Genomic DNA, 72,089 nt, shown 5'->3' on the forward strand with positions numbered 1-72,089 from the left:
AATCTGTGACATAGAATCCCTCAACACCAAGGATAAAGGGGGAAAACAGAATATGATAGCAAGAGTCTTAAATTAGATCTTGATCCTGGGATACCAGTTCTTTATCTTTATTTACAGAGGAAAGAGACTTTCGGACAGAGCATATTGTTGCCCTGCTAGGTCTTTCAACTCACATCTTAGACTTGTTACTAGACCTGCTCCCTCATACAGGACTAAGACTTGATTTTGAATGTTTACCTCCGTTCCTTTTTCTCTTGTGCTTGCCTCTTTAAGATGTTCCTGATTACATACCCAAAACAGCAAAATCAGACATTGCAGTGAGTATTTCCAGCTGTTATATAACCTCCTAGAGCCATTTGAAAATCCCAGACTTGGGCTGCTGAAGCTTTTTATTTTATTTCTTGCAACGTGCCTATGAGATTTAGTTACCCAAATCCTATTCAGGTGATAGTTAGGTGCCTAATGCCCTTGGGCTCCTTTGAAAACCCCAGCCTAAGACACTTAGTGACCTTTAGTATGTGGTTAGGAATAAATTAAACAACAGTATTTTTCTCTGCTGGGATGTAAAAGTCCCAGCTGGTTACACATCTGAGGAGGCACAGGGGCATTGTTTATTCCAATTAAGTGTTTGGTGTTAATTAATCTCTCTAAATTCGCTCTTGATGCACCTGTTTCAAATAACATAACACAGAGACCTTGTGTGTCATGCTAAATCATTCTTGTTTTGGCCAAGTCAAACCCTTTTGGGGAACCCGGATCTAAGTGGGGAAGGCATATGGGAAGCCTCACTTTTTGGAGGATGGCAGAACAGTTGGTGCATCGATATTGTATTGTGAAGGAGACTGCCACCAGCCCCTCAAATGCAGAACTGCTACAGTATGGAGATCTGCAATGAAGGCCTGAAAGCAAAGTCAGGTCTCTAGTAAAGCTGGCTCAAGAGCTAGATTGGATTGTTTTCTCATCCAGCCATGGAATTGATGCATTCAAACACCTGGTTGATTCTAAAAGTGTGTGTATGGGGGGTGGTGGGGGGGGAACACACAACTCAAGTAGGGCCAGTTTGCATGTAGAGTTACTATATTAATGAACATTTGAGTTGACGGGCATTTAATATTACCCTTGGAATATGTGGTGATAAGTGACTAGTGTGCTATTCTGTTTAGAACTATTTTTCATTAAGAAAAAGTTATATGAACACTGTTGAAGAACCTCACTTTTGGACTCTAGGTGCCATGGTATCGCAGTGGCATGACCTCTATAGTGGAAACCTCTATATCTTGAAATATTTCTGTGCTGCCCTGGTGCTTTATTTTCAATACAGTAGATGCACAGACAGCAAAATGAAGAGGATAAAATTGCTTTAAAGATACTGGGCTTAGTGTCCATTCGTTGGTGCAAGGAAGATCAAATTGCAAAGGCACAGCTTCCTCTGTGTTCAGGGTAAGATTCACCACCATTGGAAAGGCATCCATGCCCAGCCATCAAGGCAGGACAGCTTGAACCTCATATTGTTGCACCCTAAAAGCCCAGACATGGTAGCAGCCCAAGGATGCACTGAAAGCCCTGTCTCCACCCTGGTCAGCATCACCCACTTTTGAGTATGGTGCTGGCCAGTGCCATACTGCCCAGCAGCCAAGACAGTCCAGTGCTCACTCACTCACAGTAGCTGTTCAATTGTTATGGCTCCAAGAAAGACTGAAGCCAAAAGCCACAAGGAACGTTCAGCAGCAGCCCGGGAAGAGATCCGTCAATAGGCTAGAAAGATGGATTTCTGAAATAAAAGCTACTTACATTTTTTGGTGTTGTAAATTTCAGCACACTAAGTTCACAGCGATTCAGGACAATTCAGAGAAGTTGTCAGGATGCATTCTGATGCACAGGTGGTGTCCCTGTGTCCTGCCATAAATATTGCTTGTTACTCCTGTTCACTGTATAAAACCTGTCCTCCATTTCTCATGTGCTCTCCGGTAATAAATCAAGAGGCCATAGGTCAGCTGATCCACCTTATTTTCTGACCACAGATAATCCAAGCAGACTCCCATTCAAGTAGGCAGCAACTGCTATGAAAAAAAAACATAAAAGCTTCAAGCTTTTGGGACCTCACAAAGTTTATTATTGCAATATAAAATCTGGAGAAGAACAGTAAGTTTACAAGAAGCTTTACAAGTCATTACCTTAAATAACCTCCCCCACATCTTAATATATGGGCTGCCAGCCAACACAATGACAACAAGTCAGTACATGTATATCTAGAGCCAAATCCTTGTCACCTCTCTCATGCAAGGCGTCCCACTGAAGTCAAGGGGACCTTTCATGCAGTTCATAGTGAGTAGGGATTTGGCACCTAAGACCAGACTCCAAATAAGCTCAGCACCCACAGTTGGGACCTGATTTTCAAGAGCTCTTCTCCCACCCATTAAGGCACCATAATAAATAGACAGATATTCAAGAGTTCAGCATTTTGGTTGTGGAGCCCTTTAGAAAAACTGGTTGTAAGCGCCACAATAGGAGCTGCTGGAATCAGGCTGCTCTTTTGGTTATATGGCCCACAGTACATAGAAGGATTTACAAATGACCTTTCTCAAAAGCCCGCAGGCTACAGATCTGCATGTCTTAGTTGGATCTGAAGAATTTGCAAGTCTGAACTCTTACAGATTAAAATCAGTGAGAGGGGGGAGAATTCAGAAAAGAGCAGGAGAGTGATTAAGGGACTGGAAAACATGCCTTCTGAGCGGTAGACTCAAGGAGCTCCATCTATTTAGCTTAACAAGGGGTTGACTGGTCACAGTTGATAAGTACCTGCCCAGGGAACAATCTAGCCAACAACAGTATAACAAGAACCAGTGGCTGGAAGATGAAGCTAGACAAATTCAGACTAGAAAAAAGGTGCGCGGTTTTAACAGTGTGAGTAATTACCCATTGGTACAACCAGGGATTGTGGTGGACTCCGCATCACTGGCAATTTTAAAATCAAGACTGGATGTTTCTCGAAAAGATCTGCTCTCACTCCAACAGGAATTAATTCAGGGAACTCCTAGGGCTGTGTTATGCAGGAGATCAGAGTAAATGGTCACCATGGTCCCTTTTGGCTTTATAATCTATGAATTTGCCTTACCTTGTCCTTTTGCCACTTTGACAGCACCACCGAGATTCATCTGCTTTTACAATCAGTTTTTGAGAAATACTATTGGTTTTTGCCCTATGTAGCCTCATAGAAAAGGGAAAAAATATCCTGGATTCATTCAATTTTGTCTTTTTGTTTTAACACAGGTCCTTTAAAATAATCACAGATAATTCCACAACAGTTTAAAATGATAATTTTGACGTGTCTGTCTAATTTCAGTCACCCTCTTCTCCAAGAATACTGTGTCAACAGAAGCAAGGAATTCTAGGGAAAAAACTTTTAACAAAATGTTGCATGGAATTCCAGACATGCTGGGGCAAATTCATTCCTGGTGCAATGGATGCAGCTCCACTCTGCTTACGTGAAGGCTGAATTTGGTCCGTAGTTTTCACTGGATTTTGTTCTGTTTTTTGCCTGTTTAATATAGCAAACAGTCCAAAGTGCAGACTTCCTGAGACACACAGCTTGGACTCTAGGCATCGACCTGGTACAGCATGAGCACTGGCAATGAAAGCTTCCCTGTGCTTCTCTGCTAACATGCCCTAATTTAAAATCTGCTGCACATTCCCTGTAGCAGCCCACTGACCTCTCAAATCCTCCTAAATTCAGAATACATCCCATTTACAATACGAGCCCTTTTCTTATCACTGTCCAGACATGCTGTTCATATAGAAAAGCTACGCACTGTGTGATGTCGTAACATGTAATATCTGAACTGATACACTTTGTTATTTTTATTTACTGATTCCATACTACAGTTTAAGTTCACCACTTAGACAGAAAATTTTGCTCATTTTAAAATTTCCTGTTTGGCATGAACAGCTGTTCACAATGATATTTATAAATATTTCAACAGACTCTCTGAAGGAAATCTGGTTGCAATTACCAAAAAATAAAAGGGAGATGGGTTTGAGCCTGAAAACCCTCACGCCCAGGAATAATCCTCGTCTGGGAGCAGTCCCATGAGAAAGGATTGCTCAAGGGAACAAAGGGGCTCATCGTTTAGTGCACTGCATTCATAACAGTTGGAAAATATGCTTTAACAGACAGTGGTTTAAGAGGCACATTTTAACTAGGAAAGTTACAGTGCTCTTGTGTAGTATCCAGAGACAGTAGTTGTGGAAGAACATTTGGCAGGCATGGAAAGGACCACCTACTCTGTGTGTTAGTCATTCCACTCCCCTTCCAGTGCATTACAGCATCTACATGTTTTGTGTTTTCGAAGCTTCCTTCTTAGTGCTGGCTACTCCTTTCCCTCCCCTTTGTTCCCTGCATCCTTTGTGCCTCTGTGTGTCCCTCTCCCTCATTATAGCCCAGATGTGCAAACAATTTAGTATTCATTCAATAGGAGATACATAGTTTTTATTCAGTGGCAGAGCTGTCCTCAGAGCTACATAGCAGACTTTGATCCTGATATACTGCTGGCCCTGCGAGTGAAATCCACTGCTCCTTGCTGAAAGCCTGAGAAACTGGGATTTATATAGGGAAACACTAAGAAATGGAAGCCCCCCTCCGTGACTGCTATTGCAGCCTAGAAGGTGGGGACAGATATGCCCATTTGACAAATATGGAAACCTAGGCACAGAGGTTAAGTGCTTTGCCCAAAGCACCCTGGGAAGTTGGTGTCAGAACTCTGGACTGCCTGGCTTCAGACTAGGCCTCATTCACTACTGAGACAGCAGTTTACCTGATCTGGTGTTCGGATGCACCTACTGCTTCAGTTTCCCCACTAGATAGACAGCGGATTTGGAGTTTGTTCGGGATTTGGCCTCCAACCAAAGGACAAAAAGGAAAACCCTTCAGGGCAAAGTAAGATCCCAAACAAAAACAACCCTTCAGCATTTCCCCATGCTCAACAGTCCCAGCCTCCAGCACCTCTCTACATGGCGTCACAGGTAGCCCTCTACTACAGGCCCCAGACCTTGAGCCCTGAACGGTAGGCAGCAGACTGCCCTGCCATACTGTTAACCAGGGTCACTTCCTACAGTCCTTAGCGTCCAGCTCCTTCCACACGCAGCCCTTCTCAGGCTCCCTCTCAGCAAGGAGCCACTGCCACAGGTCCTTCCCCATTCCCGCAGAGCCTCCTAGCACAGCTCAGCTTCCTTGCTGAGAGCGGACTACCTGCTCTCAATTATCGGCTCTCTCAGCCACGTGATCCAGGGGGTAGGAGAACCATGCATAGCTCAGTGCTGAGATATGAAACCGTTCAAGGTTGAGGTTCCTTGTTGACAACTTATTATTACATTAGTCCAGAAAAGAGAAGACTGAGGGGGGACCTCAAGAGGTCATCTAGTCCAGTCCCCTGCACTCATGGCAGGACTAAGTATTATCTAGACCATCCCTGACAGCTGTTTGTCTAACCTGCTCTTAAAAATCTCCAATGATGGAGATTCCACAACCTCCCTAGGCAATTTATTCCAGTGCTTAACCACCCAGATAGTTAGGAAGTTTTTCCTAATGTCCAACCTAAACCACCCTTGCTGCCATGTAAGCCCATTGCTGCTTCTCCTATCCTCAGAGGTTAAGAAGAACAATTTTTCTCCCTCCTCCTTGTAACAACCTTTTATGTACTTGAAAACTGTTTTCATGTCCCCTCTCAGACTTCCCTTTTCCAGACTAAACAAACCCAATATTTTCAATCTTCCTTCATAGATCATGTTTTCTAGACCTTTAATCATTTTTGTTGCTCTTCTCTGGACTTTCTCCAATTTGTCCACATTTTTCCTGAAATGTGGCACCCAGAACTGAACACAATACTCCCGTTGTGGCTGAACCAGGGCGGAATAGAGCGGAAGAATAACTTCTCGTGTCTTGCTTACAACACTCCTGCTAATACACTCCAGAATGATGTTTGCTTTTTTTGCAACGGTGTTAGTCCGTTGACTCATATTTAACTTGTGGTTCACTATGACCCCCAGCTCCCTTTCCACACTATTCCTTCCTAGGCAGTCATTTCCCATTTTGTATGTGTGCAACTGATTGTTCCTGCCTAAGTGGAGTACTTTGTATTTGTCCTTATTGAATTTCATCCTATTTACTTTACTCTAGATGACCTCCTGAGGTCCCTTCCAACCCTGATATTCTATGATACTTCAGACCATTTCTGTTGTGCTCAGATACCCTTAGGACTCTCTGCACTAACATATAAATGAGGGACAGGGGAGAAGCGAACAAATTAAAGTTCTAGGATAAGCATCTGATGAAGTGAGCTGTAGCTCACGAAAGCTCATGCTCAAATAAATTGGTTAGTCTCTAAGGTGCCACAAGTACTCCTTTTCTTTTATCAAATAATACAGTTTATGATATGGCCTCGGATTCAGCTAATGTGAGACAGAGGTTACTCTTTTTACACTAAGCGACTGAGCAAGAGACTGATTGAAGAATGGGAAAGTCAGGTAGAGAGGAAACACTTGCTGCTAAGCTAGCTTCCCCCCAACAGTCTGATTTTTAACTGCCCATTGCTGCATTCTACCCTTTGACAGGGAGATAACATGCATGCTGTAAAATGGACTGGTGTAGCCTCCTAGAAACACTTGTGTGGTTTTGTCTGGGATATTAATGGAATGAAAAATGCTTATCAGTGGGATTGGGAATTGACACAGCAGGGACAGATATTGTAACCACATGCCGTATCTTCGGGGGCCATATTTCTTAAGTGTATGTATCACTGTGGGCCAGGGTTGTATGCACCTTGAGGAGTGAAGGTTATCACAGCTCCTCCAGAAACAGTGGGGAGTGATTAAGGTAAATCACTTAGGTTGTAAACACCTCCAAAGAGGTGGGGAGGCTTGCATATACTGATTCAAACTCAGTTTTCCAGAGACCAACAGAAAAAGAAAGGGGATTTGATATAAAGAGGCTGGATTTAAACGGACTTGAAGCTATCTTTCTGAAGCAGCAAAGCAGGACCTTCATCCCGTATGGAAGTGTTGGAAAGACTTTGGCTTGCTAGGGCCTCATAAGACTGATGGGTGACTCCTGGTATGTTTTGTATGTTTAAGTCTGTTTATTGTTTTTCATGTGATCTCTGTAATGCTTTTACCTTAAGAATAAACATGTTTGCTTAGCAAGAGCTGTGGGCTTGTAACTTGTAACTGCGGGCAATACATTGTTCATAACCCTCCGAGAGAAAGCAAAGTGCTGGCTCCGGCTGTTAGGCAGACTGGCTTGTTGGGGAGATCACACCGTAAGGCAGGGAGCGGTGCAGCCTTAAAAACCTCTGGTCAGAGGCGAGTGGGATAAGGGTCCCTGCCCAGAGACAGGTGAAGGCTTGAGATCTGACTGGGCACTCACTGAGTGGACCTTGAGGGGGCTGGGGAGATGGTAGGATACAGGTTCAGTTATCCAGTGATCAGAGGGTCTTACTCAGACATGCCTGAGTAATGAGGTGTGCTCTTCGATACAGAGGAAACTAATGGGACCTCACTGAACCATTCAGAACTCTGCAGCACACAAAGAGGGAGGGGTGTTAATAGTGCTAGGGGAACGGCTGTAAAATGCAAGCTAGCGGACGTTCATTGCAGCAAGGGAAGAGCTGAGCGGAAGGTGTTAAGGGTTTTATGGACGTATGGATGTGGGGGCTATAGAAGGGCACACTGAGCTATAGTGGTTCAGGTTTTATATGGGAGAGGTGGGTGGCAAGCTGTGGAATTCACGAACAAGACAACTCCAACCCCTGCCTGTGGTGGAGCCAGTCCTGTGCTGACCTCCTCAGAGAGAGACTTCTGGTGACACCCGCCCTCCTCCTTACAGAGGGGAGTACAAAGGGATCACATGAGCCATTCTAGACCCACCTCTTCTATCCAGGACTGGGCCCCAAGGAGCTGTTTGAATCTGCTCAGGACCAGTTATGAACTTCTCCTGAAAGAAGAAAAAAAATCTGTTTCCCTTTCCTTTCCTCTCCCCACTCTTTTCTGGGCAGTATATTTCATATGCACTTGGTTGTTGAATTCTGATGCAGGAGTGGGCCAGGGAGACCCACACACTGAGGGTGATAGCTGAAAGTGGAGCTCCCCTTTTCTGTGGGCAAGAGGGGAGAGCCATCTATGGCACTGTGCCCCTCTCCATCCCCAGAGATGTCGCTACATGGGGGCTCCCTACAGAGGTTGCTTTGTGGATTCAGGAGGAGGGGAAGGAATCACTCAGGTCGAATCAGGAGAGGGTCTGATCTCCATGGCACCATCTTATGGTCTGTACCTTGGTTTTGGGGGTATCCTGTGCAGATGTTACTGAGCAGCTGCCTGCAGACCCAGGTGATGGCAAGTGCCTGGGAGATAGGGGCCGAGGATAACACTTTTAGATCCACACAGGCAGGGGCCTAACGTCGGTGACTGGGATGGGGTAGTCGTGCCTAGCAGTTAGCACCAGCATCAATAGACAGAAATTGGAGCTCTGAGTCAGAATCTGAGGCCGAATGCCAGGGTCAGAGCCAGCTTATCTTTGCTGAGGCATGGCAGGGGCACTGCTGAGAACAAGCAGACCCAGGCACTATTGCAGACCTGGGGGAATACTTTGAGCCATCAGTGAACGGCTGCCAGAGCCGGCCCTGGAGTACGGTGAATTGGGACAACTGCCCTGGGCCCCACGCTTTGTGGAACGCCGCAGGCGAGGTGGGGAGGTGAGGCGAGTTGTCAAGCAGGTGAAGGGGGAGGTGAGCGGCAAGTGGGCGGAGGGGGCAGTAAGGAGGAGCCCCGCTACCAGAACCTCCCCCTCCCCCAGTGCCTCCTCCGCCCTCTTCAGCGCCTGTCGCAGATCAGATGTTTTGTGGCATCAGGAGGCGCTGGGGGGGGGAAGGGGGGCGGAGAGAGGGGAGTGGAGCGAGGGTGCAGTGTGCTCGGGGGGGGGGCAGAATTGGGTGGGGAAGAGGGAGGAAGGGGTGCAGTGGGGGAGGGGCCTGGGCAGAGCCAAGGGGAGCACCCCCCTGGCAGATTAGAAACTCTATGCCTAGGTCCCGGTTCCTGCAGCCCCCTAGGGATGGCCCTGACTACTGCTGCTGCTGGACTTAAGAGCCCATCTGTTGACTCGTTCAACCAATCAGGCAGGGTAGCCAATAAGGCAACCTCCTCCAGGCTAGCGGTGGGCAGTCGATTGCCCAGGGATGGGCTGTGCTGTAGTTTCTGCTTCCTGACGCTTCCTGCCCTTGAGGGCTGCAGGGAGGAGAGGCAGTTTTGGCTCAGAAATCCACACCCCTTGCTAAGGGCAGCAGCAAGGTTTGGGGTGTGCCAGCTAGGGAAACCTCCCCATTTGATGCTCTCCTACTGTTTTTCCCACCCCCCTGAATAAGTGGGCTACCTAGGCCATTGTGTTACTAATATTAGAAACACCTCAAAAATAATTTTAAAAATCACTAATATAAATAAAATCCAGTACAATGCTAAGGATCACTCAGAGATCAAGCCCAGTCATGCCACCATTGCCAAGGGACGATAGAACCCCATATATGCCCACCCACATGGGCTTCTGTAGTCAGACAGATACACCCCATGCAGCAACTTTGTGTATCCTCATTTTTTAGGTGCAAGCCCAGCTCACAGTGTTACTGTTATACTATCTCACACAATTCAAAAAACTTAATAACACTGAGCCAAGTTTTCATTATGGATTCAGAAAAGGCAGGGGAAAGGTTATTCTCCTGCTGTCCTATATGCTTTAGCGAAGCAGGACAGAGGAAAGAAACATCTAACCAATTTTGCATTGGAAAAAAAACTCAGTTTTAAAATGACTATCTTACAAGTTCCTGATTTGAAGTTTTCATGTGGTAGAAAAAGAAATTGCTGAGTGAATAACTAGCAACCCCTAATAATTGGGCAGGCATCTGTTTCCTGCTGTACTCACTTAGCTCATGAGAAACTCCGATTGGATTTCCTGTACTTAAAATGTTAACAGCTGGTCTTACCCTGATCACCTTCTGTTTTTTTAGATGGTTTCAAAGGAAGCTTTTGAATCAATACTAGTGAATGTTGCCCAACAGTGAGGTGCCCTTTGCCCTGCATGAGTAACGCACTGCTTCGATGTATTTATTTTGCTGTTTCTGATCATCAGTAACACTATAAGGGCACAATCCTGCAATTCATATGCCCATAAGTAACAGTCACTCTTCTGAGTAACCCCATGACATCCATTGGAATCAATAGACAAATAGCAGGAGTAGCAATTATTCATGTGAGTTAAGCATGCAGGATCAAATGTGTAATTTGCCTTATTGGAGGATTTTAAGGGGTGAGTTTGGAAAGGTTTCTCTCTTAGCACTCTGCAGTTTATATCATAAATAAGACAATAAATCCTGGCCCTTATCAGTCTCTCTCGTTCTCAGTTGCAAAGCAGGCGGAGAGCCTGTATATTTACTGGGGAGAATTCATCCAGGAAAAATCTACGGGCTCTTGGTTAAAAAAAAAGAAATCATTTGGCTGTATTACGGGTCAATTTCTTTTTTCCCCTCCCTCCCCTAACTCAACTGATTTCCACCAGGGACTGAATACAAACAGGAACATTCTTATACAGCCTTATGACAAAGTTGTACAGATACAAAACACCATTCAGCTCAAGCTAAGATTGAGAGTCCAGGGCCCTGCTTCTTGGCTGCTGCCTGGGAGCACAAAGAGCAAATGTCAAAGGAAGAAGAAGGTATTAGACATTTAGAAAATCATGAAGCAAGGAGTAAAGCAGGCTGTCTATCCTCTTAAGTTATAGTACCTTGCTTGAGGGTCAGTCACGTACTCCTGGAAAGAATTGGGGGAGGGCGGGAGGGAGGCATGGATGTCAGTCCCCAGCTGCTTTATCAGCCCTGGAGATCCATGAGCAGCTGGATGCATGTTGCAGCAGACTTCAGGCTTAAAGCCACCTTTTGTGATCCACTTCATGGGGTCTTCTTCCTTTGACAAATCACGTCTTTATGTTTCTAACTTGGGTTCAAAAAAGAACTAGATAAGTTCCTGGAGGAAAAGTCCATCAATGGCTATTAGCCAGGATGGGCAGGGATGGTGGCTGCTGGGACTGGGTGACAGGGGATGGATCATTTGATGATTACCTTTCTGTTCATTCCCTCTGGGGCACCTGACATTGGCCCCTGTTGGAAGACAGGATACTGGGCTAGATGGACCTTTGGTCTGACCCAGTATGGCCGTTCTTATGTAAAAAAAAACAAAACAAAACAAAACTCTGAGTCTTTGAAAAATACTTGCTTATATGAAATTCCACAAAATTAATACATCTTTGACCCGAGTTGAAAGAAACTTCCGCTTAAGTACCTTTCCCTGGGAATTTATAACGTTCTGCAAACCTTTCCATTTTGTCACTAAAAAAACTAAAACACACCAAGGTGTTGCCTGCACTACAGCTAACCAGCACAAGAGGAGCTTATTGCTCTGTTTCAGTAACTAACTCTGACCTTTTTCTTACTCCCTTCGAGAAAAATTTAACAGGTGGAACCATTTTATATAGGCCAGTTGTAGCAATTAAAAATACATATCTAGTTAAACTGTGGAATATAATTCTTCCCAGTGATGGCACATGGGTGGTTTCATTTCTGCCTTTGTCTATGGCTATCAAAAGGCCTCACACGTCACCCTTCTGTCGTGTATCTGTGAAAGTCCTTCAAGAGATGCATGTACAGGTCACGAGCACTTCCGCATTTGTCCGATGCGTGGTTTTGTTAGACTCATGACCCAAATATCAGCAGATGAGTCAAATCAACTGCAAGTTTTCCTTGTAAACTAGTGAAACACTGCTCCAAGGTTTCTGTGCTGTTGAGCGAGCACACATTTTCCAGCACATACACAGTTTTTCTCGGAGTAAAGCAGTGTTGTTTTTTCCCTTGTATAAAATATATTTGCAGAAGACTGGGCTTAAAGGAAAAAGATTTTGAGAGGGAAATAGCAGCTTCAGAGACACTATGTTTATGACCTTGTTTCAAAATCCAAATGGGAAAAAACACCCCGTTTGCCTTCCCTGTATGAATCATTTCACATAAAAATGTTTGTTGTTTTGTATAATTTCCAACCCTTTGCATATTTTCCTTTATTTTCCATGGTCCTGATGCAGGAAATCATCCATATTCTGGACAGCACATAGACGCACACTTAAATCTCATGGCAGTTCAGGGGAGTTAGTATGCTTAGAGTTAAGCCAAAGAGCTGTCCTTGAATACAGATAAGCACATGCCCTCACCTAGGTGTTTTTCTGAACTGGAAGGCTGTTATTACAGAACAGACGTGGAAAGTGAAACTGCAATTTTTGCATGTTTTCAGTGTGAAAATACTTTCCTAAAATAAAAAAAAAAAGTGGGCTCCCTAGAATGTCCATCTTTGCTCATCAGTTGGCCTATCTTCACCGAGGTATTTTAACTGATTGAGATTTTTTTTCCAGCTGAAACTAGCCCATTTTAGAGCACATAATGAACGGGTGAGAGGGAAACCTTGAATTCGGAGTGATCTTTTATTTATTAAAAATATTTCACACCAGAGAAATGAAAAACCTCAGACTGCTTATTGGTGCAACATATCAGGTTCTGGAGGAGAATGCAAATTCTAGCTGATGATTTTCACTTTTCACTCTGTGGATGCATCCATGATCATTGATAAATGACATCATCCAAGGACATTTTAAACATGTGCAATCGCTATTATTGCATCAGAGATAATAAAGATATCTAAATACAGTTGCTGAAAATCAACGCACTGTATCAATACACCTTGCTTAAATGTGCAACAAATCACAAGCCTAACACCACTGAGTTATGCTACCTTCTACCTCCTCTCATGCAGAGCCTCACCAATTAAGCCCCGAAGAGTTAAGCTGGGTATTTGCTATCTAGCTCACATGCCAAAGCTCACCATGTTAAGGTTAAGATCCAAACAATCATCTTAAAAGAACACATGCAAGGCAATATGCAATATATTGCCACAACTGAGGCCAACATGATGACTGTGGAAGTTAATTGCTTTTCTGGAGATTAAAACAGATTCCAGCACAGTGTTCTGATGGACAGCAGTCACAGGTAACCGTGCCAGGAGAGAAATATTTCACAAGCATGGAGCCTGGAGTAGTGCTGAACTTGGCACGGAGAGATCCCTGTGTAATAGCTGAACTCCTTTCATGGAGAAGAGAATAGCAGAGGCTGTCTGAGCAAATTGCATTTTTTCCCAGTTGGTTAAGCCTTGATGCGTATGTAACTCCCACTCATGCCAATGGAAATTTAGACAAGGACTATGACACAGGGATAATGGTAGAGAGTTCACCCCATACACTAAGGTGAAAGTGGATTTATATAGCTTCTCTCAGTGGTGAAACTTGGAGCCTCTGTAGAGATCACAATCATTGCTGCCGGGGTATGCGTTAAAGTGCCATTCAAAGATTCCTGGTCTACAAAGTATCATCCTGAAACCAACAGGGCTCAAATTTGAAGTTTTAGCCTGTTTTCCGATTATCCTGAAATACCCTTTTGGCTAGAGTGACTAATAACTCTTGAGATCATATTGGCTTAGTTTGTTGTTGGCGTGAAGAGCAAAGTCTTAAGTTTATCCACACAATGGGCAGAACATACGCAGCAGCCAAACCAATTTCTCCACATTGCCCTGCCAATGTGTCTCAACCTTAGGAAATATCACACTGCATGAAACCTATAGTCCACCTAATTCAGTGTCCTGTCTTCAACAGGGGCCAGCATCAGCTGCTTCAGAGGCGGTGCACAAAAACCTGCCGTAGACAATTAACCTTGACTGGAGTGACCAACTCTAGATTTAAGGGTTTGGGTGAATTTCCCTTTGGCTTTCGCCTAACACTGCCCATCACAGGAGCAAATATTGGTGTTAGAGCAGGGATTTTTTTTGATGGAACTTTTCTCTGGAAACTGGACTGAAGCCATCATTCCATTCCACATAGGCTACTCAACAGCCATTAGTGGATAGTTTTTAACTCACTCCAGCGCTGGCCTGGATCTGAACCAGCATTGTAAAAGACAAAAGACTTGTAACCCACATCCAGTTGCATAAACTACCTCATCCCTTGAAGGAATCCACTGTTTGAGACTCATTTAGCTGAGACTAGTTTAGAGCCAAATGAGAGCAAAATACATATTTCAAAACTAGGGGTGAAATCCTAATCTCATTGACATCAATCACAAAATTCCAGTCCCGTTGATGTAGCAGGAGCCAGATGCTCACCCTTCTTTCTTTACTGTTGTTCACTTTTGTTTGGTTGACTCACGCAGCAAGTTTTTTTGCTTTTGAAGTGTATGAAATGTTACACAATTGTGCTGGTTCCTCTTTTTTTAGCTGTTCCCCTCCCCCACCCTGTTATTTGGCTCTGTCACAGCATCTGGTGTCAAGCCCAGGTGTCAACAGCCACACTGCACAGATACACCTGAGGTACCGTGTCCTCACTGGTGCTGCACTCACCTGTGTGTGGTGCTAGGCCTTCGGATGGCTCAGCCCATGGCTCTTTGGGCTGCAGTAAGTTGATCTGCTCTATGATTCTTCCCCAGTGAATTGTGGGAGAACTTGTCTGTCCTTCCGGGCACACAGGGGGGAAGGCATTGGATGACCAGCAGCACTTGAGTGATTTAGCCTGCATCCTCACTGCAAAGTGAGTGAGTTATCAGCCAGAGTGAATGTGGATCTGGGCTCTAACTCACACCCCCAGCCAGGTGGAACTAGCCTAGGCTGAAAGCACCACCAAACTCAGGTGAGAGGTTTGGGTGTGTGGATGAGAGGGTGTGTAGGGCAACACTTGGGTAAGAGAGTCTGTGGTTAACTTTGCAGATTCATTGTCCCATCACCTAGTACTGCAGTGAACGTACTTTGTTTTGTTGTAGTTGTATAAATTAGCTGTATTTCTATAAAACAGCTAGTATCTGAAAACCCCTATAGCTAATACGTAGGCTACCAACTTGGTTTCCTATAGCTTAGCTGATGGCAATATGGAATGTTTACATTGGACAGGCCTCATTTTTATTTTCCACTGTATTTCTCAGTTGGTAATTTGTTTTTCCAGCGTAACTTATTAGAGTCAGTCACTTGACTTTGTCTCTGTGGGAGTCCTCCGCTCTTAAAATTATACTTCCCTAGGAGAGTTATGTTTTTTCTCAGCAAGGGTCAGTTCCTTTTTTTAAGGGTCTTCCTTTCCCTTCCTTATTTAGCCAGATTATGTAATGATTTCCCTCTAGCAAACAAAGAGCAAGTTCAACATTCTCATCTCAGCTCCCCCTGTGTCTCCAGCTGCTACGCTCTCCCACTCCCTCCCTCTTAACCTCCTCAAAAACCTAAGCAACACACTCATACACATGCAAAATGTAACAGATTTACAAAGTAATAATCAGAAATAGGGTTAATGGAATACAGGTAAGACTTGGATCAGCCAATGCTTTAGCTCTCTCTCTAACCTGAGCTACCTGTGTAAGCTCTGTCCAGCTGCAGAGAGAGAACAAGCAAGATAACATTGGCCAAGGAAGCAAGAGAGCAGTTCCCCTCTAAAACTTCCAAAGACACACAAGCACACAACAGCACTTTGGTGCTTCCAAAAGTGCTACTAGAGAAAATATTTCCCATTCTTAGTTGCAGCCTCTCAGCTAAGAATATGCCTGCTCACAGCTCAGGCTACAGGAGAAACAAGAAGGAAGGAGCATGCCTGTCTCTCTAATACCAGTGCTGATTGGAGCAGTGTCTTTATTTTCTTCTGGCCACCTTCAGCCCTAGTAGAACAGGGCACAATGGCGTGGCGAAGGGGTGCTTTATGGCTAGGCAGTGGAAGGGGTAAAGAGGCTATAGCAGGAGTATGGAAATATGGGGTTACAAGGCTCAGAAGGGATGGAGAGGAGGAAGAATAGTTGGAGAGCAGAATAAAAGATTGAGTGGCAGGAGGGAGGGAGAAAGAGAAGGGAAAGTTGACCCCCCAAAAAAATGTGAAAGGAGGAGGAGACATCCATGGTTAAGGGACAAGAAAAAGAAAACCAAAGTGAATGAATAAGAATGGGTGGGATTTCCCAAAGGGCCTACATAAACCTAGAAGCACACATACCTTTGATTTTGAATGGAATATAGGTCATTTAGGAGCATAGGAGTTTTCAAAGATGCCCTCTGTTATAAAGCAATCACAAAAGCAGGACAGGTCAGTGATGGGAAAGGCAAGATCTGAAATGGAAAGACTGAAAATTAACTTTAATATTTTTGATTCCGTAGAAAAGGGACTTGTTGCTTTGATCTCATCACACCCGTCTTTGCATCATTCTGCTGGCTCCCCTTCTCCAGCACATCAAACACAAATGACGTATCTTCACTTTCAACGTCCTTCACACCCTGTCCCTACCCTACCGATCATTTCCTGTGCACTATCAAGCTGCTAACGCCCACCTCCAACCAACCAACATTGCTGGCCTTCATTGCCCACTTGTTACATTTTCAAACAAGTCCCTTTGAGGTACTTCTCCCATGCACGCGAAGCAAAATGGAAGAAAGCACAAACATCCACAAAAGCACCTCACTGTTGTCCTTCAAATCAGCCCCTTAGGTTTCTCCTTTGCCACAATGCCTACCAAACACTCACTCAATGGCTAGACACTCTGTGTGCTGAGATCACTCCCTCTCCTGCTACCCAGTATTGTCCCACCGTTTCCTTGTGTGCCCACATCTGTATCTGTCACTACCAGCAGGAGAGTGGGGTGGGGGGGGGGAGATAAAACCTTTTGTAGTGATAATCACCCATTTTTTCATGGTTTGTGTGTATAAAAACGTCTTCTGTACTTTCCACAGTATGCATCTGATGAAGTGAGCTGTAGCTCACGAAAGCTTATGCTCAAATAAATTGGTTAGTCTCTAAGGTGCCACAAGTCCTCCTTTTCTTTTTGCAAATACAGACTAACACGGCTGTTACTCTGAAACCTGTCACTACCTCTTATCTTAGGCAGACCTCTCTTTGGAGCATGGATCATTTTTGTTCAGTGTTTGTACGGGATGTGGTATACTGTGGGACCAGGACCACAACTGTGGATCTGACCTAGGCACTACTGCAATATAAATCATAAAGGGTGAGTATTTCTAATGGAATGCTGGTATTATCGTGGTCGAACTGTGTGTAGATTAAAAAACTCAGTCTCAAGTTGTGGGCCAGGATGGCCTACCCACTTTGGAGAGGTCAGGACCTCCACTATCCTTGCCTATCACTGGCTGATTTTCAAGCCTTCTTCCTGCAACAAAAACTTTGATTTAAAAATGCCACCCCCACCCCCAGTAAAATTTGGGCCTGCTCCTGTGATCCTTCCAGTCTCACTGAGGTAAACCTGCATGTGGTGCACAGAATGTGGCAGGCTCAGGGCCCCCCACGTACCTTTACCTTAGGCCCCTGTGACTATAGGGTTGAAAAGCTCCATGTCACTGCTCTGTTTTCAGAAGACTCAGATCCCAAAACCAAGTTCATCGTGCAGAAAAGTAAGAAGTGCGAGAACCCAGACAAAAAGAGAGGCTGTTTTTCAGCTTCCTATTATACACATGGTTCAGATACAGCGCGGGGAAACTGGTTTTGCATTTAATGGAAGAAAAATAAACTGGCATTTTTCTCAGCCTGGAAAACAAGAGAAGCCTAGATTTAATATTTCTGAAGTGAGATGTTTATACATTTGGCTTATTCGTTTTATACAGGCCAACAGATGGGCCCAACAGTGACTATAAAGGCTATAACTCAGCGAAGAAACGTTCCTGGCATCCTGATTTCAGAAAGCTTAACTCCAGATGTTTAGAAAATACAGCAGAACTCCAGGAGGGAAGGCAGCCTTATGTCCGCTTCCCAAGTCTGCAGAGTAGAAGGAGATTGATTTGATGCTCATTAAGCTCCTAGAAGCCTTGAGGCGTTAAAGTTAATGCTAATTATATTTGTTTTTCATATTTCTTCTGATACGCTATTGGTTGGCGTGTGAAGACACTGGCTACCACAAATCAGTGGAGAGGTCCAAGGGCTGTTTTCTGGCTGGTATACAGAGAGACCAGAGAGTTTTTGCCTTTTAGATGGCCTTTGGACAGGCTTCAACACTTGGCAGCAGGAATTAGTGATTTAAGCCTCCACCCACCAAACCTGTTGAGGCGACTCCAGAGACTTTAACCTCAATGCAAGGTGATGGCCACTGGTGTGTCCCTGTCAGAGCTCGTAGGGGGTCTCACGATCCTCTGACGCTTGTGGAGAGAGAGTATAACCCTCAGCACTGACACCTGATGACACTGTAGAAGACCAACAGATCCTGGTAATCGGCAGGCGGGATCGAACCTGAGGCCTCTGGAGCTCAGTACATGAGCTAAAAGCCATATGGCCCTTAGCTAAGGCTGTAGAGAGAGATTAATGATTCTGCATTAAGTGGTCTCGATGCTACTCGATGGGACAGAACACCCCCACCCAGGAAGTGTGTGGGTTATAGTAGCACCTGAAGCCACTCACAGAGGCTCAAGCCAGCTGTCCTAGTCCCATGTAAGGCCAGCCTCAGTGCATAAACAGCTACAAAAATCTCGGTGTGGAGGTGGGCTGTACTACTCAGACTGCAAGGGCTGAATGTCCCACCTCCTGTCCGTGTGACTGCAGCCCTTCAAATTCCTGTCGCTTTGGGAAATGGAGCCAGTTGCATGGTGGAGGCTTGAAACCCTGGAGTGAGAATCCTGCAAGATGATCTCTTCAGCAGAAGCACAAGTGCAAGGTTAGAGATGATTCCTTTCAACAAGTCACTTGTAAAGAGGAACAAGATTGCAAAATAGAAACAAGTGGGAGTTTCCAAACAAACAGATTGTTTTTCTCCTTTCTTTTTACATTCAGAGCTGAATAGTACTGCCCTGCCAGTTGATGGTCAAGGGGAATCAAGCCTCCAGCCTCATTCAGAGGGACCATTACTGCTACAAGCAGCCAGGACTACTCCCATCTTCCAGTCCATTCTGCAGTGCAACCAGCCAAATTATGGCTGCTCAGGATTTGGGGAGAGAACTGCCGTGAGAGAAAACAAAAAAGGGGAAGGGTCTCTTGTTCTTTCTCCCCACTCTAATGCAGCCATGATTTGGCCCACAGTATTTACCAGGCCAAATATAACCTAGGTCCCCAGCAAGTCTGAAGTCAAACTGTACCCTCGAGCAATAAAAATCATTCTGCTGTCATTAGTCATATGTTTTTGATTTTATTGTTTGTTTTTTTAAAAACCAACAGTTATTACAAATGAATCATTTGAAGGCTTCCGAGAGGGAGAAGTCTCATTACAGATATGATGTATTTTCAGTCTTCTTGTGAACCGAGACAGCAAAGTCAAATCCATATGCATAAACAAAACCAAACAAAACCAAACAAAACTAGAACAGTTCAGACCGCAGGTTTATATCATGCAAATTCCCTAATATCAACAGAAGGCTTTTAAAACAAAAACAAACCTCAAACTCAGACTTCCACGGAAGACTTTCAAAACACAGACGGGGGGAAGGAGGGGTAAAGAGAAAGAAAAGATGTATTCTTTGGTTTAAAACACAGTATTGCTTTGAAAACACTTAGTGAGTTCAACAAAAGGATAATCTTTACAATAATCACTGTGTAACCAACTGTAAGGTTGGCACCTGTGTGATCTATTTACTTGAAAGGCGATCACGTACAATTATGGCCCGGTCATTAGGTGAATGTTTTTGAAAAGGTGACACAGACTTTGGATGCTTTTTTATTTTTTGCACAAATTGAGACCATATACTTTAGATCTTGATTTTTCAGAGGTGCTTAGAATCCACAACTGCAGTTGAAGTCAGAGCTGAAGATCAGTCTTGATTCAGGAAAGCGTCCCTGTTCAGGCTAGCCCTTAACTAGTGCTGTCCTGAACAGGGACGGACCCAAGTACTTGCTTAAGTGCTTTCCTCAACCAGAACTGTAATCAGCACTTGCTCTGTGGCAGTTGTGGCCCTTACTTTTCAGAAGTGCAAGAGCAAGTACCTAAACTTGAAGCATCCAGAATCAGGGGTTACTTCTGAAAAGCATTCACCTTAATGTACAGCCCCTAAAGGTCAAAAAGAAGCAAAAATGGTTTAAAAATATATGGCTTTTTTCTCCTATCCATTTGAGTGGAAACAAAATAATCTTAAGTGTTATATTTGGTTTTTAAAAACCAATTCTGTCCTTCCCTTAAAATGACAGCAAAAGCTGATCGTTCTGCTGAATGTTCTTCACTTTATTGTTTCATCCTTGCTAATAACCTGGAATATACAGGTGCTGAAAAGGGAAAGGAAGAAGACAGATGTGAAAAATATAATGCACAGAAACGTTTAAATTCCATCTTCCCCTGGATTCACACAATATAACAAATCTCACTTGGACAGAAATCAGTAGCCAGCCATATACATTTGCTATTGCTTTTGCTCTGTGCTCATATGGTTCTAGTCAAGTCAGTAGAAGGATTCCCACTGATTTTAATAGGCTCTTGGTTATGCTCACAGTGCATGTTTTGGGCTTGTTCCTGAGAGGCAGTGAGCACTTGCAACTTCCACTGATTGCACAGGGAGTTGCAGGTGTTCAAAGCCTCTCAAGGATCTGGTCCTTTAAGTCCAATAAAAGGAGGTAACCGCGCTATTTCTGATCTGCATTTCCCATTTATTGGAACATCATTAATACTAAGCTTGCAGTTGCATGGTGGCACCTTGGTCTCTTCTGTGGCACACAAACAGTTTAGTCTCCAGAGGCCTGGAATGCCTTAGTCTAACCCAAGTTATTGAGCTCAATATAATGGCAACTGGGTGAAATTTAAATGGCCTGTGATATACAGAAGTCAGATAAGATGATCTAGTGGTTCCATCTAACCTTAAACTCTATGAAATAAAACTTCGATAGCAGATGGTCTGGCCTTGTAACACCTACAGTAGGCGACTACACACCAGCATCACGGTGGGTAGGAAAATATTAAGGATCCCTTTAGAGCAGGGATCAGCAACCTTTGTCACGCGGCCCATTAGGGAAAGCAGCTGGCAGGCCAAGTCGGTTTGTTTACCTGCCGTGTCCGCAGGTTCAGCTGATTGCAGTTCCCACCAGCTGTAGTTCACCGTTCCAGGCCAATGGGGGCCGTGGGAAGAGGTGGCCTGGCCCGCGCCGCTTCCTGCAGCTCCCATTGGCCTGGAGCAGCGAACCGCGGCCAGTGGGAGCTGCGATCAGCCATACCTGTGGATGCTGCAGGTAAACAAACCATCCCGGCATGCCAGCGGCTTTCCCTGACAGGCCGCATGCCAAAGGTTGCCGATACCTGCTTTAGAGGATGATAGTGCAACTCTTATTGCAGGTTCCACATGGATTTTTTTTTTCAGCACTTATGAAATAGGTCAAAGGCAGCCTAAAAGTGCATGTTTATTGGGGGAGGGATTGATTTAAAGTGATAAGTGGAAGTTGGTGACACGTAGAGTTCCATGAGCACAGTACCAAACGGAGACCTATTTGACTCCTAAAAGGGAAAGTTATTCCATTGGTTTAAAAAAACAGAGGGCTAGTAAAATTGGAAATATCCCAGAGAATACAAGAGAGAAAGGAAGACGTGTTATTTACCTAGCCGAGCACTCCTCTGGGAAACCTGTAAGAAAAGAATATTTAAAAATAAAATAAATTCTGACTCTTATCAATATTTTCCAAGTATACTGAACAGAACTGGTCAAAATGTTTGAAACTATCAGCAAAAAGGATTTGTTGAAAAATAAAAGCCATTTTTTAAATTGGCTTGAATATCAAAGCCTCAGCAGCAATAGCTTGAGCAGAATACAACTGCATCCTGCGTTCAGTGATGTGAGCTGCAGGAAGCATGTTACACTAGCTCTTCAAAGACGAATGCGGACTTCCTAGCTTTGTTTGGGTACAAGGGAAGGTACTGACTATGATGGCTAAGGTAGCAATCCTGAACAGGCTTCTGCAAGTACTTAAACTTTATACACCGAGACTTCAATGGATGATTGTTCACAATTGTTAAGCACCTGCCTTTTTAGGATCAAGCTCTAAAGTCCTACATGATTGGGGTCCTGGTTACCTGAGAGACCTCTCCCACTGTCTACCACCAGGGCCATAGAGATCAGCTGGGGAGTTAGAAATTTTTAGAGTGTGCCATCAAGTGGCTGGTGGAAAGGCATTCTCAGCAGAAGGTCCCACAATTATGGAATTCCTTGCCCCAGTGCGCTAAAAAACCCCTCAATCTGTAAGTGGCAAGGATCAGTGTCAGGTCCATCTCCTCTCCAAGGCATTTTCCTGAGGGGAGGTCTGAGGTAGTTATGGGGTATGATACATAGTTTAATGTTGGATAAGAATCTCCCATTGGCCAACAAGTTAAACATGTTTCTTTCTGGTTATTACTTCTACAGCTACAATTCTCTAGGAGTGCCTGGCACATTACAAACAAATGCAGAGGGGAAGCTCCCTGCAGTAGAGAACTTACTGGATCTGAACAAAGGAGCAGGGGAAGTGGTGTAATAATTACATTTGAATACAACATATGCTATTGAGGTTTGGCACGTGTCTTACAGCACCAGGATTTTATCTGCAGTATGTTATAAAATGTTTTTTTTTTTAATTGTAAGCAAGAAAGAGAAGACTGCTCAGGGTCCAGAGTGTTATGTGATTAGTATTTTCTTAAATCAAAAACTGAATAAATATAATGATCCTTAAAAATTGTTAATAGGTTTGTAATTTCAAGAGTGTCCCAATACATGGGCTAAATGTTGTTTACCTTGGATAATGCAGATGCCTGTTTGAAGATTTCTAGCGCAGGATCTGCGGGCTCATCTCCTCTTTCTTGAGGCCTAAAAGCTGTGGGTGTAATTAAATCATCATTAATATAGAGACTAAGAATATTTCCTGCTTCCCTCTACTAGTGTTCTGTATATCTAGGCATGAAATCACAATCACACATCAATACAACAGCACCCACTGAATTATAATACTTACTAGGTCATCCCCCGTCTTCAGATAGCCAAGCAAGCAATGGTCCTGCAGCTTGTTCTGAGTAACTTGGGTTGATTTGAACTATTCCTGTGACAGCCCATTCTCTACTGTACTTTAATTGATGCGTACATAACAATAGACAGATAGTCCCACTTTACAAAGTTGTTCACTGTAGCCGATAGCTGTATAGTCACTACACTACCATTAGCTCCTTCAGAGCAGGAGCACAATATACAAAGGCCCTGATTCATCCCTGGTCAGGACCGCTCTTGAGACGTTAAAGAGAAGCATACGCTTAAATTCCACTGACTTCAGCAGGACTGCCTACATGTTTAAAGCTAGGCACATGCTTATGTAGCTTTCTGAACTAGGACCAAACTTAATAGAACCCAGATGAACAGATTTCAACTGTGACACCATATGTGGTTAAAATATATTAAAAACCACTGGATATGGATATTTTATAGTGTAACTGCATTGTGTAAAATGAACAGACTATATGACTGATGGTATATTGCACAGATGCTCACAAAGTATCAAAAAGTGTACCTATTCTGCTAGCAGAACTTAAAGAACTAGTATATTTGCTATAGTAAATACAGCTATACAAATTTTGCTTCCTAATAAACCTGCACAGAATACCCCTTCTCTTAGCTTCTGCAGAGAAAATGTATTTCCTTTTATAAACTGTGCAAAACATCAGTGAAATTCCTAGCCAGCAGCTTTATATATTTAGAAATGTTGACCTACCTGGAGGTTGTAAGACAGCATTCACAGCATAAATCACACCATTAGTGGCCATGATATCAGTTTCGGCAACAGGTTCCTTGTTGACATTTACTACATTGTTTTTCTGGAAAGGGGGGAAAAAGTGAAACCACCATTTAATGGATGGGACAACCCCCCCCCCCAACCTCTACAATAAAGTTAGCCTGTATTCTTCCTAGAAGGCTTTTCCTGAGATCTCAAAACAGAGGTTATTATTTCAAGACCACCTGCTTCCTGAGGTTACACATCTCTCTGCTAGGAACCAGTGATGCCATTTAGTGAGAGCATATGTCCATTTGGAAGCTGTTTTGACATCGTGCAAGTGAGCATAACCATATTGTTGAAAAAAAAAAAAAAACAGAACTGTCAAGGTTCCTCCCCCACTCTGAACTCTAGGGTACCGATGTGGGGACCTGCATGAAAAACCTCCTAAGCTTATCTTTACCAGCTTAGGTCAAAACTTCCCCAAGGTACAAAATATTACACCCGTTATCCTTGGAATGGCCGCTACCACCACCAAACTAATACTGGTTACTGGGGAAGAGCTGTTTGGACGCGTCTTTCCCCCCAAAATACTTCCCAAAACCTTGCACCCCACTTCCTGGACAAGGTTTAGTAAAAAGCCTCACCAATTTGCCTAGGGGACTACAGACCCAGACCCTTGGATCTTAAGAACAATGAACAATCCTCCCAACACTTGCACCCCCCCTTTCCTGGGAAATGTTGGATAAAAAGCCTCACCAATTTGCATAGGTGACCACAGACCCAAACCCTTGGATCTGAGAACAATGAAAAAGCATTCAGTTTTCTTACAAGAAGACTTTTAATAAAAAATAGAAGTAAATAGAAATAAAGAAATCCCCCCTGTAAAATCAGGATGTAGATATCTTACAGGGTAATTAGATTCAAAAACATAGAGAACCCCTCTAGGCAAAACCTTAAGTTACAAAAAAGATACACAGACAGAAATAGTTATTCTATTCAGCACAATTCTTTTCTCAGCCATTTAAAGAAATCATAATCTAACACATACCTAGCTAGATTACTTACTAAAAGTTCTAAGACTCCATTCCTGTTCTGTCCCTGGCAAGAGCAGCACACAGACAGACCCTTTGTTCCTCTCCCTCCTCCCAGCTTTTGAAAGTATCTTGTCTCCTCATTGGTCATTTTGGTCAGGTGCCAGCGAGGTTACCTTTAGCTTCTTAACCCTTTACAGGTGAGAGGAGCTTTCCCCTGGCCAGGAGGGATTTCAAAGGGGTTTACCCTTCCCTTTATATTTATGACAAGAACACAAAAAGCTCACAAGGAAATCCCGAAACCCCCCCCCCCCACACACACAAACTTACAGCGGTAACTTCAATTTTATCACCCTGCAGAGACTTCAATCTCACAAGAACTCCAACTGCTCCACTGACCAAGATTTCATCCCCAATATGGTACTTCAAAATGGTGGCAAGTTCTTTAGCATTACCTGCCAGAAGAAACATTTACAGAACAATGTTACAGCTTTTTCCGTATACCCGGTCATAGTTTTAAGAGGTAAATGCCATATGCATATACAGGTGGGTGAGATAATATTTTCTCATCTTTTATTAAAGGACATCTCACCACCTGGTCTCTCTAATATCCCAGGGCCAGCATGGCTACACCACCACTGCATGTGCATATAAAGTCACTTCACCCTCTACTGAAATCCAATCACCTCCGACATCAAATGGAAAATATCATCCATTGTTCAAAGTACAGAGGCAATCTGGGGAGGTAAAATGTAAATATCCTAGCTGGAACTGGTCAGAACTTCAGGGTTAACACTCAGCTGTATAGAAAGGCCCCTGGGATCTTTAACCACAAGCAGGCCTAGAGCTGTGCAAACAACGGATTTTTTCTGTCTGGTGACCAAAGCTGGAGATGGAGCTGGGGGGGGGGGGGGAATAAAAATAAAAAAAAGTGTGTTTCGGATTGAGCCAATTACAAAAAATTCAAAGCAATTTAAACACATTTTTTTTTAAATGAAAAGAGATTAATTCCAGATCAAAACGTTTTACTTGATCCAAAACCAAGTGTGTAATTTTGAGTTTTTCTAAAACTTTTTAAAATAAAATTGAAGCAAAATTCTAAGCAAAAAACTTTGTTTTCAGTTGAAAAATTGAGGTTTTATTTTTTAAAAGGTGAAAAAAACATTTCAACCTAAACAATTTGGTGAATGGACACAAATTTGCAAAACATTTCAGTCGACCCAAAACTGCAACTTTTGGGAAAGGGTTAAAAAAAAGTTTTAGCTGGAAAACATCAACCAACTTTAGTCAAGACCAGTTTATGGTCCAAAAAATAGGTCAGTAGTGCAGTGCCCTCAAACCCCATGCAGAGGTGTTGGGTCAATGGTCACTCGTTGATATTTCCTACTGCTTCCAGTACAGATCAGTCCCGCCCGTGCTTAATTTATGAAATCTAACACGATGACAACCCAGAGCCACTCCCAGTCACTTAGAAGATGAGGGGCATACTGAAAAACTCTCCAAAATTAAGGTGTTTCTTTATATTATTTGCTTTATTTCCTGGTATTGACTGGGTTTAAAAAAAAAAAAAAAAAGGAGGAACTCCGAGAATCTTGTCTGCTAGTTCACATATCAGAGTTGCCGATACTAATGTTACTTTAAAATAGATACAAAGCTTGCTCGTAATGAGCTAAATTGTAGCACTGGAGAGTCACTATTTTCACGGAACCAGAGTTTACAGACCTTGGTATCACAGAGTCTGATCCAAACCCCACTGACGTCAAACAGGAATCTCTCTATTGAATTCACTAGGCTTTGGATCAAGCCCTGGAAGAACTAAGCTGGTGTATTCCTCGCAGTCTGTTTCCTGGTTAGCCAGAGGGTAGAGCAATAGTGGACATCAATCTCTCTCATTTTCTCCTTAGAGATGCAGTGCCAACAACTAAACTCTAGGTCAGGCAGAACATGTGATGCTAAGGGCCAGATTTATCAAGGTATTCAGGCACCTAACTTCCACTGATTTTAATGAGAGTTAGGCACCTAAATCCATTTAAAAATCTGGGCCTTGGTCCAAAATGAAAGCAGCCCATCTAGCAAGATGTATATTTTATTTCAGCAGCTTCATCTCAATAAGCAGCAAATCTTTTCCTCTGTGGTCCATGTGAGTCAGTTCACACTCATATCCTCACCAGCACGATTTACTTCACCTTCAGAACCATAAGCTAAATATTTGCTTTGAAAGACCAAGAACATTTCAAGCACTCATGTCTGGGATATTTCACCCGTAGAGCTGGTTACAGTAGTTGCAAAAACAGATGTGAAATATTTATACATAAACACTAGAATGACTGCACAGGCTGACGTAATAGATTACTGCTCCATGCACTTAAAAGGATAGCCAGCTACCATACACAGATGCTTTACAGATTATGTCGTCAGTGTTTGGTTGGATTTTAAATGAATAATTAGCATTCTTTCCAAACCACAGCCATTTTTTAACTCAAAAAGGGACAACATTCTGTTGCTTACACAGAAGATGGCTGTAAAAGTTCCCATACTTTTTCCATGTCATGTCTGCAAGCCTGTGCTTTACAGCTGTGGTTCTCAACCAGGGGTCCGGGCCCTCTGGGGGGAGGAGGGGCACAAGCAGGCTTCAGGGAGCCCATCAAGCAGGGCCAGTGTTAGACTCGCTGGGGCCCGGAGTGGAAAGCCAAAGCCCCACCGCAAGGGTCTGAAGCCTGAGGTCCTAAGCCCCATCGCCTGGGCTTGAAGTTGAAGCCTGAGCCTCTGGGATAGCTCAATGGTTTGAGCATTGGCCTGCTAAACCCAGGGTTGTGAATTCAATCCTTGAGGGGGCCATTTAGGGATCTGGGGCAAAAATCAGGGATTGGTCCTGCTTTGACCAGGGGGTTGGACTAGATGACCTCCTGCGGTCCCTTCCAACTCTGAGATTCTAGGATTCTATGAATGTAGCTTCATGGGGGCACCCTGTTGCTTGGGGCCCCAGGCAATTGCCCTGTTAGCTACCCCCTAATGCTGTCCCTGCTTTTATATGCAGAAAAAAAAAAACAGTTGTGGCACTCGTAGGCCATGGAGTTTTTAGAATATGTTGAGGGAGGCCTCAAAGAAAGAGGTTGAGAACCCCTGCTTTACAGGGCATCAGTCTCCTTCCGGTCTTTATCTTTTCCTAGTCCAAAATATCGGTCTCTTATCGCCAGATTTGTTTTCTTCTTTCCCTGCTATTTTATATATAAATATATAAAAAAACAAACCACTCAGTTTGGGGTAGGACTCTGCCTGATAAATGCTTGGATAGGAATCATTTTCCATCTGCAATATTAAACACTTCTTTCCACACCCATGCAAAACCTGGTTGTTAAAGCGTCATGAGAAGAGGACGCAATGATCCTTCTGCCATATACGTTTACTGTGCAGCAGACAGGCATGCAGACTTCAGGCAGGCTCATAGTTCTTGCACAGCCGGCATGTGAGGACCAGACACCTCAAGTGCCAACGGCATTGCTAGAAACACCATGGACAGGGGAAGCAATTGTGATTCCATGGTTCCAACCAGTCTACACTGGCTAGAAGAGCTAAGCCCAGGCAGGGGAGTGTTCCCTGCAGGCTCTGAACAATCCTAACAGATGCCATTGTATCCCAAATGTTCCCAGAGGCCTTGTATCTGCCTCACTAGAAAATTTAAGGCCACTTTTTGATGCCTGCTGGACAGATCACAAGCTTTCTGTTGGTGCACGGCATATGAGTTGGTTATGTAGGACAAGAGCTTTCAATGGATAGGGAGACACACAAATTTTAAGGATCAAAGAATGTGATATTGAAGGCATATTTATCCTGGTCAGCCCTTCAACATTACACAACATTAAAAATAATATCTATGGATATTTACCCATAAGTTTGTTCAGTTCCCCTTGTGGCATAGCTTGGAAAGCTTCGTTTGTTGGAGCAAACACCGTGAAGGTACCTGGCCTATTTAATGTCTCCATTAGACCTGCAGATTGGATGGCAGCCACCAACGTACTGCAAGACACACACAAAACACAGTTGTAGGCAGTGCTTAATTTGTAATGAAAGAAGTGCCAGGGCTTAAGCAATTTTTTTACATTCATAACTGATGCAGCAAGCCCAGAGGTGCCAGGGCTAGAAGCTGCCAAGCACAGAGGTGCCGGGGCTCAGCCTGAGCAAGCCATGGCACAACACACTGGTTGTAGGCTTCGCTAGTTTAAACCTACATTTATCGTTATTCTAATGGCAGATACATTCAGCTAAAGAGTAACTGTTGTAGGTTATTTTCAAGAAGAATTATAATGTTAAAGATACAAAATACAATAGGTTCTGGCAAATAATGTAACTGAAAACTTAAGGCCTAATCCAAAGTCCACTGAAGTCAATGGCAGTCTTTCCCTGGGGCTTTGAATCACATTCTTACTGTATTAACCTACATATGATTCTTCTTTTAGATCCCAATCCACTCCCACTGAGTTGGTCTAGGGCCCTTTGATAATTTGAAACAAGGAACAAATTGGGGGACACAACAGAAATATTCTGGACTCTCTTGGTACTTAAAAGAATTTTAAACCCCATTTTTATTTTAAAAGTTTTGCTGCTTATAATTTAGCAAGACATGCATTTAGATGCTTTTTCATTAACAAATTATATAGTAATGACTTCAATCCATAGCTAATTGGAATTGCTTTGACAGCTCTGCCGCTACTGCAAGACTAACAGCAAGAACAAAATGTCACCTAGTCTATTCTATATGGGTTCTGATATTGTGCTCATCATCACACTATCGGAGCACTTTCCATAAGGTGCATTAAGCAATGTGACTACACACGTGAAACGTTGGTCTGCCTTTAGAACATCCATGACTGTTCCTGCTGGTGGAGTCAGCATTTTATCCACTGTAAACAAGGTGCCAAACCTTCCTCTCCTGTCATGGGCAGCAATACAGACGTTTTCAATGCAGAGGTTCTGCAAGTATAAACACAGACAAAATAAATTAAAATACATTTCAAGGGATAGAATATTTTAATTGTTACATTGTTTGTTTGTATTTTTCACTTTGATACTACATTCAAGTTAACTTTTTTATATTATATAAATTAGCCCTTAGCAGGCTTGCATATGTATAACTAAGGGCACCATTTGGCCTCCAGAATCTTTGCTACAGATGACGGATGAGAAAGAATACAGCCTGACTCTCAGATCCCAAACTGAGTTTGCAGATCTGCCTTGAGATCCTGGCCCCGCTGAATTCAATGGAAGAAATCCCATTGACTTCACTGGGACCAGAATTTCACCCCTGATGAGTTATCAGTGAGACACTAATAACAGAGCAACAGCCCTTCTAGAGCAATAATACTGTATCAGACTAAGAAAGAGAGTTGGACACTCACATTGCGGTATACAAAAACTCTCAGTTCTTTGCCACCCAGAGTTTCTAGCTTCTGTCCATGGTAAAGATATTTAGAAGAAAGCTGTTCTTTAAGAATGTGATCTAGAAGCAAACTCTTCGTGTTCTGGTTCATAGGAGGAGTCCCATCTGCAGCAAAAAGCATTTCAACACATAGGGACTCATTTTAACACAATCATTAAGACTCTACAAGGATCTAAACAATAAATATGGTATCTGGATCGCCTTTCAGTTTCAAAGCCACTCTAGCAAAAGGACGTGTGTGTGCACACACACACACACACCCCTCAATGAAGAAAGCAATCATTAACAATAGTAAAAATCTGGCATATAACTCGGGTTCCTCCCAGAAGCGGGTCTGTGATAAGAACCAATGGAACGTATAGAAGATTTCCAAAGTTTACCTTTGAACACAATGTTTACTGGGGCAAGAAGCGTCACACGCTCATTTCCAGTGAGATGAGAGCTGAGATCAGCTTGTCTAAAAAGGTCAATAGACGTTGAAACATCAGACTCTTTTCCTAACTCAAACAAAGTTTTAGCTAAAGAAAAAAAAAAGGAACAGAAATCACTTGTTAAAACTATATTAAATGCTTCAACAAATTTCTTTCAGCATGGACTACCATCTATTTGTAATTAGAAGTACATACTAATGAGCAATGCATATTGCTGGAAAGCAAATGGATGCAAAAAAAGGATCAAGTAAGAGCACTACTTATTTCCAAAGCAGTCATACTGGGATTTTCAAAACAGACACTGAATTTCAAAGGGAGTCAGATGTCCCAACTCTCTTAGGCGTCTTTGAAAGTCCCAGCCTTGATTTTTTTGACTGAATATACCACCTATCTTCTCTTTTGCCATCTGTTGAGTTATTTCCAATGAGTCCTTCATTAAAGAAGCTTAGAACTTTAAATTAGACACCCTGTTAAACTGTAATGATACAAAATTCTACTGAAAAAAGATTTCCAAAGCAGGGTTGGAGAGGAGGAACATAAGGACATCACCCATGTAAAGGTGCACGTCAACCTCCCTAAAGGATCATGAAAAACCCTGTATTTACGCATGCAGGTCAGGTAATTGGGAACTTAATGACATACATAGTTACCGAATTTGTATGTGCAAATACCGGCTTAGGTGGGCAGACATATTAGCGTGTGCACAGGCATGCTTGTTACATTGCCACGTGAAAATTCTATCACAAAATATTTTAAAACCCCACTATATGTACTGCTCCAAACAAAAACAAAAGAAATCCAGTACACAGATCAATGGTTTTACCTGAGTCTGGAATCAGCAGCTCATTAACAAAATGTACTACACCATTAACAGCTAGGACATCCTTTTCAGCAATGATAGCCCTTCCATTCAGGGTGAGTTCATCACCAGTACAGCCTACTTCCAACATGGTACCTTCCAGAGTCTCCATTGACAAGCCAGCAATAATGGCCTCAGCACACATGGCTGATTTCAATATGTGATGGTTTAACAGGTCTAGAAGAGAGAAAATGCACATGGTAAATAGAAGTGTGGAAAGCCAGCTTGGAAATTATTTGTAGTGCCTAGGAGCCCTAGTCAAGGACCACAACCCCACCGTGCTAGGCACCGTACAAAGACCAGTCCCAAAAGAGCTTACAATGATTGATAAGATTTTACAGCCTATGGACTAAGACCCCTGCAAGTGACAAAACCTGCACAAAAGGAGTAAGTCACTGTACTCGAGTTTTTATACAGGATACCATCTAGCTTTTGCTATGTTAGCGAAGATTTAGAATTGAAGGCTCCATTCTTGTCCAAGATATGGGTCTAAACACTATCTAGAGAGTTACATCAACGGAAACCTGAGGGAGCTATATTGACTTCAGTGAGTTGCTCCAGATTTACTGTGCTATAGTTGAGGGTAGGATTTGGCCCGAGATATTTAACTTCTCTAGTAAAAATTAATAATCTTCTGCTGGTGATAGATAAAGGCCAGATACCAGCCTCAACTAACTCCCCTTTGAGCTACTCCATTAACCCAAAGGGATGCAGCTAGGGATCCCCCCCGCAAGTAGGCTCAGTGTTACTTCCTCTCAATCTCAGAACTTGGGGTGGGATGGCATGAATCCCAGGCTGCATAACAGCTCCTAGAGGGCCCATGAGCAGCTCAGAGACTGTTGTAACTTATACCTGGGACTGAAGCAGCCACTGGCTGGAGGGAGTGCAAAGGTGGATCTTAGCCCACTCCCCAGGTCCTACACTAAGCAGGGCTTGGCTAGATACAAGGATCCGTGTCCAGATGGCCATTCCAATGGACTGGTAGCTGTGGAACTGATCACATGAGCAAGGTAGCGTGGCCCATAATTTTATGTTCTAAAAATCATTAAGCTGCCTGGATGTTTATAGCAGGAGAAACCCGATTTTCTCTCTACACAGCAGCCCAACGAGTGCATTCGTTTTGATCCGAAGATAGTAATTCTTTTATGGCCCAAATCCTGCCCCATCCCTGTCTGGGTGCAAAGGCTGTCCTACACAGCAGAAGAGCTGCAGTTCCACTACATGGTGTGGGCATAGATGGATGGCTCTTTGTGCGGGGCACCTTTGCCCTCTTAATGCCACAGAGCAGAGTTCCCAGTACAATCACACACATTGGCTCTGTAGCAGTAAGGTAGAGCTGGAGGACTGGTTGCTTTGTGTGTCTGATTTTTCCCCCCACTCAGGCAGAGATTTCTAAAGGAGTTTGTAGTCCAATTCCCAAACACCTTTGGAAATCTCAGCCTCAATTCCCCTGTGAACCAGCTGTGTGCTCTGGGGAGTGCATGGCTTCCTCTCTTTCCCCCCCAAGGAGTTCTCCTATGCACAGCTTGGTGCAGCATGTGGACCTTAAGTTCCCTGTGTTTTGTCCTAAAGAAAAGGCTGCACCATCTAGGGTTAAAAAAAAAATAATAATAATGTCAAGTGGATTATTCCAGCCTATCTCAGGACGTATCAAGGGTCAGTTCTCTTACTTTTCTACCTTTCAACACACTTGGTAAACGGTCATTTACCTTTGAGAGCTTCTGGGTCCCCAAGGATCCTGTTCAGTGTTTCTTGTGGGATCTTCTCAAAGGCTTCATTAGTTGGAGCCAAGAGTGTGAATTGGTCATCACTTTCTAACAAGGTATTAAGATCAGACGCAGCCACAGCAGCCTTTAAAGAAATGGGAAGAGAGAGGCTAGAATGCGCTCAACAAGAACACAAAGAAGGAAAAACGTTCCCGCCCCCCCCCCCGAATCCAGACAAGGGCTAAGGAGCAGACTTTTAAAAGCATCTGGTGCCTATCTGCATTCATAGGCACCTAAATACCTTTTCTTAAAAATCTGGCCCTATGTACTTAGCAGCATCTTACCCTTCAGGCAGGCAATCTTTGGAACACATCAGGTGGCAGGGGCGGACTTAGGGCTTGCTCCAATACCTATTGAAGTCAATGGAAAGGATCCCAGTGACTTCAAACGGCACTGGCTCAGCTCCTTAACCTGGTTAACTGGGAAATGCCAATTTATGTTTAAATGTTAAAGTTCAATGTATAAGACGTGCATTAACAATTAATATTTTAAGTTGGCATTTATTAAATCAGTTGGGTCAATGTTTCTGAACAGTAACATCTAATGCCAGGATTTTCAAAAGGAAATAAGGGAGTTAGGCCTGGTGCACATTTAAAAAGTTTTACCAAAATAACTGTCAGTAAGCGGTGTGGTTTTTTTTATTGACGTAGTTAAGCCAGTAAAAGCCTCTGTGTAGACACAGTTATACCAGTACATGATGCTTTATACTGGTATAGATTCCAAATCAGAATAAGCTATATCAGCATAAGTAGTTTGCTGGCAAAGATAAAACAGAAAAACTTCAAAGTGCAGACAAGTCCTTGGTTACGTACATCCTATTGAAATTCAGTGGGAGTTGGACACCTTTGAAAATCATGAATGAAAGCATGAACAAACTTGCTGTAAACCCTTGAGATGAACTCACCCGAAGAGTTTCAAGATTTTCGTTGGTCTCAACGATTTGCTGAATAGTATTTGTTGTGGTGGCGATGACTTTATCTATCAGATGGACCACTCCATTGGTGGCATGATGGTCTGCTTTCAAAAGTCTGGCACAGTTCACTGTCACAATCTGCAGAGGAAACGATCCAGAGGGGACAGAGTTCAATTAATTAAAAAACAAAAACAAAAAAACCCCACAATCCACAAACTGCATTACTACTAGGAGAAGTTAAACATATGTAGAGAGGGTGCCATGCTATTAATCATCAGGAAGCAACAGTGTCTTTCTGTGCAACTGCTCTCAGGAGCTCTTTTACAAACCATTCCTCTCTAGGTAACTCTACGGTTTACTGCATCTGAAACTTAACAGCATGCAGTATGGTTAACCAGTCCCAATATACAGGAAATAAAAAACACATTACCAGCCAAGCTAAAATTGTACTGTTCTATAGGCCCCACCCTTACTCGAATGAGTAATCCAGTGACTTCAGTTTACCTGTAAATAAGAATTACGCAGGTAAATAAGGGTTGCAGGCTCAGGCCCTATATCTAGAAAGATGCCATTCATTTATATTTTAAATAAGTGGTTACCCTTTATAATAGTGACAAACTGCAGTGTGATTATGCTTTATAATACCTGTAATTACCACTAATTCATATATGCTAGAAGGCTAGCTACAGAATAAATCTAATTGCCTTTTAGTTTCATATTTAATACTGTAATGACTCTGAAGTTATACTTTTCAATAAATGCTCCTAGTATATAGTTCTGTCATCAGAAGCTTAAAACACATTTGACATAATTATACTTCAGCAAAACTGCTCTCACTATAGTATGAAGTAAGAGCAAATACATATCAGCATGCTTACCCGAGTGTAACATTTACTGCATCATCATCATCTATGGATCGATCTGTGTATAAAAATTCTATACAAGCACCTTGTGCACCTATACACCAATATCTGCTCAGGTAATTTGAAGCTCAATCGTGTGACATGCAGAGTGCCTTCAATTCTCATGGAGGTCAATGGACACTGATCACCTTCCTGTATCGGACCCTCTTCCTCAGAGTTTTTGGTCTCTTTATTATTAATATTTTACAAAAAAAAGATACAGTATAAGAATTCTGGGGCCACTGGCATAGCTCCATTGACTTGGATCAGTTTACTCCATTTGGGGATCTGGCCCCCGTTGTTACAGTAGTACAAGTAATTTACTTACTCCGTTAGGATAGTGGTGGATCTGGAGATCAATATTCTGGTACATTGAAGGAAGGGATGTTCCATGTTTCAGCTCATCTGTTAGGACCCGTCTGTTCACCATATGGTAGCGAAGAGCATTTAGCAGTTCAATGTTAACGTTGCTGACCAATGAATCCAACATTTCCTGAAAATAAGCAAAAAAAAAAAAAAAAAGTAATTTTCAGGCAAGTTTTTAAGTGTCGTTAAATGTAGTGTAAACAGAATTTCTTCAATAGCAGGAGCCCTGATATTGCACAGGGATCTTCCAGCATGGATCTTGACTCCCAAATGGATTTCCACAGCATTCCATGCCACTGTAAAGTTCCCTGGCAACATCTTTCAGTAATCGGTCTATTGAAATTTTGTTGAGGAAAGCTATTGATCTAAATAGAAGCCAGTGAATGAATACTTCAAATGTCTGTTTTAAAATGAAAGTTGCGCAAACCTAAAGAACATGTTTGTCTTGGACTTTAAAACCATAACTTTCATGTAGAACTAGCCATAACTTTGTATGTGTCTCACCATAAGCTTTCATTTAGGATCATCATTTGTATTGTGGTAGCTCCTAGGAAGTCTACAAACAAGGCCATTGTGCTAGGCACAGCCGGTGCACGTAATGAAAAGATGGTCCCTGGCCCAATATCTGTTTATTTACTGTTAAAGTGTACACATTTGGCGTAGTCTTAGCAGACTAGGTGAACGAGTCTGAATTCTCTCCCATTCCTAGGAATGGTCTCTCTGGCTCAGGCACTCTGGTGTGACTTGTGGTGAATGCTTTTTCCCATAATGTGTAATTGAACTATGGAACTCACTGTTACACGACATCATTGAGGTCAAGAACTCAAAGAGAGACTGGACATTTATATGGCTAACAAGAACATCCAGAGTGATCTTAATTAAAGATCCACAAAGAATTGTGGGAGGGATATTAACACTCATGCTTCAGGCATCCTCTACCTGTTAGAAATCATCACGAGACCTAACACGGGGCAGGATCGGTTACTCCAGGGTTCTTGCACCTTCCTCTGAAGCATCTGGGGCTGTCAGAGATATGATGCTGGACAAGATGGACCTAGCTCTGATCAAGCAGGGCAGTTCCTATGCTGGAAGCTTACACTGCCTCGGTCAGGGTTGTACCTATTATGTGGACAGAGGACTCAGTGCTGCGAATCTAGAAGAGTCGGGGAGAGAACAAGAAGGAAGGTGGATTTTAATCTTACAGCAGGCAAAGCAGCCCAGGCCTCATTGTTTGGGGCAAAGATTGTAAAACTTCCAGGTCCTTCAATTTCTGGTCTCAGGTTAGAGCTGTCCGAGTACAGTTGTGTGGTGGAGGCTCCAACAATCCCCAGGGTATCGTAGAGGTTTGAAAGTGGCAATGCTGAAAGAAAAAAATATCAAATTTGATAACACGGTAGCAGTTCCAGCACGCAGCCATTTCTATCTCCCTGCACATTGCTGAATGAAAACAGAGCTGCTGGCAAAAATGTATCTGGAAATGAAACATGTCAGCGAACTCAGGCGTCAAAGGAATCGTTTGATATAGGTCTAGGTGTGTCACTCGATTTCCCCATGTTTTGTCCCACCTCCCTCAAGACATAGCAGGATAGACTATAAAAATCATGCAATGTTCTGTACGCTGACACAACTTCATCCTCCATCCCTGAATTCTTCTGAAATGGTCCCCATCAAACATATATTTGTTGGTATTGGAATACAAGTTTATCCTTCGCTGCTGTCCTAAAACTGGGTGAGATTCTGACCACAATTACAGCAGTATAATTGACAACCTTAAATGGAGTTACTTTGGATTTATACTGGTGTATAACGACAGTCCAAATTGGGCCTCATGTAATTGGGGTTAGAAACTCAAGAAACAAGGAGGTTTATCAATTTCACATGGTCTGTCATTAGACCTGAGGTTTCACATTTTTCCTTGATTGTTCACATTTCGAGATGTGGGTTCACATTTTGGGGCTTAGATCTTGTACATTTTGGTCCTAGGAGATGTAAACTGTACTTCCCTGCAACTGCCGGGTACACTGTGTCTCAGGTGGCATCTCCCTGGACAGCGGTGGTACCACCTTCCCTTAGAGCCGGTCTAATCTCCCTTGGACTCCCTTAGGATCCTTCACTCTCATAGAAGCTGCCTATGGGATATACTTAACCAGTGCATCCCCTGCTACTCTAACCAAGACTGTCCATTTCCAGAGCTGACTAACTGCAGGCACCCCACTACTATGGGGACTGCAGAACCTTGTTCTGCTGCAACATCCCACCAGGTAAACTTGCCTCCCGCAGGGCACATCAATGAATATGCCTGACTGAATCCAATACAAGCAGCCTCTCCCTCTCACGAGCCCCAAATTCCACAGGGCCAGATCCTCGGCTGGTATAAATTGGCACCGTACCTTGATCTCAGCAGAGCTTCACCTATGTACGCCAGCCGAGAATTTGGTCTGCAGCATTTAAAACGAAATATTGCAACTCCCTCAGTAGCAAAAAGGTAGGGTAGGGATGTCACGCCCATGGGAATAATTAAAAGACAAAGACAAAGCAGAAACCATTTGTTACTGTATCCAGGGGATTTCCCACCTTTTTTGAGGTCACTAAACTTCTAATCTTCTAATCAAAATAGATCCTGCTAAATTCATACTCACTGAAACAATAAGCATGGTCTGGAAGAACTGTGTGTTACAGTAGATCATTTCATATTAAATTTCCAGTAGAGTTATATTACCCACCGGAATGTGTATTTTCTAACAGCCAAACTACCTTAACTTAGAATAAATTGCGTTTGATCGTTTTAAGTGGATAGAACATTTCTGTCAAAACTTGGCATGTACTGGAGCTGATGGGCCCCATAACTTAGTGCTCCGCTTGGTGGGTCTGCCCTTTCCATGGAGAGGAGTGTACAAAAATCACACATAATGCCCAAGAATCAAATTTACTTTGAATAACTGTCTATGCTAGAGCTGTAGAATTATAAAGCATCTATATAAATAGAACACATTTTTACCAGCTGGGCAGCCTTTTTCTCCAGGTACCTTTTCATATCCAGGGCAGCACTCGTAGCTGATCATTCTGTAATAGAACACAGACACCGCAGATAATGACAAACAGCTTTTCAATCCATACCACTTCTACCCAGCCAGCCCAAGATAATCATGGAGGGACAACTGCTGTTCTCTACATTCGACTACGGTTCCTATGTGTGTTGTGCTGAGGGCCTAAAGCAAATCCTTCCTGGCTATGTAACGAGCTATTCTTTGGGCAGGTCTACACTTAAAATACTGCACCAGTGCAGCTCATGGTTGCGGCTGGGCTGCTGTAGCACTTAAGTGAAGCTGTTCCTACTCTGGTGGGAGAGCTTCTCCTGCCAGCATGAGAGGCTATAGCTATATTGATGGGAGAAGCTCTCCTGCCGACATAGTTATACCGACCTAACCCCCAGTGTAGGCAGCACTATGTGGTTCAGGGGGGTGGATTTTTCCCCCGATATAAATCTATCTAGTGTAGACCTGACCATTATCTCTTTAAAGATTGCAAGCTTCCATCTCGGCATAAAGCAAACAACATTTCCCTTGAGGGTTTGTTCACTGCAAGCCAAATGGAGGGCTGAAAACAATCTGACAATGCCAGTTGGTAGAGTAAGAAGGTGACTGATACACAACGACCATTACAGCAAGATGAAGATTTTTATTTTATTTATTTAAAATACAAATAAGGTGACTTGCTGAAAAACAGCCTGGAACTCAAAAGTCACACGGATTCATTTAAAAAAAAAAATAAATAAAAGTGTGTTGGATGCAAATCATACTTCTACTGTATGTAGTGACCTACCCTACAAGAGATCTATGAGTGACAGTGGATGGCAATTTAGACATGAGTTTTCAAAGAGAGATAGCAATAAGAGACCTGCCTAAATTTGGCCTTGGTTATGCATTCCTTGAAGTGTGCTACAGAGCACACGTGCAATTCAATGTTATTCGCAAGAAAATGGAGATCGAGATTCAGTCTTACATGTTCAGCACATCCATGCTGACAGTGCATCCAGACTTTTTAAGTGCTGGTCATATCACTTTGTCCTTGAGAGAGGAGAGGGACACATGAAATATACTGCTGAATCCATTTCACCTAATCAGCCAAGTGCACTTTATCCCTAAAGGAGAATTCTAGCCAAGTAGACAATTGGTGAAACACAAAATAGAAGCAGGAAACCAATTTTTTTTTCTGGCCTTAGGGCAGGTCATCATCCCTAATAACAGAGGTAAGCCGCTTGTCTGGCTGGGACCAAGTAATTATATTTCACTTGACCACACCTGGGTTTGGTCTATCCCAGTCTACTAGCCAACTGGATTTTGCTTACTCTGCATTACAGTAGGTGTATGCCCACAAGTTGGAAGCACATGCATTCACACTGTATACTCTATCTGGTCTCCCTGCCAGCTCCACTACTGGGCTCCCGGGCCCACACCAGGGGACTGAAATTGACAAAATGTCTTCTCTTAGTTGCTCATTGTTAAGAAGTCTCATCAGTTTCAGTAGCTTAATGCTGGGACATAACAATGGGAAAAACAGAAGGATGGTAAACAGGCATTGATTGATCTTTAACTTACACCTTAATAGCCAGTTGCTCCTCTCATATTCATGGAGGCCACGGTGTTCATCGGCATGCATCCGATGAAGTGAGCTGTAGCTCACGAAAGCTTATGCTCAAATAAATTTGTGGCACCTTAGAGACTAACAAGTCCTCCTTTTCTTTTTGCGGATACAGACTAACACAGCTGCTACTCTAAAAGGGTTCATTGTGTATTTCATTTACTGTGAAAGGGGGTGGGGGCGGTCAATGTCCCTTTATATAAACAGATCACACCTCTATAGCCCTTACATATTCACTGGAGGAGGAGGGAAGTGAGTCCTTCACTCCTTACTCATACAATCCCATATAATTAATCACTGTGCAGTATACATGACACCCCATTTTCGACCAAAATATCACATCCTAAACAACCACCTAGAGAATAGAGCAATGGCAGTTGATGCATGCAATGCTAACTATTGTAGAGATAGGTTTGTAGAAGATTATAATTTAGGAGACACTCCCTCATAAGGGACAGTATTATGAACATAGCAATTTGGAGATGTACCCTGAAGACAGGGATTGGGAACACTGCACATGGCTGCATGCAGCAGTTCAGAGGTGCCTGCCAGTTTGCTTAAAGTTTTATTCCTTTCCCATTCACTGGTTTGTTATTTAAATGAACCCCAAGATAGTTACAACTATACTACACTAGGGTACCAAAAGCCTACATACAGGATTCAAGTGTGGCCTCCATGCAATGTTGCTTCCTCACAGGAGGTGCAGCCATATGTTCTAGAACTAGTAATAATCACTCAGACTGTATTTCTCTTTTATAAAGCCAAGAACTGAATTCTATGGGTGGGGAGGAAAAGTATAAGTCGATTGACACTGTACGCTAATATTATGACACATTTGAGGCAGAAGAAAACTCCTTTTATTAAATTTTAGTAGTTTTAATTACTTTGTTTGGCTTTGAGTTACAATGTCTCTTAAAGGGGCATCTGAAGAAGTGAGGTTTTTACCCACGAAAGCTTATGCTCAGATAAATCTGTTAGTCTTTAAGGTGCCACCGGACTCCTTGTTGTTTTAATGTATCTTAAATAATATCTGGAGCACTCAGTAACAGTCCCTTGTGTCTACTTGGTAAGGAATGAAACTGGAAACGCCAGTTCACTTTAGCACATTAAAACAAGCTATTCTGGTATCTCCTGGGCTTGTAAACCACATTTAATCACTGTTTGGATAACACGTTTTAATTCCATCATGTTTCCCCTAACAAAGCAGCCTCGTGTTTTCTTTCAGCCCTGTTGTCAGCCCAACTCTTCCCTTTAGAAAAGCCATTAGCTCATTTACACCCAAAGCTTTGCAACTTTATTAATTGCTAGAGCAGATTAGTTCACCAACTGCAGTTATTTACAATGAGTGGGAATGGAGTCTGCAATCTCTCATACACACACACTGACATGCGGGGCCAGAAAAATCATTGGAAGTGGCAAACTTACATCTACAGCAGCTGTGTAAATTACTGCAACTTGTGAACTAGTCACTGATAGCAATTAGTAAGTCCCAAGGATTTATAGCAAGGACTGAACCACTGATTGATTACAGAACTGTCGGTTTCATTTAACCTGCCTGATCTGTTATAACAAAATAATCCACTAATGGGCCAGATCCTTACGTGGGGTCAATCAATGTAGTTGCACTGACTTATAGCCATTTATATCAACTGAGGAACTAGCCCATTGCATGTACCACTTTACAGTTTAAGAAATAAGTGTAGGCAGAAGTGTTGTTTTCAGATCTGCCCCCTTAAGAAAATGTGTCTATGTTAAGGGGGAGGCCAGGGGAATAAACAACCAACAACAACAAAAAACCCACAGAATTTACCAATTTACTTGTCTTTGAAGTTTGTTTTAATGGTCACCTTTACAGCTGTTAGAAGGGGACAAAACAATTTGAATTTGATCTTAGTGTCACCATAAAGAAGAAGAGCAGACACTCCTCTTACAAGATACTCTTTCCCCCTCTGCAGAATTTCAGAGTATAATTGGATTGGAGGCAAGTCTAACATTGGACCCTCAAGAACTGACTTTCAAGGAGCTGGGTTAAAAACAAACAAACCACCCCAAAAACCCTAAAGCCCTCAGATATTCATCATCATTTGACCACTCTTAAAAAAAACCCAACAAAAACAGTGAAATGCCTTGAATTTAAACAGAATTCCTCTGGGTAATTAGGAGTCAGTAAATGAAACAAATACCCACACTTCTGTGACGGCAACAAATAAATTTTGTGTCATGGTTTCTTAACAAAATTACAAAGCAAATCCAGACTGATTGTCTAGACATTATATATTCCATGTGGGAAAGAATTTGCCTAAAGCAATTCCTTCCTTTGACGACTTGGGATCTTAACACCCTGCTGTTCCACTTCTCTCAGTTCTCCTACTTTCCATGGTCATTAGTAACACACACTTTTGTCTTTCCTCTTTCCCACCCCTGTAACTCTGATTTCCCTTTTTCCACCAAACACACTAACTCAAGTCTAGACAGTTCCTCAGTTCAGCACCATAATCAAAGACAGGGAGCGGATTAAACAGAAATCATTCCAAAGCTCAGCATAACTAATTCTTGAGCTCTGATGTAGTTGTTAAAAGGTTTATTTACAGAATGACTGGAGATTAATGAGCTATGACTAACAGAGCAGGAAACTGCTGATACGCATCACAGAATGTGGTTTGAACTCATTCCAGGGAAACCCCACTGGAGGCTGCCCCCAGCAATGGAAAGGCTGCTGAGGGTGGGGAAGTTGTATCAGAGGAAAAGGCTGCAGCCTCTTTCCCACAAGGGAGAGGACCGTTAGCATCTCCCTCTGTTGAGGGGCTCAATATGGTAATGGCGCTAGGGGCAGCTCAGAGAGAGAGAAAGAGAGAGAGAGAGAGAGTCTCTCTCTTCCTTCCCCAGGCAAGTGCCATCCCTCTTTTGACACATCTGTAAAGCACCATGCAAAGTTACAGGGCTGTGTAAAATATTGACTTTTAAACTTGCTACCCTTACAACATCCCTGGGGAGGCAGGGTTGGGGCATCAGCAGCCAACAAGAGGACACCAAATACTTTCACTGGCCAATGGAACTAGTGACCGACTAGAGCATGTGATCGATGCCCAACCATCAGGGGCAGAGTTTTGACCTTCTGTTGCAGAGTGACCAGCTCCATATCAACCGGAAAAGCAAAAATGCTGCACATTCCTCCTCTCCAACACGGAATTTGCTGAAGCCATATCTGTCAATCTAGGTCTTTATATGGTGCTCATATCTTTGGTATCTATGCCGTGGTGACCTCTCAAATGCGTTGCCGCAATACCTTCTTAGATACTTCTGAACAGCCCACCTTCTGTACTGACTGGAGTAAAAGCACTTCTTCTCCAGAGCCTCCCCTAACTTCCTGTTAGCTTCTCAGGGGCGGAGCAATCTAAGGTGTTGGTTTTCATCTGTAAAAGCCCTGAATGGTTTAAATCCTGGCTATCTGAGCAGATGCCTCTAGACCACATGGGGAGGTCAGCTGGGGTAGATCATCACTGTAGCAGTTGAGATCAACTAATGGGCCTTGGCTTTAAGCATCTAGGAGCGGCAAGTGTAACGCCGACAGACCCCAGATGTCGGCAGGCGGGATTGAAGTGGGGACCTCTGAAGCTTAGTGCATGACCCTCTACTGCATGAGCTGAAAGCCAACTGCCTCTTAGCTAAGGCTGTAGAGCAAACTCATTAATCTCTCTCACTACGTGGTCTTGGTGCCACTAGATGGGACAGAACACTACACCCAGGAGGTGTGTAGGTTACACAAGCAGGGAAGGTATTAGGAGGAAGGCTCTGGCTGTGAAATTGGCTCTTTGTCCACCAGAGCCAGGTTCTGTGCTTCAGGGCATGGAATAAGACTCACCTGCCTCCTCCAGCTTTTGCCTTTGGGGTGAGAAGGGGAAAGGGCAGGGAGCATGTGGAGCTGTTCAGGGGAGGGAGTCAGCTTGGTTTGCTTGCTCATGAGATCTTCAGTCTAAATTTTTGTGCCTCTGCTTAGAGCGTGCCACATATGCACATTTTAAAAGGCAGTGAAGAACCGTGGGCTCAATCCATCCCTGGAGTAACACGACTGGCCTCAGTGGAGTTACCCCAGGGATGAATTAGACCTAGAGATCTTTGGTCTTTTGTGGCTGGACCTGAAAATAACCCGACACCCTCCTGGGCTGTTCACAAAACAAAACAACACACAAAACATGCTCTGCTTACGCACAACACCGATGAGTGCTCAGAGGGTAAGGTCTTCCCAAAAACCTCCCTGCGGCTCAGCACAATGAGGTCATTCGCTTCCACCTCAGCTCAGATGCATTTTCAAATGCCTGGGCAATCTCCCAGCTAGGGCCTGCTAACTCACTTAAGTCATCCATGTTCTCCCACAGTCAGCTGTGACCCAGGTAGAGCATATTACTTGATGAAACTACCTCCTAATCAGGGATAGCGTTTTAACCCATTCAGTGCCATACACTGGATGGGAGCTGCATCACTCCTAACCCTGCTAGAGGTCTATCATGGAGCAAAGTGTCACACTTGTATGATGCCACTGGGAATGAAACTACAGCATGTCGGGCAGGCAAGGAAGAAGACTGCAGTATATCACAATACACAACACAAGGAGAGACATTGGCTAAGAGTGGAAAAAAGTGCCCATGCTAATTGATGCAACAGTTGTTGGCAGCTGTACTGTTAATGTCAAGGCAGATGAAACTGCAGAAAGTTAAGTGTGACACAAGGGGTTTTAGTGATATTTCTAGCAAATGGAATGTTCCAAATACAGGACCAAATTCTGCCCTCTGTTATATCCATGCAACCACCCAGTTAGGCAGAATTTTGCCCATAATGTACATAGTCCCATATGAGCCTGTATGAGTGTTTACAGTCAGTGTAAGCATTCAGTTAAGTTTTGTTCTTATATGGCTACACATTACATAGTTTACAACAAAAATCATGAAATACACTTCACAACTTACAGAACAAGCCGGTGGTATGCTACTTGACAGCACTTGAATGTGTCAAATACAGTACAGGTTTATGATGTCTGAGCGTTGGTTACAGCTCATTACATCTCAGCAAGGCTGGTGCCAGCTATGCAGGTTAAATAAGCAACCCCCTCAGAATGCCGTCCTACAAAGAGCGTTTGTCATACGTTCTCTAATGCCTTCTGACCACAATTTCCTGCCCTCCCAGTCAAGTAGTTTCAAGTAAAATCTTTATAGTTATTAAATCAGATTTTAGTTTCAAAAGGCTACACTGTAAAATTCAATATGCAGTAAAACTTACGCTGAGCTTCCCCATTTTTATTAGTCATTGTTTCATGCTGTTGTGTTCTTAGGGTCCAAAATTAAAATAAGTGCATTTTTCAAGGTAATAAAAATAAGCTCAAGCATACATTACCAAATAAAGATCCATTTGTAATAATTTTCTGTAATCAAACTCATATGTTGTGTTTTATAACGAGAACCAGAGACTTGGTCTTTTCCTGAGCTGGAGAAATCACGTCAGCCAAAAGAAGAATGTTAAACCAGCATGGGAACACGGGAAAGCAGTCAGTGGCAGCTTCATACGATCAATGATTTTTTGAAGGATTTAAAAAGCAAAGTTATCCAGGCTCTCTCTCTGTTCTTAACAGAAAAGTAAGGAGTTTAATTATGTCCATAATTCAAAAAGCATAAGGCTCTAATAGTACTGCCATTGGATTTAGGAAAATATAAATACAGACAGATAAAAAAATACCCCTTTGCCTTTGGATTAACTACATAACCAAAAGGGGAAAATTGCTTAATTACCAGCACGAAGATCTTACCCACTGTCTTATCCCACATCATCTCATTTCTTCCAATGAAGACAATTCAATTCTTTAGCAAAGAGTAGAACACCAAAGAAGCAGACAAGATGGTTGGAGTCACATTTGATACATGTGTTGAAATTTCCATTATCAATCAGATACAGTGTATTGCATATATGCTCAAGTATTTTACAGCCATGGTCCAAACGATATGACTTAAGAATGAAAGCCTGCAAAGAACTTTCCACCAGGCAGGTGCTTACTACCATAAGTAGTCCGTTGATATCTATGAGACTACCCACAGTAACATTTGCATGAGTGGACCCTAACATAGTACTACTGCTGTGTTTTAAACCATTAATGTAGAAGAATAATGTGATTTCTAAAATGAAGGACGGGGGCAACATACATATATCAAAAAATCTACAGGCCAGATTTTTTAAAACCTGGATTCCCCTTTTGTGCCTGCAGTTATGTGCAGGAATAATGTAGATCATTCAGGGATGTAACTATTCCACCATATCATGTGTAAATGCTAAGTCTACCCACTGGGAATTGCAGCTACAAAAATACATACAGGTTGTAAATGTAAAAACAGGAAACTTGGCCATATAAACCAGCCACTCATCTCCCAATGACTGAGATCACAAATAAGTTACATAGAAATCAAAAACCAACAAGGAGTCCGGTGGCACCTTAAAGACTAACAGATTTATTTGGGCATAAACTTTCGTGGGTAAAAACCCCACTTCTTCAGATGCATGAAGTGAAAGTTACAGATGCAGACATAAATATACTAATTGACACCTCCTCATCTATTATTGGGAGTGGACTACATCCACCCTGATCAAATTGGCCCTGTCAACACTGGTTCTCCACTTGTAAGGTAACTCCCTTTTCTTCATGTGTCAGTATATTTAAGTCTGCATCTGTAATTTTCACTCCATGCATCTGAGGAAGTGGGGTTTTTACCCACAAAAGCTTATGCTCCAATAAATCTGTTCATCTTTAAGGTGCCACCGGACTCCTTGTTGTTTTTGTGGATACAGACTAACACGGCTACCCCCGATAAAAATCAAAGATAACTTAAGTGCCAAGTAATTTTAGTTTAGTAAGAGCCATGTTTCCTGTCCAGTTGCTATAGTATTCTTACAGATGCTCGCGCTGTGTGTGTGTGTGTGTGTGTGTGTGAGCACGCGCACCAGGCCCAACTCCTTAAGTAGGCCCACTGAAATCAGTGGAATGGCTCATGAATTCAGGTATTACTGAATGCAGGCAAGGGTGGCAGAATCAGGTCCTTTACTACTGCATTCCACTGGACCTAAGCAAGTAAACCTGCTTATCCTACCGGGAGTGGAAGTTACTATTACTTCAGGGCTGAAACAACTTGTCTACCTGTCTCATTCTGACGACAGTCTCCTCTCTGATCCACACGGAGGATCTTGACTCGGCTTTCTCTGGGAAACATGGTCTTCAACTGACATCTCTCCAAAGTACATGCTTGGCAAGATGGGTACGGGGGTCTTATTTCAATGTTTGGTAAAAATCCAAGCACCTAATGCAACTTGCTTAGAGCATGAGGCCTACTTCCCTGATACACTCTCCCACCTGGGTCCAGCACTACAGTGTTAATCAGAGATGTTTGCTGAAGACACTTCCCTGTGGAGGTCACATCTACTATGTGAAAAAAAGGGGAGGGGACGTCAAAACAAGTATTCCCTTTTAAATGTATAATTCTATATCTCCTAATCATGGGCCACATCAAACTTGCCCGCCCCCACCCCACGCCACGCATTAAGGGGTCTCAGCCACTTCAGCAAAGCTGGTGGAACAGTCTTCATTCATCCAGCATCCACAGCGAGGGTGGGAGGAAGAAGGAAGGAGATAGGATGGGTCAGTGGGAGTGAGCAAGCTGGGGATGGGCTCTTAGCCTCCCATGGACTTTACCAGGGAAATTGTAATCTAGCCCTAGCCTGCATCGCCTTTGATATGTAGAACCACTGGGAGCCTCAGCCAGGGAGGGGCGCTATCAGAGCCAGCATGGAGGCACAAGCCTCATGAAGACACCCCAGAATCTGCCAGGCTAGGGACAGACCCTACACCTTTTGTCCACTTGGGGAGGAAGCAAACTCTGCATCTCTCAGAGAATGATGGGGGCTGGGAGCAGTATGCAGTGCTAAAATAGAAAATGGACATTATTAGTTCTCCTCTCCATTTCATACAGCTGACCTTGACTCTGCTAGTCAGCCCTGTTTACACATGCACATTTCTCATTGCCCCACCCCTGTGTTTGTTTTTTTAATTATTATTCTTGGGGAGGAGGGGGTCTGGGGAGCCAAATCCTGGTACTAGAAATGCTTCTTGTACAATAGAGTCATTGCTTCCTCAGTTAGTATTGGCACCCCCACATCTTCCAGGCTAAAATATCTTTGTATTAGGAGTTTGGGTGAAGCCACAAAGACTGATGTTAAGAAGAATCATCTGGTCTTATCTGAGCTATGAATGAAACCATTGGTATGTTCAGCTATCCCTTACTTCAGTGCCTTTTTGGGGAGATCTAGCAAACTCAAATAGAGTTTTTCTTTGCTAATGTTTCTGGGGTCTCAATTTCCTGTTCATTCAAAAGTTGAAGACATCCATGTCGGTCTTCACCTCCCAGCGGTGCTGGTGACTTGTCTGAATTCATACTCAGAAACTTTAATAGCAAAGCTATCAGACCTCTGTATCCCCAACAGACATTATGTGTTAACTTGGAGACCTCTTGTGATGATATGTTGATGCTTACATTGGTGACCCTATATTCCCAGGAGTAGTTTAATTTACTTCTAATGGGACTACTCACAGAAATAAGGGCTCACCAACAGATACATGTGTGGCACAATCCTGCCCTCAGAGATATGGTTTTCTCCGCTAAAACTGCCAATAGCATCGAATAGGATTGTGGGTAGGTGACGTGAAGACTCATCTATCTGGAACGTGATTCAAGTCAAACTCATTTCACAAAGGCCACCATGTAGCTGTCAGATGGTCATGGTTATCGACCCTGAAGCTGGCATGCTTCAGGTATGAGGTGCTGTAGCACTGCTAATCCCGAGAGTCATCTAGATTTGCTCTTCCTGAGGTTTTTGTGCATTATTGTATACTCTTGCTGTAGTAAACATTTTGGTATAGATGAGTGAAACCATTTATATTTTCAGTGAGATAATATAGTCCTCCTCCAGTTTTAATGAGTTACAGTATCTCCACGTAAAGACTAAGGATTCCCCTCCTTTAGATGAATCAGATGGAAATATGCTGAAAGTCCAGAAACTGTGTTAAGTGGCAATTTCTGGTTTTCCGACCTCTTCACTATACAATTAACACAGGGAACCGAACTGAGGCTCAGTACATCCAGTTGAGCCAATCTACTGTTTTCTTTAGAAGCCAACTTAAACTCCAGTTTGTCCATTCAGGTAGACACTGTGAAAGATCTTGGAGTTTGCTGTTTAGCAAAGAAAGAGTTTATTTTCTTTGAACTCGAGACAGTTAAGACATCCCAAAAGACTTGGTTCCATACTGGACTGGGCAGTAAAATACTTTCCCAAATGTTCTCACAAACATCTGGGTGATTTGATGTCAGTTCTCTTGATAAAATGATTTACGACACATGAGCTCAGTCCAGTAGAAATTGCTAATCCTCTCATTTCAACTCTTGCATTTATTTTAAATTTGCATGGAAACCTTTGTTTAACATTGGTGCTAGAAAACCCAGAACTAGAACACAAAGCCCTCCGACTAGCATTTGTCTTCCAGAAGCTTGTGAAGCTACCTCAGACCCAAATTATGATTTTCTGGGGCTTGTGTGACCTTGCAAAGGTTTGTGTCTCTTGGAAGAGAGACAGACTTCATCTCAAGTCCGGCAGGAAGCAGGGCATACACGTTATTAAATTATGTGAAGACTGCACCTTTCAAAAGAATGTGCTGGGGCTGGTTAAATAGATTACTTTATGCAACGGCTAGTTGAAGATTAATATTTGCAGGTTGGGGCACAGAACTGATCTGAAAGCCTAATTAATTTTTCCTGAAAGAGTCATCAGGAAACTATGTCTTAATCTGACCGCACCTTCTCACTTCATTTTTTCTCCTTCACCCAAAAATCTACATATGTAGATGCATTTTATGTTGTTCCCAACATCCATCAGCTTTGAGCCACTTCTTTAGATAGAAGCATCTCTAGATCTGGGAGATGAACAGTTAGGTACCAGGTAACACCTGTACATACTTCATTACAGCACTGAGAGCTCTGTAAATGCAGAAAAATACACCCCAATTTATAATAAATAATTGGGCTTTAGATTTATGTAGCCCTTTCCCATCCTTAACATATCAAAGTGCTTGAGGATCACTATCAAAACTTTACAGATGAGAAATCATGAGTCAGAAAGATTTGTTTGGGAATGAATGCTGAAGACTCAATGTATAATGCATAAGAAATAAGAAGGCTCCACATGTTTTTAATTCACCAAGAGCAAAATTAACACATTAGTGCCAAGGATAGGACACTACTTAAATTGCATTTAAGGCCTCAGAACAAGTGGCCCTTCCTTACCTTTCCAAGGACTTCTCAATTCTTGAGAGTCAAGCAGTAGTTTGTGTCTGACCATTCATTCCAATTAGCACATGATACAAGGTCTGATAAGTATGAGTGCCTTTCCCCAAAATGCACTGTTTAAAAAAAATCAAGTAGAATGCTGATAACAGCATTTAATTAAATTGATCTGAAGTACATATAAACAAGAAGCCCTACATTGTAATTCCATGTCCAGCATGTTTAACAACAGCTGTTTCTTTTTCAGAACACTTTGTTTTGAGCCAAAAAAGCCTAATGTGTGTATCCATACTGAAGCTTTCTAGTGAGATTCTAGATACTCTCAAGTACTTACGTTGATTTTCCACAGACTTTTCTCTGGTACCACTGTTTGCAGTTTGTGTAGTATTTCCTGTTTGTTCCAAGAAGCTTCTGCACAGCACACACATTAGGGCTATAGATAAACAAAGACAGAAAAGATACTGTAAGTTTCTCCCTCATTCAGACATGTAACATTAAGAGACACCCCATTGACAGTAGGCCTGAAAGCAGCACTTTGATTTTTATGAAGGAGGAATATTTTATAGCTGCAATTTATCTTTCTAAGAGATCAGAATGTATAAGGAGGACTATAAATTAAACTGAGAAAGAGCTCTCCCTTCATCAAGCCAGGACTTTTTTCTTTCCGGAATGCAAAAACCTGACCTTTTCCATCCCCTCAACAGTAAAAAATGACAGCTAAAATTACACTTGCATCAGTGTTTCCACTACGGACACCAACTCGCAAAGGAAAATAAGCTTTGGATAAAGACTTGACAGAGTAGATAACAGTGTTAAGATATTTAAATAAACGTAACCAAAAAAATAATTTTTTAAATTAAAAATATCAGGATCCTTAGCTGAAGATTAAACTAGAACTATTTTGTACATAAAATTAGAATTGTTGTGTTACTAATAGTTAACGTGTGCTACTGTTTCAGCACTAACTTTTTCACAGTATGGATTAATATGAGCATGTTGATAGTATCCATCAGTTATCCCGCAAGGGTCCGTGCACTCTGGCCCCAATCCTGCAAATCACTTAAGCACATGCTTAACTTTAAGCACATGACTAGTACCACGGAAGTCAATGGATCAGGGCCAAAGTGCTCAGCATCTCACAGGCTAGAGCACGTTCCAAAGAGTCCCTGCTAACTGATGAATAGGATCCATATATAGGTTTGTACACTAACCTATGAGGATTTCAGGAGTAGCAAGATATGGACAAAAGGATGGTGAATTCTGGCAGTAGAGTTTGTTGCCTTTAGGGATGGGATGTTTCCCCACAAACTACCGCCTCTGGGTCCTGATCCCTAGATGTGGTGAACACCCACAACTCAGAGCTAAGTTAACAGGAGCTGTGGATGCTCAGCACCATTCAGAGTCAAGCTCTGAATGTAACTCGGCTCAAATACATTGTTTACTTTCGTCAGTCAGTTCCCAATAACTCCAGCAGCGGGTTACTAATGGCCTACTCCTGCAGAGCACTGAGTGCCAGCACCCAAGAGGTGCTCTGCACCTGACAGGAGTCAGCTGAGCTGTAATTCACTGAGCCATAAACCTGGAGTGGGGTGTGGGGAGAAACAAATCACAGTGGTCTCCTGTTACGTAGACTTACTCCAGCAAAATATACTACTCCAGCCTGTTTGCACATATGCTCTGGAGGTATTACGAACAATGCTTACTTGTCCAAATGAACACAGGAGAGGTTGTGGTGTAGTATTGATTCGTCCTCCCCCACCTGCATGATTCGTGTTCTCACTGTTACACAAAAGCTCAGTTCTCCAGTGGTTGGTCTCCCAGTCATTAGTATGACTTTGTGAGGTTCTACTATATGTTTGCTAAATCCACTGCCAGTCTCAGTGGGAGCGTGGCTTCTCTTCAGTAAGTCATTTTTAATCTCGCCACAGCTTTCATCTATAGAGACAGAGCCCAGTCCTGCTAGGTGCTGGGCACTTTCGCCACCCACTGAAGCCAATGGAAGTTGAGGGCTCTCAGTCCCTCACTCACAGCTTCCATAACTTCTGCCATTTCCAATAAAAAGAATGCATTTCTGCTTGAAAGTGTTCATTGCACTTTGCGTGCCAAATGTTAGGAATGCAGGGGAAAAAAAAAATTAAAAACTACTAAAAATAAATCACACAGCCGGCTCTTCAGTTGGTGTAGCTTGGCCTAGCCTCATTGACATCAGTGCAGCTATGCCAATGGACACCAGTGGAGGATCCCGCCCCAGAAATACAACCCACAGACATTCCTGCAGCTTCTGACTCAGCCTACCGTGGCTACTCCCATATTGCAGTGAGCAAGTCTGGTTACTAATACATGACAACCAAAGAGCTCCGAGATTTCAGTGTCCATTTGATTGGTCAATCCCCTCCAGGATTCATCCTTTACGTGTCTAGCTACTGGAGAACTAGTTTTATCATTTCTTCTGCATCCTTTGGAATGGTCTCCTACTTGTTAAGAGGCTGGTGAAGAAATACTTTGTACTCCGAGTACTGTTTTCATATTACCCAATTACCTTTTGTAAAGCTAAAATACTGAAGCTACATGCTGCTGCTGTTCAGGTTTTGATTTATCAGTACAATGCCATGCAGGCTCAAATCAAGCCCCAGGAAAGAAAAACAAACAAAACAAAAACAAAAAAAACACTGCTCTGTGTTTTCCGTGATCCCCATAACAAAGCTGGAGTAGTTGCAATGTATATTCTAGTGTTCTGCCCAGTTTAGATTTAAATGAATCTGCCAGTTCTCTACACTGTCTGTACTTAAGTCCCTTACTTTAGCTGTGCAACAATTTACAGTGAAACAAGTTGACATATATAAATTGCTTCCTTTCGTCTATCACGTGCTTCTCGCCAGTCAGTCCTTAACAGATATCCTTGGAGTAGGGACTGGCCTTGAAAGTTTGGAAACAGCCTAGCACATCGTGGATGCTTCCAAAAATAATATGCAGTTCGATCATAATGATTTACCTACCTGCCTTCAATGGAGTAAGTCACTACCTATTTTATGACAGCGGAAATGCATTATTGTCCCTCAATACTTTTTCCAAGCAAATATTTCTATGTTGGTGTTAATTTACCTTCCACAATTCTTAACTGCAGCCCCACTCACAGATCTGCCCCTGTTCACTTTTTAAAAAAAATGTGCAAAAGTTGTCACTTATTTCTGTAGCTCCAGATTCTGTCTCCCTTACTCCTATTGAGTAGGATCTTCCTATGCAATTAGTACTATTGGCTTCAATAGAACTACTCATGGAGCAAGGTGATATACAACATGAGTAAGGGTAACAGAATCTGGCCCTTTTAAGTTCTCTGCTAATGATACATGGATGTACTTTATGTCCAAGAATCCTTTACTTGTTTCTCTATTGCTACATGTTTGACACATCCATACCTTGGCATCCAAATACTCAGTTTGCTCTTACTTGATACTGATAAAACTGAACTGCTTTTGTAAAGCTCTGTCCATCAGAAAGGGACGAGTGGGCCAAATTCTGCTTTTAGTTATGCAGGATTTACATCAGCATGTGATTCACTTCATCCATAAACACTCGCTTCTTGTTCTCCCTCAGAGATGCCGGTGCTGCTAGGAAAGCAGTGGAAGAAGCGTGCCTCTACTTCTAATGATTGTACTGGCAACAACATTCTCCTCTGTCTCCAGAAATGAAGAGTCAGAGGGAAAATACATTAAATGAAGGTAAGCTTGGTAAGTTACTAAAGTCCTATTTGCACACTTTCATCTTAAAGTTATTGGCAGAATTTGGCTATTGTTTAGTTTCAAGGCATATGTACATGGAGGGCAACATTGCAAGCAATAGCTTCTAGAACTCATTGTTAAGGTTCTAGGTCTCATTAAAACACAAACTAATATACTGGTTTTACAACAGCTGATCTAGTTTCCAGGTGACATGTTGATTGCAATATTTCAACATTTTTTCTTTTAAAACAAAGCAAAACAAAAAAAACCCACCTTTTGTGGCCTTGTCTCCAACTACCCATCTGACCTGTAGCTTCTCTTTAATCAATATCATGTTGCAATGGTGAGTCATGTGAATTTTGTACCCTTTTCAAGATTCAATGAGATTCTCAGTCAGATCTCAAGACAGATGTGACTCAGCGTCACAAACTACAGATTTCACAGTTAGTGTTATAGCTAACAATGCATCTGTGTCAACAGAACCAGCATCAGTACCGAGTGTGTTACCAATCCAGGAGAAGACGTCTATACACATTTTTAGATGTTCTTTGAGAAGCATATAACTAAAGAACGGATTACTTTTGTCAAGAATGCTTTTAAGATCTATTGAAAAGATTTCATGAAATGCTACAGTTGCTCAGGGGAAAAAAGTCCTTTAAAATCTGTCTGACATTACTTCAGAATATGTAAAAATAAAATTAAACCAGAAATAGACATGGAAAATTTCAACTCCGCAGATCAACAAAATGTAAGACAAATTAAAACATCATGCAAACACACCATGTAAAATTCACTACAAACACCTTCTCTTTCTCATGCTTTGTTTAGATGCTGTCGTCTTGATTTTGCATGATGTGGATAACATTCTTGGTGGTCTGCAGGCACAAATATAAAAGATTGTCCCTGCCCCAAGGAGCCACTAGTCTAGCATCAGAACTGTGCCAAAGTCTTTATAGACAAAAGCAGACAATAAAGTCCTGGCCATGAAGGGCCATTCTAAACAGAAATTCTTTTATGAGTAGTACAGAAATATAACACTGTAAACTGGTCTAAAATGGCCCGTGCAATACCAAGGCACTAAAGGGAAAAATAAGACACATGTAAAATCTGTTATTGTTATTTTGTGACACATTCTCACTATGGTTTATATTTAAATAAATATACAGTATCATGAAAAAAGAAAAGGAGTACTTGTGGCACCTTAGAGACTAACCAATTTATTTGAGCATGAGCTTTCGTGAGCCACAGCTCACTTCATTGGAAGCTCATGCTCAAATAAATTGGTTAGTCTCTAAGGTGCCACAAGTACTCCTTTTCTTTTTGCAAATACAGACTAACACGGCTGTTACTCTGAAACCTGTCATACAGTATCATATTATTAGTTTTGCAAACATTTGTTCAACACAACAGCATCCATATAACTTTGCTTGTATGTAAGTACCTTTCCTCTTAGCAGCTCAGGGCGCCTTACAACCATTAATAAAGCTATTGAAACCCCTCTGAGATACATTAGGTGGAAAAGAGAGGCAGCTTACAAACTTTGGAATTGCCTGTTGTCCCATCGAAATGTCGTTATGGTCAATATTTTTCAACAAATTCTTTCCTACTTTGGGGGCACAGAAAGATTAAGCTTGTCCACAGGTGACAACAGTACATCCTGCAGTATTTTAGTGATTAACACTACTGGAGATAAGCTGAATGTTGGCGTCTCTACCATTATTCCGGGTTGTAGCCGATGTGTTCATCCTAGCGCACTCTGAGTTTCAAAAGGTGTGTACACAGACCTCTATATATATAAGTTTCAAAAGGTGTGTACACACACCTCTCCCTCTATATAAATAAAATGTTATATATGGGCATGCATACACTCACTTCTGAGAGTCCTGATTGATTACAGGCAGCATCTCATTCGAGTATATTTCACTGTATGCTTCTAAGTCTGATTGTACCAATAAAATGATTAAACCGACTAAGCAGCATCTACCTCAGTACTTGCAAACACAGGGGGATGGATAACTAAGCCCTGACCCCTTAGCTATCCAGGGCGGATAGTTTCCCTTGGAGTTGACCGGTCTTGCGGCTGGTCAGTCTCTCTCTCTCTCGCCTTGCAGCGGCGAGGGAGGCAGCTCACTGCACCTGGGAGGCCGGCCGGCCCTGCAGGAATGAATCACTGGCCTCAAGCCCACCCATCTACCGTCCGGCCGAGCCCGGCGCCCGGGCATCCTCCACCCAGCCCCGCCGCTCGGGGCGGACGCCGTCCCCCGCCGGCAGAGGTCCGCGGCCAGGCGCTGCGGAGCAGGGCGGCCGGAGTGGGCTGCAGACGCGCGGCCAGCGGAGCGAGGGGGCCCGCCTTACCCGTGCTGCCGGCCGCGCAGCCGGCTGTGTTGCAGGACCTGCTGGTAGGGGCTCTTGGCTGCCCCGGACAGGGTCACCCCCAGAGCCCAGGCCAGCGCCAGCAGGAGCACGCCGCGCTCCATAGCGCGCCGCGGGGACGGGGCAGGAGCAGGCGGGGCAAGTGAGACCCCAGCCGGGCGGCCGGCCGCGGTTAAATACGAGCCGGAGGGACGGAGCGGGGCCGGGCACGGGGCGGGGCCGGGGAATGGGATCGCGCTGCCCCCGGGCCGGGGAGCGCAGCTCCCACCCCCGCCGCGGATCCCAAGCCATATGAACATGTAACCAGGTGTTAGCATCGTGCTCTGGCTTGGCAATCAAGGGAGAGAAAGAACTGAAGTGATAAGAGAGCCAAAAAACACACACGCCGATTATATCCCACCTCCTGGACCAGCTTCCTCCTGTGATTAGCTGCCACTGAGCGTGATGTCAGGGCATCTTCCCTTGCCCATTACATAGGGCCAGGTTGAGCATGCATCTGTGTAACATACAATAAAGCCCCTCATTTTCCACTGACTTTCAGGTCAGATTGGCATGTGGCTTTTCCCCCCCTTAAATATATTTCCAGGTTTGTGTTTTTACTTATGGCAAGTGGGGTTTGAAGTCTTTCTCTCTCTCTAGCCTGGTCTACACTACATGGTTATGTTGACATAAGCTGCCTGGCATCAACCTTAGTGGGGAAGTGTCTTCACTTAAATTTGGCTCCTGCCGACACAAGTGCCTCTGTAACATCACCTCCCCGGGCAACATAGAGCCATGGTCAATGTAATTAGGTCAACACAGCATGAGCGTAGCTTGGTCGACTGCTACTGGCCTCCGGGAGCTGACCCACAATGCCCCACGCTGACAATCCGATTGATACATGCGCTCCTAGGGAGGATGTGCACTGCTGACACAAAGAGTCAAGTGTGCCCGCACATAAGCGCTTTAATAACGCTGGTGGCTGTATGTCAGCGTAAGTTAGGTCGACATAATTGTTTAGTGTAGACGTCGCCTCTCACTTTCTGATTACTAACTCTTACCTGTGCAAAGCCAGCATAGCAGCCCTTTGTGGCTCCCCATGCATAAGAGGGATGTTCGGATCAGTGTAGAGAAGCTCCTAGGACAGTCCACGCCTGGGCCCTCAGTACGGGGAACAAAGGAATGGCCAGCACTCCCCCATGCCCCAGGGAGCCCCAGCTGCTGGAACCATCCCTGGGGGGTTATTTTTAAATTACTATCATTCTCTCTTGCGCTCCTTTTACCCGTTGCTTTTAGACATGCAGATAGATGTTAAGGTTGAATGGAAATACGTTCCCAATTGACTTTCCATGCACTCAGATATGAATACTCTAGAAACAGTCATATATGACCCAGCACTCACACAAAGGCACAAATACACATTTTTAGACTAAGCCATGGCTAGAAATGGCAGCTGCTTAAACAGAAGAGAGGAATCTAATGCATCTTAAGAGGTATCACCAAGCCAAACAGAAGAAGCCTTTAGCAATAATAAAGACATTATTTGGCAAGCTTTTTCTGTGGTAAACAAATCTGATGGCTGGAAGGATTGAACTGTTTAGATCATAAATATTGTTGACATTTTTGTGTGAGCTGCATAGGAAGAGCAGGAGGTTGGTGGCCATTTCTGGAGAGTTTCTGAAAAACTATTCCAACCAATTTCTGGAGAAATTGACATGGAAAACACTAAATTTGGATCAACAGCATAGCATTAACAAGTTATACATGGCTGGCCACAATTATGTTCTAGTAATCCGGTAATTATAAAGTATATACAGTCAATACAGCCACATTCATTTCCAGAAAGTATTTAATCTCCCTCTAACTTTAATCTTCATTGGGAGTTGTGCTGACATCAAGTGCTACGTTTTCCCAGATTACCTTCAACTTTCATTGATACAGAGCTCATTCCGTATAGTAGCACTGAAGAATTTTTGAGGACTTTTCAGGCTCTGCTTGTTTTAATTTCAGTGGACTACATTCTAACAAATGAACAAATTGATGTGGAAGGCCATTAAATAGACATTCGTTTATTTTATTCTTTGGACATTTGTAAGATCATGGAAAATTCCCATCACCATCAACAGGTGACAATGGAAATTAGAAAACACGATAGTACCTATGCAGACTAAACAAACAAGCTAAAACAAAAAATTGAACCAGCCAAATGAAACCATAGGGATTTACTTTTTAGTTGTTTGCTATTTTTGTACTGCATTTCCTAGACAGTGAGACAAAGCTGCTTCTGGAAAGGAGGACTCTGAAAATGTCCAATTTAACTGGTAGATAGCTAACATAGGAATAAAGGGACTCAACCAGTGAAACATTGGAGTTGAGGTAACTCAGCACCTGGCAGGATCAAGTCAAACTGTTAGAGAAAAAAGCAGCTGATTTTAAATCAACATAACTCCATTTCACTTCAGTGGAGCAATTCTGATTTACACAAGCTGAGATCTGGGCCCCAGTTTAATAATAAAACTGACAAGGTCATGTGGACCAAATCCTGCTCACTTTACTCACTTGGGAAGCTCCACAGATGACAAAAAAATGGAATTTGGGGCTAAGTTTGTCCCCTGCCAATTCCTCATCCTCTCCACACTTGTCTCTTAGTTTTCAGCTTGTGTGTCTGCACATGGTCCCCTTACAGATGGTGATACAGGAGACCATTTCTCATATTCACCATTCCACAGGGAACTGACTGTGTAAGTCATCATGCCGGCAGAATGCATGAGCTGGAGAGAGGTGATGCCAGCCACAAGTCAAGGCTTAGTTATTTTGTTATTTCAGGAAACACAAAGCAGCTGTTCAAATTCTAGTTCCTGGGCATGTTCCCTTAACAAGTCAAAGTCTTGTGGATGACAGAAGATCACTGTCAGTATGCACAGCTAGCTGAGCAATGTGCCGTGGGCCTGATCCTGCAAATAGTAAGTTGCAAGTCAATGGGACAACTCATGGCAGTAAGCTTGCTAGGTACTAAGTGTTCGCTGGATTGGGCTCTAAACCACGTTACTGTTCGAAGACTCATATAATGTGATATCGCATCAAGCAGAGTGAAGTGGACAAAAAGGGCTGGCACTCTGCTTTGTAGCGCACGCACCATACACACACCTACTCCCCTACTTACTTGATGGGTATAATGGGGCCTGATCCAAAGCCCTTTAAAGTCACTGGGAAGACTCCCCATTGACTTCAGAGAGTTTTGAAACCCATATCCTCAAAGGTATTTTGGTGCCTATCTCCCATTGAAATACCTAAATATATTTGAGCATGTGGGCCACAGACATCAATAAGACCCCTTGCATGAATAAGATGGACCATATTTGGCCCTCTCTTTAAAATTCCAGACCACAGATATTATTACACTGAAGAAACTTAAGCAAAATATTCACATCTTTAATTTTTATTTTCAGAATTTTATATTTAATATCTTATCCTCTTACTCTCCCTGCTCCTCTCTCTCTCTCCTGGTTTCCTTATTAATATTCTCCTTTTTGGCCTCTCACCACTTTTCCTTTGTGTTTCCTTTCCTTTTCATGTCTTTTTAAACTCTCCATCTCAAAAGCATAAACATATGCGCGCGCATCCACCCCCTTTGTGCCTGCTTTTCTGGCTCCATGTATTAAAGATATTGCAGATGCCCTTCTGCAGCAAACTCTTGCCTTCACAAGTGGATCTGGCTATAAAAGGAAACTGATTAGGATCACATAATCCTAGTAAATTTCCCTTTCCAGACAGCTCCCTATGATGTATCCAGAGTTTGCTGAAGGAGGAAACTAGCTAATCCTAATTTCCTTCTGCAAGCGCCTGACACACACAGCCTGCTGCAAAAGGAGAATTGACTAGATTTATGCCCCCATGCCTGTCAGATCCATGGCTATAAAGCATTGTTTAAATGTAAAGTACTATTATTACATAGAGTAATGCCAAGATCAGATATCTGTTCGGAATGGATGTAGCAATATTAGCTTTCTCTACAAACTCTTAAAAAGTCTGCAGAATAAAGTCTTTTATAAAAAATGCAACCTGTTCTTAGGAAGTATTTGAAGTATATATTTATAGTTAGTGCCATTAAAAAAAGGTTACAGACTAATGAATAAAGCCATTCACAGTTTTGGTCAGACGCGTATGTAATAGTAGAATGAAAAATGGGGAATAAAACCAAAGCCAGAACACAAACCAAATTGAAACACATTTTGTGTAGTTAATTTAATGCCAGTGAAAGATGCCTGTGTAAAACCCTCTAACAGAATAGGAACATCATGAGCAGAGGCACTAAAGACTGCTAGCACTTCCCAGGGCCCAGCTCCACGATGGGACTGAGGCACTGTGATCCTGAGCGTCGCGGCAACTAGAAAAATCACATGAACCCCACCACCATCCACCAAGCCTGCGTTAGGCACCTAGAATGAACGGAGAGAGTTAGGTGCCTTAGACTGGAGAGCCACCTAAGCTAACCAGTGGGAGACACCAACCAGAGTGTCGCCCTCCCCTCAGGGAGATAGGCACCTAAATCTAGGATGCACGGGGGCACCTAGCTCTACTTGCAATCCATGAATTGGAGGAAGGTAGATGCTTAGTGGGGCCCGACCCAGCAGGCGTGCTCAGAGACCACCGATCTCCATAAAATAGGAGGAGGCGGAGGCTTCAGGAGACCCTCCAGTCCAAGTCCCCCCTTCTTCCTGAGAAGAAGAAGCAGCCTCTCCTATCAATGTCTTCATTATGAACTGCACCAATCCCCTTATGATGGATTTAAACACATAACCAAGGCCAAATCCTGCTTGCTCTACTCTCACAAGTAGTCTCATTGACTTTAGTAGAGCTGATCCATTACAAAGGCAACATAAACCCTCATTGTTAAATACATCCTTTTCAAAGCAACTCAAAATAAGTTAGATGATATTATTTTCCCTTTTCAATTTTCTTTCCAATCACTGAGGGAAAAATTATTCTCTTAGGCTTCGTCTATACTTAAAAATTTTAGTACTACAACTATGTCAGTTAGAGGTGTGATTTTTTACAAAAATAATTATTCCAGTTGTCATGGGGTAGGCACACTCCGTTCCATGTGCCGGCTCACATATGGTGAGAAGAAGGAAAAAAACTGTATAGCAGCCAGTTAGGTCCTATGTTCATAACCCTGATTATAAAATTTGACAGTACAGCCAGTGGCTGGAGTTAGTAAAGCAGTCTTTCCTCTCCAGGCGGCGGGGCCTAATGGTCGGAGTCAGTACAGCGGCCCTTCCTCCCAGGGCAGCGCGGCCTAATGGCCGGAGTCAATAAGGGAGTCTCTTGCATTCAGGGCAGAGTCCTGGCCAGAAGCAATAAAGTAACTCACCTCTGTGGGATCGTATGGCCGACTGGAGAAGTGGGGTGCCACTTAGGGGTGTGTGGCGCACAGGGTAACGGGACTCGGGCCCTCCCTGCTCCTCTGAGTCCCAGCCCAGGGCCCTAGCGGGGGTGGGGGTGCTCACCACCAAGTCAGCGGAGATTCTCCCGAAACACCCTGACTGATTCCTCGGTTCACTCACCGGAGAAAAGTCTAAGTCTCCTGGGCTGCTTCCTACCCTTTCTCTCTCGGTGAGACTCCATGGCTCCCTCAGGTCTTTGGGGTCCTCAAGTGGCCTAGCTCCTGCCGGCGCGGTCTCTTATCTGGGCTCATCAGGCAGCCTGGAGTCCGTCTGGAGCCATGGTTCTGTAATCGGGGCCTGTAGCAACTCCCTGGAGAGAGCCTACAGTCTGCATCCTCCCCCTTCAGCAGCCTGCCCAGACCGTGTTGGGCTGCTTCCTTTTATACTCCGCCTCCAGGCATGCGCAGCAGAGTCGGAACGACGGCCTGTAAAGCACAGTTAACCCTTTCGGAGCTGGTGTGGGGTCGGTACACCTCATCACACCAGTAAAAACTCTAGTGTGGACTAGGGTGACCAGATAGCAAGTGTAAAAAAATCGGGATGGGGGTGGGGGGTAATAGGTGCCTATATAAGAAAAAGCCCCCAAAAATCAGGACTGTCCCTATAAAATTGGGACATCTGGTCACCCTAGTGTGGACACAGTTAAACCAGTATAAGGGTGACTTTTACAGGTAGAGTTAATCCTCCTCTTGTGTAGAAATAGCTATACCGAGATACAGCATCTTTATACCAGCTGAACTGCATACACCGCGGGGAGGTTGTACTGCTTCAGCTATATCAGTATGATTAAAGCAGTACACGTTTCTGGTATGGAAGAGGCCTTAAGGACTATTTAGGGTTGACTATGACCACAACACATTTTTAAAGGTGCTAAGCCCTATCCAGACAAGTGCTTAGAAAGTGTTAGCTAAAATGTTGCAATTAAGTTTTTAACCTTGACCTATTTTCCTAGATTAGACAGGCCATTAGCCATGCATTGCGATATTCAGCCTCAGTGGTAATTGTTATCCAGTGTTCTGCTTTTCTTTCATGTATTATTGTGCCTGCTTTGATATCTCCAATATCACACACACATGGAAAATAGACAAAAACTTGCAGGCACAAGTACAGACGCCGGGCTGATGTCCCTTTAAAAATCTGGTCCTTTATCGGTTTTCTATTTTTCCCCAGTATCTGAGATAGGTGATACATTACAATTATTTAGCAATGTCTTAATGTAAGGGTACTCAAGCTCTATTCAGAGGCTACAGGGCCTCTTACCCACTCTACCTCATATAGAATTACAGGGGAAAGACAGAGAGAGAGAGAATGAAAACAGTTCCTACAAAGCATTTCTAGGGCTCATTTGTTCTCTTCTCTTTCTTATTTTTCAATTCCTCCACACATTTCAATAAACAGACTATCAAGAACCTAAGGAAAATATACAACCATGTACTCTGAATCATTGTATTTATTTGCATTTAGGCCAAGCAGCATAAGTGATGGAAAACTCCACAGCACCATGGGAGAACATATCACTTTGAGAGTGGAGTCTTCAGACTTTACAATGGATAAAAGAAAGTTGTTGTTTTTTCTGGCCCATTGCAACTGATTTAAATGTTTGATAGATGCCCAATGTTAATGCGGTAATCTGCTGTGGTTGGCTGTAGGCCATTTTTTAATGTAGCAATAGAGTAAATTTTCAAGTGTCCTGAGCCAAACTATTATAGACTGTTATTTTGGGAGGATAAACTTTGACATCTGATTTCTTTTACTTTATTATGATCTAGTGCTATTGCCTGAAAAAAAGAGATTTATTAGCTTTAATTAAACTACAAGAGGCTGAAAATTCTTCTGAAATGCAAGGAAGATAACTATTTCCCGCCAAAAAGATGCGCAAACCATGTTGTCCCAATAACCAGAAATGGATTTTAGCCAGAACACTGCTTCTGCGCTCTTGCTAACTGTGAGTGAAATCCTGGCCCCATTGAATCCATGGCAAAACACCCATTAAATTCAGTGGGGCCAGGATTTCACCCTATGTGGCCTGGCTAGGACTCCAGAGTCAAATTCCAGAGATAGGACTCCACAGCTCAGCATAAGAATTTCCATGTGGATTTTTAGGGATACAGTGCCACGTATAAAAGCGTTTCCCCATCTCCACCCCATAACTGCATACCCTGCTCCCCGCCCCACAAAACCCAGAAGGCTTGATTTGGTCCATAATTACTTAGTGGCCACAAGACATCTTCACAATCACCTGTTTCCTTTCCTTTTGGATATATTTCACATGGAATTATTGAAATTAGAGATGGAAAAGATCTATTAGATCATCCAGTCTATACTTTTGCCAGAGCAAGAGAGTGTTCCCTACTGTACATTCTCCAATGTATTATCCAGAGTTTATGATTACATTTATGAGGTAATCCAAAAGTTTTATATAAACCATATGGTCGTATTGAGGACCATATTAAAATATTCTGAGTTACAGAGTAATGTTAAGTCAAGAAACTGTTTGGAGACTGGTATAGCATTACATAAGACAGCATTAAAGACTGGCGTGTTTTGTTCAATTTACTCCACAGTAAGAGAGGAAAAGTTACTTCTCAAAAGAAGAACCTTGAATTGGTAAATACTTTGCAGTATTCCTAGAACTTAATTTCTAAGAACCTCATATTGCAAATATTTATGCACATTTTTAACTTTATTACCACGAGTAGTCTGATTGACTTGCACCTGTGAGTGTTTGCCTTTACTGCATGCACACAAGGAGCAGTAGTAAAAGAAACACTGAAGGGGGTAACAGATGTGAAGAGAAAATAGAGGATCAATGACACTGAAATGTCAGGGCACTGCGAAAAAAATAGCAAAGTGTAAACTAAAGCTTCTTTTATTTCTTTCACTGCATCAGAACCCACGTCATATACATCTACGGGTTTTGTTCATATGGTTTCCTAGGTATAATTGTGCTCATCGATCTAGTCAAGAAGTACTAAGCCTCACTGATTGGTTTCACCCGCACTAGCATTACCTGTTAAGTGTTCTGTTCTATGATGTCCTTTTCCAAAAAAGAGCCATCATGGCTAAACAACAAAGTAAAAGAAGCAGTAACAGGCAAAAAGACATGCTTTAAAAAGTGAAAGTTAAATCCTAGTGAAGAAAATAGAAAGGAGCATAAGCTCGGGCAAATGAAGTGTAAAAATATAATTAGGAAGGCCAAAAAAGAATTTGAAAAACAGCTAGCCAAAGACTCAAAAAGTAATAGCAATTTTTTTTTTTTTTTATGTACATCAGAAGCAGGAAGCCTGCTAAACAACCAGTGGGGCCACTGGACAATCAAATGCTAAAGGAACACTCAAGGACGATGAGGCCATTGCGGAGAAACTAAATGAATTCTTTGCATCAGTCTTCACAGCTGAGGATGTGAGGGAGATTCCCAAACCTGAGCCATTCTTTTTGGGTGACAGATCTGAGGAACTGTCCCAGATTGAGGTGTCATTAGAGGAGATTTTGGAACAAATTGATAAACTAAACAGTAAGTTACCAGGACCAGATGGTATTCACCAGAGTGTTCAAATGTGAAATTGTAGGACTACTAACTGTAGTTTGTAACCTATCGCTTAAATCAGTTTCTGTACCAAATGACTGGAGGATAGCTAATGTGACACCAATTTTTAAAAAGGGCTCCAGAGGTGACCCCGGCAATTACAGGCCGGTAAGCCTGACTTCAGTACCGGGCAAATTGGTTGAAACTATAGTAAAGAACAAAATTGTCAGACACATAGATGAACATAATTTGTTGGGGAATAGTCAACATGGTTTTTGTAAAGGGAAATCATGCCCCAACAATCCACTGGACAATCTACAATCTAGAATTTTTTGAGGGGATCAACAAGCATGGGGACAAGTGGGATCCAGTGGATACAGTGTACTTAGATTTTCATAAAGCCTTTGACAAGGTCCCTCATCAAAGGCTCTTAAGCAAGTAAGCAGTCATGGGATAAGACAGAAGGTTTTCTCATGGATTGGTAACTGGTTAAAAGATAGGAAACAAAGGGTATGATAAATTATCAGTTTTCAGAATGGAGAGAGGTAAATAGTGGTGTCCCCAGGGGTCTGTAACGGGACCAGTACTTTTCAACATATTCATAAATGATCTGGGAAAGGGGGTAAACAGTGAGGTGGCAAAATTTGCAGAAGATACAAAACTACTCAAGATAGTTAAGTCCCAGGCTGACTGCGAAGAGCTACAAAAGGCTCTCTTAAAACTGTGTGACTGGGCAACAAAATGGCAGATGAAATTCAATGTTGGTAAATGCAAAGTAATGCACATTGGAAAACGAAATCCCAACTATACATATAAAATGATGGGGTCTAAAGTAGCTGTTATCACTCAAGGAAGAGATCTTGGAGTCACTGTGGATAGTTCTCTGAAAATATCCACTCAGTGTGCAGCAGCAGTCAATAAAGCAAATAGAATGTTGAGAATCATTAAGAAAGGGATGGATAATAAAACAGAAAATATCATATTGCCTCTAATATAAATCCATGGTACACCCACATCTTGAATACTGCGTGCAGATGTGGTCACCCCATCTCAAAAAAGATATATTGGATTTGGAAAAGGTTCAGAAAAGGGCAACAAAAATTATTAGGTGTATGGAACTGCTGCCATATGAGGAGAGATTAATAAAACTGGGACTTTTCGGCTTGGAAAAGAGACGACTAAGGGGAGATATGATCAAGGTCTATAAATCATGACTGGTATGGAGAAAGTAAAAAGGAAGTGTTATTTACTTCTCATAACACAAGAAATGGGGGCCACCAAATGAAATTAATAGGCATCAGGTTTATAGCAAACAAAAGGAAGTATTTTTTCATGCAATGCACAGTCAACCTGTCAAACTCCTTGCTAGAGGATGTTGTGAAGGCCAAAACTATAACAGGGTTCAAAAAAGAACTAGATAAGTTCATGGAGGATAGGTCCATCAATGGCTATTAGCCCGGATGGGCAGGGATGGTGTCCCCAGCCTCTGTTTGCCAGAACCTGGGAATGGGTGACAGGGGATGGATCACGTGATGATTACCTGTTCTGTTCATTCCCTCTGGGGCACCTGGCATTGGCCACTGTCGGAAGACAGGATACTGGGCTAGATGGACCTTTGGTCTGACCCAGTATGGCCATTCTTATGTTCTTATTCCAAAAGAAAAAATAAATAAAAGAGAAGCAGTATCATGAGGAGCAGACCTCAGTGACTCCTTTCTGCTAAACCACTTCCAGGTGTTTGCAGCAGCAAACATATCACATGTTGCCATAACCTACTGACAAGTTGCTCCCTGTTCCTTAATGACAGCTACTGTTTCCTGGCAGAACAGTGTGTGTGTGTTTTTTCCCACCCCAGTAAGGTCACTAAAGTAATATTGCAGGAAGCATTTCTTCCTTATCAATCAAACTTCACCAAAAGGACAGCAGGATAATGCTACAGTGAGTGAAAAATTTAGTCTCTACTGTTAAGTTCAAAGATCTCAGCTCCGGGAGGAAGGGTGCTGACCCAAAAGACCTAGATGTGCTGGATAAATAAATTATTTTGTTGTGGAGAATTTTAAGATTTTAAAATCAATTTTAAAACAACAGATTTTTTAACACCATGCGTATTAGTTAGCTACCACACACATTAACAGAGTGCAGAATATTCTTTTGTATGAGACAAATTCTACTATCCTTACCCAGGTAAGGCTGCCAGAAGTTTCAGTGGGAATTTTGCCTGAATAAAGACAACAGGATTTTCCCCAAAAAATATTATGCCAGGTACAACTTTCAGAAATTCCTATTGGTGTTGTAAACACTAATTTGAGGGAGTTATGGCCCACTGTATGGACTATGGGATTTAGCTCCATGTGTACAACATTCAGTGGCATTAGACAATCTGTTATACAGGGAGAGTCAGCATTGTTGCCAAAACTGTTTTACTCCCAGGAAAACCTGGATTACAACAGATGGGGTATGGTGTGGAACTGATTTCAATAAGCATCCAGGCAATAGGTTGTTTATGTGAACCGTGTCTCCAGAGGTTCATTTATTTCCTATATTTAGTGAACCCGGCATACCATTGGTATGATACTCTTTTGATTGAACTGTAAGGCATATTCACTGTCATGGAATTGACTATATTAGAGGTGAATGAGTTATTCATGAGACATAATTGATGTGATTAATTTCCCCTCTTTTGCTGTTTGTGGAAGGCCTGCAAATGCATCACCATTTTCTCAAATGGTTTCATTATTCAAAAAATGATTAGACAAAATGTTTAGTGAATTTTGATCAATCTAGTGTTATTTGAAATCTGAGCTGCACTGCTTACCCACAGCATGTCACCATTTAGGTTTTGCATTATCCATTCAGCTCTTCCCAATATCTCGAGAGACAGTGTGAGGCACCTTCTAGCATTTCTGGATCAAAATAAATGCCAGCCAATATGAAAATGGCTTACATTTATATTTTTTCCTTCAATCTTAGTTAACAGGTATAATTAAGAACCATTTGTCTTGCCAGTAAGGATAAATGGTTTCTTCCACAGAGAGTTCCAACCTTGTTCCTTGGCCAGGTGGCACGAGGGACTGATGTAAAATCCATTTGGCTCACTCCCCAACCATGACTGCCACCACCACATTAGATGAAAAAAATGATATTCAGTAGCTCATCAGACGTTGGCACAGATGTTGGCCTGACCTGCCAAGCCAAGGCTTGTGCTCAAGTCTTTCAGAAATGTTCTTTTAATGGTCATGTTTGCTTGTTAACATGAAGCTAGTGTTCTGATTGGAAAGATTTTTTTTCCCTTGTCCTTTGACTTATGAAAGCCATTTCAAACTTTGTCCCCATCATGTATGGGCATTGTGGCAGCTTTATAGGAGCAGAAAATAGCAGTGGATTGCTTGCAGTATGCTTTTACTATAACCACCTTCAGATCTATGCTTGATGGGCTTAAGAATGTAAAGTCTGCTCTTTTGACTTAGGGCCTGTCTACACTACAGCAGGGATCACCACTCTGCGATCGATCCACCGGCGGTGGATTTAGTGGGTCTAGTAAAGACCCACCAAATTGACTGCAGATCACTCTCCAGTTGACCCCTGTACTCTACCCCCGAAGAGAAGAGTAAGGTAAATCGATGGGAGATTTTCTCCCGTCGACGCCCCCGCCCCTCGTGTAGACCACAGTAACTCGACCTAAGGCACGTCAACTCCAGCTATGTTATTCACATAGCTGGAGTTGCATAGCGTAGGTCGATTTGCAGTGGTAGTGTAGACATAGCCTCAATCTCCTTGATTTAGTCACGTGGCTTCAACACACAAGTTCCACTAGCATTAATGTAAAGCATCTGAGTTGGTGGGGCAATAGGCTGTCTTATCACTAATTTGTTTAGCCTTATTCCTAAATTTCTGGGTTGGACACTTGCAAACATAGGGGCCAGCTGGTGTAAATTGTCATAATTCCATTATAGAGCTATAACAATTAACACCAGCTGAAGCTGTGCCACACTGACTTCTAGTCAATGGGAGCTATGGTTTCTCAGCAGTCAGGCACAAGGTGTCTCATGTAGGTATGCAAAAACTGAGGCACAAAAACTTAGTCTCTAAGGTGCCACAAGTACTCCTTTTCTTTTTGTGAATACAGACTAACACGGCTGCTACTCCAAAAACTTAGAGAACACTTCTGGAAATTGTGGCTTTCATGAATCCTCCTTTGTAGTTCTTGCACATACTCTTATCTCCTTTTTCACAGATTGCTCCCCTCCCCCTTTACTCAACACTTGCTCTTGTTTGTAAATCTTGTGGACTAGCTTATGCATCGCATTTATCAGGCATTCCTCAACCTGCCTGCAATCTTCAGGATTGTTTCATCTCCTGTGTTCTGCACATTGTACAGGTCTTCAAAATATTCTTTGCATGGCTTATTCTCTGCTTGTTAGCCCTCAGTTATTTGCCTGCATTTGTCTTTCACCGCCAACATCTTCAACTCATGTATCCCACTCAGTTCTTTTATCCTGAGAGACAATCCGTGTCACATTTCTCTTCACATAGTCGACTGCTTCTTCACATTGTTCACTCATCCAGTCATTTGTCTCCTTTGCTTTCTGTTTTATTCCTCCAGTCAGCCTATTGAACTACAGAAAAATCACCTAACTGAGTGTGCCGGGAAAAGCAGAAGTCAAGATGTGGCAAAGGAGAATGAAGATGTATGTGGAACTGGCACTTGCAGAGGAACAGGTAAATCTGGACTAGGATGAAGTCCAACAGATCAGTGTATTTGTGAAGTACACAGAATACAACTGAACCTGTTACAACAACTTTATAGAGTTCAAATAGGTTTTTGGTAACATTTGACAGAAAAGATCACCTATGGCAAGTTATGAGACTGTATGGCATCCGCAAAAAATTGATCAAGCTGGCAGAAAAAATCTACTGCAAGTTGGTGAGTGCAGTGAGACTAGACAAGAAGCTGATGGAAGGCTCAGGACAACTGTAGGAGTAAATCATGGATGCATGCTATTACCAGATTTGTTCAACTCGGTAATGGAAGCAGTGATGTCTATAGCACTGAGACATGAAATGGAAGGGGACATTTTAGGTGGTAGGACAGTGACCAAACTTAGATTTACAGACTAATATTGACTTCATAGCATTGACCAAGGAGGATTTAAAGAGAATAACTGACGAGGTAGAGCAGGAAAGCAAAAAATTCAGATTGAAGCTCATCAGCACAGAGAAGATAAAAAGTGTAGCAACCAGAAGACAAGAGGTAGAGATAAAAAACTAGAACAAGTGGAAACATTTGTGTACCTTGGAGGACTAGTACTGAAGAATGGGAATTGTGAAGATGAGATAAATAGAAGAGTCAGACTAGCCACTGCTGCAGTCAGAAAACTCTGCAAGATCTGAAAGGCTAAAGACATTTTGATAAAAAGTGAGACTCCTCTCCCCACAAATTGTGCCCAAAATGATTGTGCATGTGCCCTAAGCTCCACTGGGTTCTTTGGCCTTGGTTCCCCCTTGGTGAGGCTTGAATAAGCACATGGGCTCTGTTGGGCATCTTGGGCTTGGCTCTTTCCTGATGAGAAAAAAGTAAGTGGTATCAACTCACCCAAATGCCACCCACGTGTGGCACCCAAATGCCACATCATTTACAGTAAATTTTGCGGATCTGTGATCCTCTCTCTCCTTTCTTACATGAGGAATGAAAGAGTGAATAATATTTACATTTAAATTGTCATTACTGGGCACCTTGCTGAAATGAATGGGGCAGATCACATCTCTCAGAGCTATTTTTCAAGCTCTATACAGATATATTACTGCACTGGTAACACTGTGTTCACATTTGAGAGGTTTTCTTCACAACTATAACAACTAGTGATTTAATGGGGCTTTTTATAGCACAGCTGGGATTCTAGAGGCCAAGAATGCAGTTTGAGAGAGGAGTCAGTATGCCATATGACCCCATACTAGCCTAATCCAAAGCCTTTATACAAATAACTGGTTCAGCTCACACCTCTCTGAAACCAGGAGAAGCTGTTCTAATGGAAGTCACTTTTTATGGCGGTACAACACAGCTTCAGTAGGGGGGTTGGACTCAGGGCCAGCCCCTAGGTATTTTGCCACTCCGGGAAGAAAACATTTGCAGCACCCCTACCCAGCTGACTGATTGGACTGGTGCTGATATATTGGTGAGCAAACATATCCATTGTAGATAAACCCTTAGCCACATTGCTATGTTTCTTCTTCCTGACTAATTGAACATTTAAACAGGATAATAGCAAATAATTAGCACTCTTGTTCATGCCCAAGTAACATTGTCCATATGTTAATTCAGGCTTGTGTATGAATAACAAAGTGGGGTGAACATCAGTGTGAACAAAGACCCATTTGCAAGCGTTTATCAAGTTGCAGAATGGTTCAAAATTCAAATCAGTGTTTGTGCAAACTGTTTTGTAACAAGAAAAGAAAAGGAGTACTTGTGGCACCTTAGAGACTAACCAATTTATTTGAGCATAAGCTTTCGTGAGCTACAGCTCACTTCATCGGATGCATACTGTGGAAAGTGTAGAAG

At 42.7% G+C, this 72,089-nt stretch overlaps 1 protein-coding gene across 1 annotated transcript; it reads right to left on the reverse strand.

Annotated features, from left to right (window-relative positions):
* Nucleotides 1-19,239: 19,239 nt before the first annotated feature.
* On the reverse strand, nucleotides 19,240-56,901 carry TGFBI (transforming growth factor beta induced). The gene is made up of 17 exons (XM_048861930.2): nucleotides 56,564-56,901; nucleotides 50,824-50,922; nucleotides 38,480-38,544; nucleotides 36,684-36,841; nucleotides 35,444-35,608; nucleotides 34,205-34,351; nucleotides 33,244-33,385; nucleotides 31,499-31,711; nucleotides 30,625-30,762; nucleotides 30,204-30,349; nucleotides 29,642-29,778; nucleotides 28,694-28,824; nucleotides 25,138-25,262; nucleotides 23,774-23,876; nucleotides 22,809-22,888; nucleotides 21,644-21,668; nucleotides 19,240-20,326 (listed from the first exon to the last, which is right to left on the reverse strand). The coding sequence occupies exons 1-17, from the start codon at nucleotides 56,896-56,898 to the stop codon at nucleotides 20,286-20,288; spliced, it is 2,250 nt and encodes a 749-aa protein (XP_048717887.2). The 5' UTR covers nucleotides 56,899-56,901; the 3' UTR covers nucleotides 19,240-20,285.
* Between the last annotated feature and the right edge of the window lie 15,188 nt (nucleotides 56,902-72,089).

Source organism: Caretta caretta, chromosome 8 (genome assembly GCF_965140235.1).
Source record: "Caretta caretta isolate rCarCar2 chromosome 8, rCarCar1.hap1, whole genome shotgun sequence".
Taxonomy (NCBI): Eukaryota; Metazoa; Chordata; order Testudines; family Cheloniidae; genus Caretta; species Caretta caretta.

Coding starts and splice junctions, on each gene's coding strand:
- TGFBI (XM_048861930.2), bottom strand. CDS start 56,898: ATGCTAACACCTGGTTACATGTTCATATGGCTTGGGATCCGCGGCGGG. Junction 33,386..34,204: donor AAAATCTTGAAACTCTTCGG/GTGAGTTCATCT, acceptor ATTTCTTTAAAG/GCTGCTGTGGCTGCGTCTGA. Junction 30,350..30,624: donor AGTAAACATTGTGTTCAAAG/GTAAACTTTGGA, acceptor TTTTTGCTGCAG/ATGGGACTCCTCCTATGAAC.